Source organism: Zea mays, chromosome 1 (genome assembly GCF_902167145.1).
Source record: "Zea mays cultivar B73 chromosome 1, Zm-B73-REFERENCE-NAM-5.0, whole genome shotgun sequence".
Classification (NCBI taxonomy): Eukaryota; Viridiplantae; Streptophyta; class Magnoliopsida; order Poales; family Poaceae; genus Zea; species Zea mays.
Window position 1 is genome coordinate 266,055,413 of NC_050096.1, and position 71,505 is coordinate 266,126,917.

Genomic DNA, 71,505 nt, shown 5'->3' on the forward strand with positions numbered 1-71,505 from the left:
CTCTCCGGCCCGGGACGGTGCTTCGTTTCGGGACTCTTGAATTCATGTCCTTCGACGGCAGCTACGACATGATACTTCTTCCACCGCCGCGCGACAACGACAATGGCGGCCGACAACCCGCCCGCCGGCGGCGGAATCGACGACATCTTCCCCGCGTGGTGGAAGAGCAACATTCGGGCTCGCTCCGTTCTCTCCCCCGCCAACGGAGGAGGAGGCGGGGCCATCAAGGCCAGGCGGGAGGCCGCGCTTCGTTGGCCGTCGAGCGAATCGACGCCCCCGACGCCCCGACGGAAGGCACGCCGGACGTCGACCTCGCGTTCAAGACGGAGGCAAGCGCCGTCCCCCCGCGACACGCTGACCCCGAACAAGAAGACGACGCCAGCGCGCTCGCGGAAAGCCTGCAGGACGTCGCCCTCGTACCTGAGGTGACGGTGCAACCAGTCCCCGATGTGACTACGTCGCTCCTCGTCGACCAAAAGGTACCGACTAACTCCCATCTTGCGTCATTTCGACTCGGCCTCTACCCGCCAAACGACCTCGTTTTGGCGGGCGCTCTCATTGAGGCGAGTGCAACCCCACTGGGGTTTCGTATGCGGTCGCCTTGGGACCGACTGACGGACGTCTCGACCTACGGGCCCTCTGGGTCCGAGGAAGATGACGATCCCAGCATCTGTTGGGATTTCTCCGGACTTGGCAACCCCAGTGCCATGCGGGACTTCATGACCGCATGTGACTACTGCCTATCCGACTGTTCCGACGGAAGCCGCAGCCTTGGCGACGAGAGCTGCGGCCCAAGCCGCGAATGTTTCCACATCGAGCTAGGGGATCCCTCCGAAGGCAACCATCTCGGCATGCCGGAGGACGGTGATCTTCCTAGGCCGGTGCCTCGCGCCGACATCCCACGGGAGCTAGCTATGGTCCCCGCTCCGGCGGGGGGTTACGACCCACAACTCGAGCAAGTCCGCGAGGCGCAGGCCAGGCTCAACGAGGGAACAGGAGCGCTTGAGCCGATCCTTCGGGACGTCGGACAGGCATGGGCGGGCCAACCCCTGGCCGGAGAAATACGTCACCTACCCCAAGGTCTCCAGCACCGCGTCGCCAACGATGTCAGGGTCAGGCCGCCGCCCGCATCCAGCGGGGTTGGTCAGAACCTGGCAGCCGCAGCGATGCTCCTCCGCGCGATGCCGGAGCCATCAACCACCGAGGGTCGGCGAATCCAGGGAGAGCTCAAGAATCTCCTGGAAGGCGCTGCGGCCCGACGGGCCGAGAGCACTGCCTCCAGAAGGCAAGGATATCCCTCGGAACCTCATGCCGCGACTTCCCGATTCATGCGGGAAGCCTCGGTCTACACCGGGCGCACGCGCAACACCGCGCCTGCGGCCCCGGGCCACCTCGGCAACGAGCACCATCGACGCGACCGTCGGGCTCACCTCGACGAAAGGGTGCGCCGAGGCTACCACCCCAGGCGTGGGGGGCGCTACGACAGCGGGGAGGATCGGAGTCCCTCGCCCGAACCACCCGGTCCGCAGGCCTTCAGTCGGGCCATCCGACGGGCGCCATTCCCGACCCGGTTCCGACCCCCGACTACTATCACAAAGTACTCGGGGGAAACGAGACCGGAACTGTGGCTCGCGGACTACCGCCTTGCCTGCCAACTGGGTGGGACGGACGACGACAACCTCATCATCTGTAACCTCCCCCTGTTCCTCTCCGACACTGCTCGCGCCTGGTTGGAGCACCTGCCTCCGGGGCAGATCTCCAACTGGGACGACTTGGTCCAAGCCTTCGCTGGCAATTTCCAGGGCACATACGTGCGCCCCGGGAATTCCTGGGACCTTCGAAGCTGCCGGCAACAGCCGGGAGAGTCGCTCCGGGACTACATCCGGCGATTCTCGAAGCAGCGCACCGAGCTGCCCAACATCACCGACTCGGATGTCATCGGCGCATTCCTCGCCGGCACCACTTGCCGCGACCTGGTGAGCAAGCTGGGTCGCAAGACCCCCACCAGGGCGAGCGAGCTGATGTACATCGCCACCAAGTTCGCCTCTGGCCAGGAGGCGGTTGAGGCTATCTTCCGAAAGGACAAGCAGCCCCAGGGCCGCCCATCGGAAGAGGCTCCCGAGGCGTCTGCTCCGCGCAGCGCCAAGAAGAAAGGCAAGAAGAAGTCGCAATCGAAACGCGACGCCGCTGACGCGGACCTTGTCGCCGCCGCCGAGTACAAGAACCCTCGGAAGCCCCCCGGAGGTGCAAACCTCTTCGACAAGATGCTCAAGGAGCCGTGCCCCTACCATCAGGGGCCCGTCAAGCACACCCTCGAGGAGTGCGTTATGCTTCGGCGTCACTTCCACAGGGCCGGGCCACCCGCTGAGGGTGGCAGGGCCCGCGACGACGACAAGAACGAAGATCACCAAGCAGGAGAGTTCCCCGAGGTCCGCGACTGCTTCATGATCTATGGAGGGCATGCGGCGAATGCCTCGGCTCGGCACCGCAAGCAAGAGCGCCGGGAGGTCTGCTCGGTGAAGGTGGCGGCGCCAGTCTACCTAGACTGGTCCGACAAGCCCATCACCTTCGACCAGGCCGACCACCCCGACCATGTGCCGAGCCCGGGGAAATACCCGCTCGTCGTCGACCCCGTTGTCGGCAATGTCAGGCTCACCAAGGTCCTGATGGATGGGGGCAGCTGCCTCAACATCATCTACGCCGAGACCCTCAAGCTCCTGCGCGTCGATCTGTCCTCCGTCCGAGCAGGCGCTGCGCCCTTCCACGGGATCATCCCTGGGAAGCGCGTCCAGCCCCTCGGGCGACTCGACCTCCCCGTCTGCTTTGGGACGCCCTCCAACTTCCGAAGGGAGACCCTGACGTTCGAGGTGGTCGGGTTCCGAGGAACCTATCACGCCGTACTAGGGAGGCCATGCTACGCGAAGTTCATGGCCGTCCCCAACTACACCTACCTGAAGCTCAAGATGCCGGGCCCCAACGGGGTCATCACCGTCGGCCCCACGTACAAACACGCGTTCGAATGCGACGTGGAGTGCGTGGAGTACGCCGAGTCCGAGGCCCTCATCGCCGACTTGGAGAACCTCTCCAAGGAGGTGCCAGACGTGAAGCGACATGCCGGCAACTTCGAGCCAGCGGAGACGGTTAAGGCCGTCCCTCTCGACCCCAGTGGCGACACCACCAAGCAGGTCCGGATCGGTTCCGGGCTCGACCCCAAATAGGAAGCAGTGCTCATCGACTTTCTCCGCGCAAACGCCGACGTCTTTGCGTGGAGTCCCTCGGACATGCCCGGCATACCGAGGGATGTCGCCGAGCACTCGCTGGATATTCGGGCCGGAGCCCGACCCGTCAGGCAGCCTCTGCGCCGATTCGACGAGGAGAAGCGCAGAGTGATTGGCGAAGAGATCCACAAGCTAATGGCAGCAGGGTTCATCAAAGAGGTATTCCATCCCGAATGGCTTGCCAACCCTGTGCTTGTGAGGAAGAAAGGGGGGAAATGGCGGATGTGTGTAGACTACACTGGTCTCAACAAAGCATGTCCGAAGGTTCCCTACCCTCTGCCTCGCATCGACCAAATCGTGGATTCCACCGCTGGGTGCGAAACCATGTCCTTCCTCGATGCCTACTCAGGGTATCACCAGATCCGGATGAAAGAGTCTGACCAGCTCGCGACTTCTTTCATCACGCCGTTCGGCATGTACTGCTATGTCACCATGCCGTTCGGTTTGAGGAATGCGGGCGCGACGTACCAGCGGTGCATGAACCATGTGTTCGGCGAACACATCGGTCGCACAGTCGAGGCCTACGTCGATGACATCGTAGTCAAGACAAGGAAGGCTTCTGACCTCCTCTCCGACCTTGAAGTGACATTCCGATGTCTCAAGGCGAAAGGAGTCAAGCTCAATCCTGAGAAGTGTGTCTTCGGGGTGCCCCGAGGCATGCTCCTAGGGTTCATCGTCTCCGAGCGAGGCATTGAAGCCAACCCGGAGAAGATCGCGGCCATCACCAGCATGGGACCCATCAAGGACTTAAAAGGTGTACAGAGGGTCATGGGATGCCTCGCGGCCCTGAGCCGCTTCATCTCACGCCTCGGCGAAAGAGGTCTGCCTCTGTACCGCCTCTTAAGGAAGGCCGAGTGTTTCGCTTGGACCCCTGAGGCCGAGGAAGCCCTCGGCAACCTGAAGGCGCTCCTTACAAAGGCGCCTGTCTTGGTGCCCCCGGCGGATGGAGAAGCCCTCTTGGTCTACGTCGCCGCGACCACTCAGGTGGTTAGCGTCGCGATTGTGGTCGAGAGGCAAGAGGAAGGGCATGCATTGCCCGTTCAGAGGCCGGTCTACTTCGTCAGCGAAGTACTGTCCGAGACCAAGATCCGCTACCCACAAGTTCAAAAGTTGTTGTATGCTGTGATCCTGACAAGGCAGAAGCTGCGACACTACTTCGAGTCTCATCCGGTAACTGTGGTGTCATCCTTCCCCCTGGGGGAGATCATCCAGTGCCGAGAGGCCTCGGGCAGGATCGCAAAGTGGGCGGTGGAAATCATGGGCGAAACGATCTCGTTCGCCCCTCGGAAGGCCATCAAGTCCCAGGTGTTGGCGGACTTCGCGGCCGAATGGGTCGACACCCAGTTGCCGACGGCTCCGATCCAACCGGAGCTTTGGACCATGTTTTTCGACGGGTCGCTGATGAAGACAGGAGCCGGCGCGGGCCTGCTCTTCATCTCGCCCCTCGGAAAGCACTTGCGCTACGTGTTGCGCCTCCATTTCCCGGCGTCCAACAATGTGGCCGAGTACGAAGCTCTGGTCAACGGGTTGCGGATCGCCATCGAGCTAGGGGTCAGACGCCTCGACGCCCGCGGTGATTCGCAGCTCGTCATCGACCAAGTCATGAAGAACTCCCACTGCCGCGACCCGAAGATGGAGGCCTACTGCGACGAGGTTCGGCGCCTGGAAGACAAGTTCTTCGGGCTCGAGCTCAACCACATCGCTCGGCGCTACAACGAAACCGCAGACGAGCTGGCTAAAATAGCCTCGGGGCGAACGACGGTCCCCCCGGACGTCTTCTCCCGGGATCTGCATCAACCCTCTGTCAAGCTCGACGACGCGCCCGAGCCCGAGGTACCCTCGGCTCAGCCCGAGGCACCCTCGGCACAACCCGAGGTACCCTCGGCCCCCGAGGGCGAGGCACTGGACGTCGAGGAAGAGCAGAGCGGGGCCACGCCAGATCGAGATTGGCAGGCCCCGTACCTGCAATATCTCCGTCGAGGAGAGCTACCCCCCGACCAAGTCGAGGCTCGGCGGGTAGCGCGACGCGCCAAGTCGTTCGTCTTGCTGGGCGATGAAGAGGAGCTCTACCATCGCAGCCCCTCGGGCATCCTCCAGCGATGCATCTCCATCGCCGAAGGTCGGGAACTGCTGCAAGAAATACACTCGGGGGCTTGCGGCCATCACGCAGCGCCCCGAGCCCTTGTCGGGAATGCTTTCCGACAAGGCTTCTACTGGCCAACGGCGGTGGCTGACGCCACTAGGATTGTCCGCACCTGCGAAGGGTGCCAATTCTATGCGAAGCAGACTCACCTGCCCGCTCAGGCTCTGCAGACGATACCCATCACCTGGCCCTTCGCTGTATGGGGTCTGGACCTCGTCGGTCCCTTGCAGAAAGCGCCCGGGGGCTACACGCACCTGCTGGTCGCCATCGACAAATTCTCCAAGTGGATCGAGGTCCGACCTCTGAACAACATCAGGTCCGAGCAGGCGGTGGCGTTCTTCACCAACATCATCCATCGCTTCGGGGTCCCGAACTCCATCATCACCGACAACGGCACCCAGTTCACCGGCAAAAAATTCTTGGATTTTTGCGAGGATCACCATATCCGGGTGGACTGGGCCGCCGTGGCTCATCCCATGTCGAATGGGCAAGTAGAGCGTGCCAACGGCATGATTCTACAAGGGCTCAAGCCTCGGATCTACAACGACCTCAACAAGTTCGGCAAGCGATGGATGAAGGAACTCCCCTCGGTGGTCTGGAGCCTAAGGACGACGCCGAGTCGTGCCACGGGTTTCACGCCGTTTTTCCTGGTCTACGGGGCTGAAGCTATCTTGCCCACTGACCTGGAATACGGCTCCCCGAGGACGAGGGCCTACACCGATCAAAGCAACCAAGCTAGCCGAGAGGAATCGCTAGACCAGCTGGAGGAGGCTCGGGACAGGGCCTTACTACACTCGGCGCGGTACCAGCAGTCCCTGCGACGCTACCACGCCCGAGGGGTCCGGTCCCGAGACCTCCAGGTGGGCGATCTGGTGCTTCGGCTGCGGCAAGACGCCCGAGGGAGGCACAAGCTCACGCCCCCCTGGGAAGGGCCATTCGTCATCGCCAAAGTTCTGAAGCCCGGAACATACAAGCTGGCCAACAATCAAGGCGAGATCTACGGCAACGCTTGGAACATCAAACAGCTACGTCGCTTCTACCCTTAAGATGTTTTCAAGTTGTTCATATACCTCGCACCTACGCAAAGTTTAGTCGTCAAGGAAGGGTCGGCCTAGCCTCGGCAAAGCCCGACCCTCCCTCGGGGGCTAAAAGGGGGGAGACCCCCTCTGCGTCGAATTTTTCCTCGAAAAAGGATCTCTTTTTAGCAGGATTTCTTTCGTGCTTCTTGACTACTTCGGAAAGCGGATCCTGGAAACGACGGAGTACACGTAAGCAGCCAAGGCTGACCGAGCCGAGGGACTCCTACTCCTCCGGGATACGGATACCTCACTCATCACCTTCTGCGATAAGTAACTCGCGCTCGGATAAAGTGACTCCGTGGACCGAACAAGTCTTCACGTTCGGAAGCTCTCCTGCCGAAGCAGTTCTTCAAGCTTTCTCGACTAAGTCGGGGACAGGGCCTCATGAACGGGTGAAAGTACGCGTAAACGGCAAGGCCGACCGAGCCGAGGGATTCCCACGCCTCTGGGATACGGATACCTCACTCGTCCCTTCCGCGAGAAGCAACTCTCGCTCACACAAACATCCCTGTTACCGACAGAGTCCAGATGCTCGAAACATGAGGAAAAAAGACGCAGCTTCGCAAGCGCGGCGAGGGTGTGTTTTTTCCGGCCTCGGCGGCCACAGAAGGCACACGCTACAAGACGATCTGATCCTGCAGGCTCGGGTCTTCACGCCGAAGGGAGCCATAGCACCCTCGGCATCGACGACGTCTTCAGCAAAGTCCGACCCAGCCTCGGACGGCGACGCGGTCCAGGGACTCCTCCAGGAATCCGGCTCGAGCAGGCGGCTCGGCCGGTTACCTCTGGGGCCTCGGCCAACCGGCTTCCAAGGGCGCCAGCCCGACCCGAGGCCTCGGCTGATCGACTTTGGCGTCGGCTCCACTGACAGACAACACGACTAGGCTCCGGCCAACCAGGTTCCCATTCTCGAGCCAACTCCGCCTCTGTTCATACTGATATCGCTACCCCTGGCCTCGGCCCATCGAAGGGCGGCCGAGGGGTCTCTTTAACTAAGCTAGAGGAGCCCCAGACAACAAGGCCGAACGGGCCGAGGGATTCCTACGCCTCCGGGATACGGATACCTCACCCGTCACCTTGACACGGGGCGACTCATGCTTGGTAAAGCGGTTCAGATAATCAACAGGCGAGACTTAGTGCTCGAAAATGAGGAAAAAACACGGCTCCGTGCCGAAATTACATACATGTTCAGGCCTCGACAGCCACAATGAACAAAGAACACCGGCATTCGAGATGCCATTACAAACAGAACTCCGGTTCCCCCTCTGCAGGTACGAACAACCCCACTCCGAGGGGGAAGGCCTGCGGAGCAACGGAAGGCCGACGAACGGCGCGCCGTCACCTGCTCCAGCAGCGGCGACGACGACGACTTCTGCTCCGGGGGGCCGAACAGCGGCAACGCTGACCTCAGGGTGGATGCCGCTGCCAGGAGGCCCCCGCCCATGCCAAAACTCGTAAGGCAAGGACGGGCAGAAGGCCGTAGAGTTGAAGGTCAATCCGTGGCCGGCCCCGGCTATGTCGCCGGCAGCAGAACCTCTTCAAGCTGCCGTGGCGGATGCCGGCACCGCGAGCGGCCCCGAAGCCACTCGCGCCCGAAAGCCAGGCACGCTGCAGCTGCCAGCGCCACGGACGACGGCCGCCCTTCCCTCCGATCACTGAGTGAAGGAGCGGGCCGCCGCCCACGCGGGGGCCGACCTCAACTCGGCGCTCTCCCCTCCCCAGCCTTGGTGATGAAAATCCTTGAGGCTGAGGGAGGGGCAGAGGCCGCAGCCCGGCTCGCTTTCCCCCACCATCAAGCCGGAGGTCGCCATCTCAGGTGACCGCCGGTGGAGAGGTGCGGCCGGGCTGCGTGATGAAAATCCTTGAAGCCGAACGATGGCTGAGAGGTACCAACTCCCATGGGGTTGCGTTCCTCCAACGAGGAGGCGGAAAGGCGGCGGATACCCCCCATCCGGGGGCTTGGAAGATGGAAAGACACGACGCATAAGGGAGGAAGAAGACATGGTTGCCTTCTGAAAGGAGTCTCCCTCCTTTTAAAGGCAACTCTCCCTACGTGCGCCCCCAGACGCCGTGGGCTGAGTCTTCTCCAACACGCTCCAAGGCCCTCCCCTGCGACTTGGGGGCTGGGTCCCGCATGTCATGCAAACCGGCTCAGGGCAGAAGAAGCCAAACCGCCGCGCGTGGTACGCACGACCGTCCAGCGGTTACAAGCGACCCCCCACTTTTGCCCAGACCAACGGGCGGAAGGGGCGGGCAGCCATGCAGGCAGCATGCAACCGCACCAGGTGGACGCGCTTCTCCGATTTCTGACACGCCGGCTTGGAAGCCCAGGCCCATGCGTCAAGCAACCGGCGCGCCAGTTGCTGCATGCAAGCAACCGCACCGCCACTTGTGCCACCGTCGCGCCTCTTCGGTTGTGGAGCCTATGCCGCGACTTGAGGCGACCCAGCGCACGACCCAACAGCGCCAGCCTGGCGCGTCGGTCAAAGCGACCGAAAGTGGGCCGGCAGTAATGGCGGTGGCAGGCGGGCGGGCGCAGCAGTCACGTCGTCAGCCAGGCTCACGTCTCATCCTGGGACAGCAAGAGAGCCTCCTCTCACGGCGTGAAGACGGTGCACCCGTGACCCGTTCCTCGAACGGATCGCGCACGCGCAACGGCCGCCCCGCCAACCACTCGCCCCGTCGCATTAACTCCGCGGCGGGACAGGCGGCGCCTCTGACGGGAGGAGCGCGCGACGCTTCACCTTCGCCGTAATAACCGCGTCAGAAAAAGGTACGCCACGTCGTTCGATTTCGTATCCTTTTCCTTTTTCCTCTTTCTCTATCTCTTGCAACAGGGACCGGGAAAGGGGGATACCCCGAAAAGGATCCTTCTCCGCGAAGGAACCGGGCTCCGAGCCCCCCCTACTGATCAGGGGTTCGAAGGCTGGCCCTCCGAAGGGTTCAACAGTCGCCTCAGATCGCGTGGGTCCGACACCCACTACTGGTCAGGGGTTCGAAGGCCAGCCCCCCGAAGGGTTCCATGGCCGCCTCAGGCTACTCGGGCTCCGCGCCCATTACTGATCAGGGGTTCGAAGGCTGGCCCCCGAAGGGTTCACAGTCGCCTCAGACACCGAGCGAGGGATGGCCAGGGGTACGTTCGATACATAACCGAGGCTCGGGCTGCGCTCCCGAGGTACCCTAGGACATTTCCGAGACCAGCGGGAACGATCTTGTAACGGAATCCCATCGGAGGGAGGCATCGAGCCCTCGGACCCCGTCGCCAGGGGACCGGGTCCGGCAAATCACCCGCAGGTACTTTTGGGCGTGCCTCTGGGCCCCTAGCCGACCCCCAACGAACGGGGCACGGACGTCCACTCGGATTACCCGCTTGCAGCTCACCGGAGACACCATGTTCGGTGCCCATCGAGGGTAACATGGCGCACTCCCCCCCTCCTCCTTGCGGAAAGGCGACGTAGGGGCGTATGTAAAAAGTCGAGTCTGTCCCTGATCGTCCTCTCGCCCTGTGCAGAGGCTCGGGGGCTGCTCTCGCAAAAACCGGCTCCGGCCAAACCGTTGACAGCGTCAACATACCAGCCCGAGAGCTTGGGCCCCGACTGTGCACCCGGGCTACGGCCAGTTCGCATGAGGGAACGACCAGACCAGCCGAAGCATTACGCAAGGTATTAAGACCTCGAAGGAGTGTAACCACTCCTCCGAGGCCTCGGGGGCTACACCCGGCGGGTGCGCTCGCGCGCACCCACCGGAACAAAATGCAACCGAGAAAGGCTGGTCCCCTTGCAAAAAAGTGCGACGAAAGCCTCCAAGCGAGTGCTAACACTCCCTTCGAGGCTCGGGGGCTACTGTCGGGGACCATAATTAGGGGTACCCTCAAGACGCCTAATTCTCAGCTGGTAACCCCCATCAGCATAAAGCTGCAAAGGCCTGATGGGTACGATTAAGTCAGGGATCAGTCCACACGAGTGACTCGATCACGCTTCACCCGAGCCTAGCCTCGGCCAAGGGCGACCGACCTCGAGAGACTTCCGTCTCGCCCGAGGCCCCCCTTTTACGGCGGACACATCACCAGCTCGCCCGAGGCCTTGGCTTCGCTCAGAAGCAACCTTGACTAAATCGCCACACCGACTGACCAAGTTGCAGGAGCATTTAACGCAAAGGTGGCCTGATGACTTTATCCTGACACGCGCCCCCCCGGCAGAGCTGAAGTGACCGCCGTCACTCCACCGCTCCTCTGACCAATCTGACGGGACAGCGCCGCCTGCGCCACTCCGACTGCGGTGCCACTCGACAGAGTGAGTCTGACAGGCAGTCAGGCCTTGCCAAAGGCGCCACGGCGAACTCCGCTCCGCCCGACCCCAGGGCTCGGACTCGGGCTAAGACCCGGAAGACGGCGAACTCCGCTCCGCCCGACCCCAGGGCTCGGACTCGGGCTAAGACCCGGAAGACGGCGAACTCCGCTCCGCCCGACCCCAGGGCTCGGACTCGGGCTAAGACCCGGAAGACGGCGAACTCCGCTCCGCCCGACCCCAGGGCTCGGACTCGGGCTAAGACCCGGAAGACGGCGAACTCCGCTCCGCCCGACCCCAGGGCTCGGACTCGGGCTAAGACCCGGAAGACGGCGAACTCCGCTCCGCCCGACCCCAGGGCTCGGACTCGGGCTAAGACCCGGAAGACGGCGAACTCCGCTCCGCCCGACCCCAGGGCTCGGACTCGGGCTAAGACCCGGAAGACGGCGAACTCCGCTCCGCCCGACCCCAGGGCTCGGACTCGGGCTAAGACCCGGAAGACGACGAAACTCCGCCTCGCCCGACCCCAGGGCTCGGACTCCGCCCTAGCCTCGGCCGAACGACTTCCGCCTCGCCCGACCCCATGGCTCGGGCTCGGCCTCGGCGACAGAAGACAGACTCAACCTCGGCTTCGGAGGAGCCCCCACGTCACCCTGCCTAGGGCACAGACCCGCCACGTCAACAGGAAGCGCCATCATCATCCTACCCCGAATCGACTCGGGTCACGGAGAACAAGACCGGCATCCCATCCGGCCAGCTCCGCCGGATGGGCAATGATGGCGCTCCACAAGCTCTGTGACGACGGCGGCCCCCAGCTCTCTTACGGAAGCAGGACGACGTCAGCAGGGACTCGACCGCTCCAACAGCTGTCCCTCCGCCAGGCTCCGTCGCACCTCCGACAGCCACGACATCACGCCAGCAAGGTGCCAAGATCTCTCCGGCTGCCACATTGGCATGTACTTAGGGCGCTAGCTCTCTCTCCGCTAGACACGTAGCACTCTGCTACACCCCCCATTGTACACCTGGATCCTCTCCTTACGACTATAAAAGGGAGGACCAGGGCCTTCTTAGAGAAGGTTGGCCGCGCGGGACCGAGGACGGGACAGGCGCTCTCTTGGGGCCGCTCGCTTCCCTCACCCGCGTGGACGCTTGTAACCCCCCTACTGCAAGCGCACCTGACCTGGGCGCGGGACGAACACGAAGGTCGCGGGACTTCCACCTCTCTCACGCTCGACTCCGGCCACCTCGCCTCTCCCCCCTTCGCGCTCGCCCACACGCTCGACCCATCTGGGTTGGGGCACGCAGCACACTCACTCGTCGGCTTAGGGACCCCCCTGTCTCGAAACGCCGACAGTGGAGTTGTGGATTCTGGATTGTAATAAACTAATGAACTTAGGAGCTGGGCTGCACTCTTTTTTCCTTCTTAGGGTTGATTTGGTGACAAGGGGATCCCGGGAGGATCGGAGGGGATTGAGGGGGAAATGAACTAATTTCTCCCTCAATCCCTTCCGATCCTCCCGGGATCCCGGATCACCAAATCAGCTCTTAGGGTTTTCTCACGAGGTGTGAGTTTTTACTTAAGAAGGTTTTTAATGAGGTGGCCATTGCACTAACAGCTCCATATAATTTTTATTTGCATATTTGTGTCTGTGAGTGATCTGTTCTAACTTGTGTTATCTATTTTCTATGTGTGTAATATGTTTTGTATGTAATCTGTGGAATCCTATGATCTGTGTGTAACCTATGCAATATTATATATTTTGTGTAATCTGTGGCAGCATGTTGTAACTTGTAATCTATGCAATATTATATATTTTGTGTAATATGTGGCAGCATGTGATTTATATATTTTTAATCTGTGTAATTTATATAATTTATAACTGGTCTGTTATGCATTGAGTTTTTTTGGGCGGGCCAGTGTGTGGCACAGCCCATTTGGCACGGTGGGCTTTCGGGCCGGCCCGATACAATCTTAACATGGACGTGTCGTGCGTGGGCATACGGCTAAGCACGTGGACCAGCACGGCCCGACCCGATCCATTAACGGGTCATATCTGGCCCGACACTATTTGGACCGGGCCGAATCGGATTCAGGTCGTGCCCGTACCGGGTGGCCCGTTTGGACATCTATACCCGCCCCTTGTCGTATGCCCCGTGGTCGTAATTTCCTAGCAAAAGCCCCACGTCTTCCGCGACGCTGGCCCCTCTCGTCAGCCACAATAGTAATGCTTAGTACCCGCTAGAACTTCCTCGTTAAGCTGCTTCCTCCTATTAAACACGTCTTCCACAAACCACCAAAGAGTTGAGCTGCTTGCTTGAATTCCCGGGGTTATCAAAAGGGGGGCTTGCTTGAATTTAAAGCCCTGCCATCTGCCCCGGAGCGCCGCCGCGCGAGATGCCCCCCACCGCCACCGAAGCCACCTCGTCGTCGGCGACCAGTGCCACCTCGTCCACGGATGCCGACGCCCCGGGCCCCACCTCGCCATCGCCGTCCCGGCGCGCGGCGCCCACTCTGCTCCTCGTCGCCTTCCTCGCCGCACTCCTCATCTTCTCCACCGGCGACGATGCCACGGCGCAGCCGCTCAACGGTATCGTAAGCCTTCGTCTTGTTCTGGGACTGCGTTCGTATGCGCTGGCGCGCGGCGGTTGTGTCGTCTAGCGGTCTAGGGTTTAGGATTTTGCGTTGGCTCAGGATTTAGGTTGTGGGATGCTGCGACTGTATGCCCGATTTTAAATAATGCGAGCGGCTTAGTTTCCAAAGACTGGAAGTTGCATCTTACTTCATGAATAAATATTCAATCATACGCTGCATTGCTGGGAATCGAGAATGGGTTCGTTCTGTTGGTAACTGTTGCTGTAGTTTAATAGCCTGCCTTTGGGAATCAAGCTCGGATATTGTTGGGATTGTGTTCTATCACATATTAACATGTCCGAGCAGGCCCAAAGCTAGACACAGTAGCCCTTTTTATTTTGTTTCTTCTGAGATTTTCTACCTGTAGTCCTTTTATGTTCTTGTTGTAGCTTGGCGATTGTCTATGCCTGGTAAGTGATGATTTGACGAAATTCCTGTTGATAACTTAACATTAGTGTGTATATTTATTCTTGGAATCTGTTTGATAGTCGTCGGTATGATGCTCTTTATTAAATTGGTTACTACTACAGGTGTAAGCTTGCAAAACCCAGAGGTTTCATTTGTTCCCTCCCCCTTGGCTGGACAATTTTGTGAGCGAGTCCTACTATCTGGAGTGCCAAGGTTACATCTTGATAGTTATGCAAGCCAAATTCGTGTCAAAATGAATGTGTCTCAATCTATTCCTGAGAAGTTCCATTGGAAAATAGAGGTTTGCTTTCATAGGTAAGTCATGCTTTGACTCCACACTGTAAATGTAGGCATTCTCCGTCTTCGAAAAATTGAAGCTGTTTATCTTTGCAGGAATGCCTCTATGGGTTTATGCCAGTGTGAGGCGGGTGAGTGGCAAGGTTTTCAAGGTGGGATGTGGACTGCTGTAAGTTCTCCATATGGAAACAAATATGTTGATCTGAAATTGGCTGATAAGAAACCTGCTAGGTTCACTCTTTCCATTCAGGAAGGTAAGGAACTAAGGATTGTCCACGAAAACAATTCCTTTTTTTTCTTTTCAGTGATAAACTAAGTGCATTGAGTACTATTCTCTCTAAATCATTAGTTGTTGTTTCATATACCTATGCAGAGTTTCAGAAATGGCGTCTGGCTTGCCTTGGTATTGGATTTGTATTGCTATTCCTGTCACCAATTATTAGCAAATGGGTTCCCTTTTACTATAGCAGCTCTATGGCTCTTGGAATCCTGGCTGTTGTTCTTATTGTTATTTTCCAGGTATATTTTCTCAAAAATATTTATATCTTTCAGTAATAAATATTTGTTTCCATTGATACTACCAACTATAACCATTTCATTCTTCATTACTAAATAATGGAATGTAATACTTTATTGCCAGAGAGATATTGTCATAACAGTGTGTTAGACTGTTAGCCTCTTGATGTACCTTATTCAAGAAGCATTTTAAGTTTTCAATTAAGTTTTTGTAACTTGAGATCTTGGAGAGAACATGGCTTGTTGTGTTAATAGACTTAGTACCTGCTTGCCGTGATCAGAGGGAAAGATAAAATAAACATGTTATGTGTTATTGTTTCTCTCCTTTGAAAGAATATTATTTCTTTTATGATCCTGATATTGCATTGAGCTCTTTGATGCTGTCTAGTTTTTTATTCCTCGAACAAATACTGTCCAGTTTATTTAGAGGTCCACCGTGTACCATTGCCCATGATCACCTGAATACTTGTGAATCGGCTTCATGCTTTCGAATATTATCATTTTGAATATCAACAGTGACCAGACAATTTCCCTGGTACTGAACTTGGTATCACCTATATATCTAGTCTTTTTTCTCAAGAAATTTGCTGACTGCTAGTTTATATTGATCGTATAATGTTAAAATTTTGATTCATTTATAACTTTCCCATTAGATTTTGGAACATGTACATGTTCTGGTTGGTTAAGCCAATAGTGCTGTTATTTTCCAAAATGCTGAAAAAAACTGCAAATTTTGGTGTACTTTTTTTATGATAACAATATTGATGTCTGACCCTGCCTTCACTTTAGGGGATGAAACTGCTACCAATGGGCAGGAAGAGTTTATTTTACCTTGCAATTTATGGATCTGTGGTAATTACCTTGTACCTACACCATTTTGCAGCTATTTGAATAGACACATCTCACTAGTTATTTGTACTCATTCATTTTCTTTTTCTTTTTACTGACTTATAGTTAGGTGTTGGTTCCTATGCTGTACACTACTTCTCAACATTGGTCTCTTCTATTCTTGAAAACTTCGGCTTGAGTGAAGAGTTATACAACCCTGTAAGTAAATTCTTCTTGCATGTTTTCTAATAATAAATCAACTGACTAAAAAAAGACGGACCTAGTGTTAGCGGTTCCCACATTTTGCTGAGAGGCTGCGTCGAACCTAGGGGCTTCTCACCTGCACTAGGCCTGTATTTCTAATAAATCAACTAAAATAAAAAGGGGCGGACCCAGTGTTGGAGGCTCTCACATGAGTGGGGTCTGGGGAAGGGATAAATTGAGGCATCGAACCTGAGACCCGGTGACTTAGTGAGACAGTTCTCACCACTATGCCAGACCTGTCCTTCTAATAAATCAACTAACATTTTTATTAATTCCCCTTTTTTGCTTGCATAGTATTATTTACTGTTTTTTTTGTCTTCTGGATATTGGTTTTTCTAATGTTTGTTCCATCAGAAATGAAGCACACCAGTTTATTTAGTAGTCCTAGTATCTTTATCATTAAGTGACTTTGCAAACTTGAAATAATCATGGAAAGTAGAGCATGTGTATCAAGTTGCAAGGAAGTTTTTGTTTGTTCTGATTTTTTTGGACCTGATCATAGTAACTGATAGCCTGAACCCTGAGTTTATTACTTATAGATAGATTCATTGATTCAATATGCCCAATTGTCGATTATAACTACAGCCTTTGTAAGCTAAATTGGTCTATATCCTGCTAATGCTTTACATTTACCAAGGTGCACATTAGACCTACCTCAATATTTATTGTTATGATTGGAACGCAGTCTGCAAAGATAAAATGGGCAGACCTTGCGAAAGGGCCTCTAGCTGAGTTGGTTAGGTGGTTTGAGTAACATTCCTTAGGTCCCGAGTTTGACTCTTGAGTTCGACTCCCCGTGGGAGCGAATTTTAGGTTGTGGTTAAAAAAATCCCCTCGTCTGTCCCACGTCAAAGCCCATGTCTAAGGTCCGGCTCTGGTTGCGGTCGTTCTCACATGGGCTACGGTGCCGCTGTGTATGGGTGGGGCAGGGGTTCGAGGGTTTTCTCAACCTGCATAAGAAGGTCTTCTTAATATAATGCCGTGAGAGCGGTCTTACCCCTGCAGGTCGAGTTTTTTTAAAAAAGGGCAGACCTAGTGTCAGAGGCCCCCACATGAGTGGGATTTGGTAAAGGGATAAACCAAGGTAAGTATTTCTCCCACAAATGTGAAGAGTCTGTTTCGAACTTGTGACTTGGTGACTCAGACAGATAGCGGTCTCACGGCTGTACTAGGCCTGCCCTTCTTAACAATTCTGCAAAGATGACTTGTGTATTTCTGACTCCTGACGTTAGCCAGTCATTATCTAGATACTTTGATGGTGTATCAGATAAGTGTAAACAATATGGAAGTTAATAGTGTATTACATGCATTTGCATTACTATATGGCAGTGCGGTTACTTCTAACATCAGAAGCTTGTTTTCTTTTAATGAAGTTTGAAACTTTGACCTACAAAGCCTACAAGTTACAAGAGCATAATTTCAGATCTACTGCCCCATTTATCTGTTCGGTGCACTGTGGAAAAATGATGGTTTGAGTTTTTATTTTTATTTGTTGTTTACCTTCCATATAAAACCTAATTTGTGTGCAAAAACATAGCGCACTGCATATAGAGTTTCATGACTTTATTCGAGACCATGCCAGTTGGGTCATAACTCATAATTGACACGTATTTATGGGACACTGTTATTCATAAAGATGAGGTATCTGCAAATAGTTACATCACCTCAAATACTGTACATTTGCGGTTCACCATGCATTTTTTTGGTTATGCTTGTTGACCTGTATGGTACAGTGGACTATTCATTGCTCGTTTAAGTACATCATCAGTCTGTTACATAGTTTTGCCTAGTTAGCTTTACCTGTTATAGAAGTCTGTAAGTAACGTAAGTTAATGATGAATTACAGGTTTCTATCTTCCTGCTGGTAGCAATTGTCTTGACTGGAGCTGGTTTTGGCTATTGGATGGTCAGGAGATTTATCCTTTCCAAAGATGGAAGTGTAGATGCTGGGATAGCGCAGTTTGTGAAGTGGGCTATGCGTGTTGTTGCTACATTTTTCATTATGCAGGTGTGGTTCTATCTTGTTTTTCTTTACTACGCTAAGTATTCGTCTCAAGGACATGTCTGATTTGTATCTTGTCCACTGCTTAGGATAAGGTTGCAGTTAACTGCTTTGAATTTCGTATCTGACGTGCTGTTTATCTTTCCAGAGCACACTTGATCCTCTTCTAGCACTGGTTGCTCTTGCTTTTAGCTGGTGGTTATGCTCTCTGTTGACTACAAAGAAAGTTCAGAAGACCATGACCCAGTGAGTTCCTCAAGTTAATTGTCGTTGATGTTGTATATGTACCTGTTGAAAGTACTGAGTACGATGATTGTTCTGCAGGAAACAAAAGCAATCAAAGGTTCTTTCTCAGCAAATGCTTACTCAAGGATTGCCCACGGGTCCTAAAATCCAGTTTTTAAGTCCATCTAAGACAGGCTTTGGAGGAACCACATCTAGAACTTCCGCCACACAGTATGGTCGGAGCAATTTGGCCAATCGAGGTAACATAACAAGTTTGCAACTTGAAAGTTTTTTGTGCTGGTCTGTAGTCACAGACTCACAGCATTCTTTTTATGATGCTGTTGCCATATCGTTCACATGTTAGAAGTTGTGTTTCATTTGTTTGAGCTAACTGACAGGACCTTTCCACCGATCGAAACTGTTTTATTTCAACGCATTGTAGTGTTTGACTTGGCTAGACACTGGGTTGTGCAGGTATGGTCTGCTCAGCACTTGCAAAGCGCGCAGTGCCCAACGAAGACGAAGACCACTACTCCACCTTCCACAACATCCAGCCACGGAAATATACGAAGCAGGAATGGGAGGACTTCACCCAGGAATCGACTAGGAAGGCGCTTGCGGAGTGCACAGCTACCCCAGAGTTTGCCCAGTGGGTCGGTGACAACGCTCGTCGTCTGCAAGTAGAGAAAGAGGAGGACAACTTGTCAGAGGAAGAGATCATGGAGAGCTCCAGCTCGTCGGAAGAAACTGGGGATGAAGCTGATGGAGCTCCTGGCCTGATCAGACTGTGGGGCTAGCATGCCGGTTGAACTTGTAAGAGCCCCAAGCATATATGCTCCTGCCATTTCACGTGTAAAGAGTAGCAACCGGTCATTTTAACTAGTGTAGCAGCAGGGTAGGGTGGTAGCAGCTGATTGCTTTCGCAGTTGTTGCCACGGTGGCAGTAGTTGGCTAGCCATCTCAGGTCAATTGATGCTAGGTTTAGCTAACTGTCTGTTATCAGCGGATTCTTAGTTCTCTAGAGCTGATATATGTGTAATGGTTTAAACAATCTAATCTGTGACTGGATCCAGCATTTTGTTGATCTGGTTGGAAGTTGGGTCGTTAGCATTTCTTGGCGCTCCATTTCGACGGATGGACTCGTGGACAGCATGTGTGTAGACGGTAGAGTGGATCCCTCACTGTGCAGATGAGATAAGGTCGGCGAGATGCCATGCAGATCGAACGCGCGATGTGGTGCGAAAGCCAAATGCGGATGAGATGAGATAGGATTGTCGTTGCTTGAAGGAACTTGGTAGTTCTCGGCAGATCGAAAGTGTGCCGTGCTGCGAAAACCAAGTCCAGATTGGATGAGATACGACTGTTACCTCTCTTTCGGTTGGATGGGAGGATTTTGACGAAAGGGTAGTAGCCATATTCTTTGCGTCTGCACACACTCATCTGTTCTATCTAGGTACCTGTCATGTTTAAACATCATAAAGCTCATTATAGTTTATATTATTAAACTTAGAAAGCTCCTGAGCAATGATAGAGGTAGCGATGGTCCCCTAAACTTTAAAGAATTATACCATTCTTTCATCTTACGATTGTGATTTTACCCCTTGTCTTTTATTGTTTTAATCACTAATTTTGATTTTCACTAATGGTGTTAAGGAGAGGGGTAAACAGTGAAGCCTTTAAAACAAACAGCAAGTATGACACATTGGTGAAGAATCAAACCACAGTTGGAGACGCAAAGCATCTCCGTTTCACACGCACACATGGGCATGGAATGGAAGGCACGCGCGCGCACACACATGTACCATTTTACTCGTTTGCTTCTCTCCGCTACTGAAAAAACAGTTTGACATGTTATTCAACTTAATCAGTTGTGTATTCATTCTCTTCTTCCAATTTGTAGGAATATATATATAGCAATAATTATAGATTAAAAATTACCAAGATGCCGACAGGGCAGCAGGTGAAATAGAGTTCGCAATCTGCAACGTGATAGGTTTAAACCATTTTTTCGAACAGATATCATTTTTTTTTTCAATCTGCTAAACAAGGTGCTCCCTGAATATGGCCATAACACTAACATTTGCAATAGTAAGATAGTTATGTGAATACTCCCTCCTCGGTTTCAATTTATAATTCGTTTGAATTTTTACCTTGTGTTTGACCGACTCGTCTTATTAAAAAATTCATAATTATTATAAATTTTTAGTGTAGTATTGTTTAGCATATAATATACTTTATTTTTGGCTTTGCATTTTCAGTTTTTCGCGAAAAAATTGAATAAGGTGAGCCGGTCAAACTTGGTCTAAAAATGTCAAACTAATTATAAATTCGGTTGGAGGGAGTAGAAAATATTTAATGTTACTATTAGTAGATGATAAATATTACTGCGAGATGTGGCGGGTGCTGCAAAATAGATGTGGTGTAAAATGGTTACAACGAGAAGTAGTGTTGCTCCCTTAAGATACTAAGCTATCAACACTAACAAATATTTCAAAGTGTATTGGTTTATCTGCCGAATTTTTTGTATTTTAGCCCTTAAACAGAAGTAAATTTACGTTTAGACTAAAAAAATTTTAAATGCAGTTTTGGACCCTTAGCTCGGCGCCATAGGCTGTGGCGCCGAGCTAACACAGCTCGGCGCCACAGCCTATGGTGCCGAGCTGTGTGACATGGCAGCCTGCGTGGCACCTAGCTCGGCGCCACAGATCTTGGCGCCGAGCTAGGAAATAACCGCAAGCCACCTTTCTCCTTTTCCTCTCTGTTACTTTTCACTTCTACCGCGCGCCGCCGTTCCCACGCTCCGGAAATCGCCGCCGCCGCCCGCCCGCCGCCCAGCTCCGGCCTGCCGCCCTGCTCCGAGCTCCTGCTCGACACCGCCGGCCGCCGCGCCCCTGGTCGACACGCTCCGGAATCCCCGCCCGCCCGCCCGGAATCGCCGCGCTCCGGAATCGCCGCCCGGCCGCCCTGCTCGACACCGGCGGCCGTCGCGCCCCTGCTCGCCGCCCGCCCTGCTCGCCGCCCGCCCTGCTCGCCGCCGGTAATTTTTTTTAAATTTCTTATTTAGTAAACTGTTTATTGTTTAGTAAATAGTTAGTAATTTTGTTGTTAGTGTTTATTGTTAGTAAATAGTTAGTAATTTTGTTGTTAGTGTTTATTGTTAGTAAATAGTTAGTAAATAGTTAGTAAGTAGTTAGTAAATAGTTAGTAAACTGTTTATTGTTTAGTAAATAGTTAGTAATTTTGTTGTTAGTGTTTATTGTTAGTAAATAGTTAGTAAATAGTTAGTAATTTTGTTGTTAGTGTTTATTGTTAGTAAATAGTTAGTAAATAGTTAGTAAATAGTTAGTAAACTGTTTATTGTTTAGTAAATAGTTAGTAATTTTGTTGTTAGTGTTTATTAAAATAGTTAGCTAGTTTCTTGTTAGTGCTTAGCATATTGTTAGTGTTTAGTAAATTCTTAGTGTTTAGAAAATATTACATGTTTTCTGTGTTGGCAACCATCGTGTTGTCGTTTATTCGCAGGTTCTATAAACATCACTTTACAGGGGAGGTGCTGCCAAATTTTTTACTGACAATTTTTTTGTACGTAGGTGTTCGTCCGACTTAACCTTCTCCACCGTTAGCTGGAGTCGTATGCGTTCTCAGGTATACATAGTTTTCGTACATTATTTATAGATTATGTAATTTCGTTTGATGTGTTAATTTAATATTTACTATATGGTTATTAGTTAATATATATTTATTACTTAGTAAGTAAGTAGGCTTAAGTATGTAGCCATTATTGAGTTAGTAATCCATTTTTGCAATAGATGGACAGCCTAGTAACACTATACCATGGAGGAAGGGTGGAGATAGATGCTTATGGGAGTGTTACTTTTGATGGTATGAAGATCGTGACCATGTTGTTCGTTGAAAGACCAACTTTTGACCAGCTTTTGGCTCGAGCTCGTGAGGAGATTAGTTGCGACATAAACGACCCTAGAATATCAATTCAGGGTTTGTTGTCCCATATTACATATGGAACAGTTGTCCGACGGTTGATCTCCATTACCTCAGAAGATGATTGGGTGATATATTTAAGAATTGTGAAGACGATGGTTCCACCATGTTTGGATGTGGTTGTTCAAAAGTTACCTGTTAGTCATTGCGGAGGTCCAGTCGGGTTGTCTCCACAAATGCCAAATGCATCTCGTATTGAAGCTCCTTTGGTAGAGCTTCATGAAGAAGTCGTTGTTGTGCCCGATGCTCAATCGGGTCCGCACGAGTATGGGATTTCTCGTTCTATTCCCGGCGTTTGTGGGGCTTCTAATGCGGTGGTACCCCCCCAAGAGATCCCATTGACCCAGGATCCAGTTCACGATCATCCTAGTAAGTGTCTTCGACACATTGTTCGTATCCATCATTATTTCGTTTGATTAGACTTTTTAATGTGGTTTTTCTTGCTCCGACCCGATGCAGGATCTCCACATATCGATAATGCTGATGTTCAGATTGATGTGCCTGTGTCATATAATATGGACAACATATGCAGGGCATCCAATAGTGTTGATGTTCAGATTGAGGATGAGGATGAGCCATATGAGGCTGCACGGGCCGTAGATTCTGATGATGACCGTCCGGTTCAAGAAATGACCGAGCAAGAAATTGAACTCATAAGACGTTTGTGTCCGGAGCGAGACCCTGCAGTACATGAATTTAGCAGTTTAAGTCATTCGACCCGTGCGTATGCTGAAGGACGTGACGATGAACTGCTAGAGGCTCCGGATAACGCCGACAGCATTGAGATTAAGGTTGGCTTACTTTTCAAGGATCTGCCTACACTGAGACGATGGCTACAGGAATATTCTGTGAACCGGAAGAGGCCGTTCAAGGTGAGACATTCGTATGCACAGCGTCGTTACACTGTTGTGTGCGAGGTGCCAGAATGTAATTGGAGGGTATGTGCCCGAGACTCACACTTTCCACCTTCCCTGCGGTGAGATGACCGTGACGCTTGAAGATTGCCAGAAGATTCTTGGTCTCAGCATTATGGGTCGTCCAGTGACAGGTCAGGCATCACCAGGCGGTTGGAGGCAGAGGGTGGAGGCCTTTCTTGGGAGACTGCTTCCGGATGAGCTACGAGGTAGCCACAACACCGGAGTCCCACTGACCTGGCTTAGGCAGAGCTTTGGGCAGTGTCCACCTGGTGCAGATGAGCAGACGGTTGGATACCATTGTCGAGCTTGGATTCTCCATCTCTTTGGGTCAGTTCTTTTTCCAGACGCGACAGGCGACAGCGCGTCATGGATGTTTCTGCCCTGCCTGACTGACTGGGATACGACCGGAGGTTACAGCTGGGCTTCAGCAGTGTTGGCCTTCCTGTACAGGCAACTTTGCGAGGCTTGTCGTCGTTCGTCGAGGACCGCCAGCTTAGGTGGATGTGTCTACCTACTACAGCTGTGGATGTGGGCACACATACCCGTCGGGCGACCCAGAGAGTTTCCTCCTCGTGAGTGGTTCGTGGTAGCCGGACATCGGCTTAAGCCCACGGCTGCTTACCGCTGGGACCAGGTCGAGGAGCCATTCACACGACACCAGCGTGCTTACGTGGAGTACTCAAACGAGCTCGACGCACTTACTCCTTCGATGGTGAGTTATCTCCTTTTTCTTTTTACATGTCCTTTCTACTTTTATCACACGACATCAGCGTGCTTACATGGGCTTTCTAAAACTTTTGCAGGTGACTTGGCAACCGTATCTTGATCCATATTTCGCCAGCATACAGTTGAGCAGCATGTGCTCAATAGACGAGGACATCTACCTCATGAGGTGTCCCCTCATCTGTTTTTATGCTGTTGAGTACCACTTGCCCCACAGAGTTGCTCGACAGTTCGGATTGCGCCAGGAGTTTCCGGTGGAGCCATTCTCGACTTCAATAGAACTTCATAAGTGAGTTACTACATGCACTTGTTATTCTAACTAATAATTGAAATATCAGTTAGTCGCTAATATATGGTTCTAACTTTTGCAGGTTCGACAGACAGAGACAGAAGAAGGTCACGGACTTCGAGACGCACCATCGTGATTACATTGATGAATGGAACCAGCAGGGGGATCTGAACTATGAGAATGACCAGGCGCACACAAACTACAACTTCCGGAGGTATTTGATTTGGTATTCTGGTGTGACTAGGTGCAAACTGAAGGGACAGTGGACAGCAGCAGACTACGCCGAGCAAGAATCGTCAGACGACGAAGACACAGCTTTCGACATAGCTGCTCGGCACGGATCCCAAATTGAGGCTGCTCCAATCCTTGATAGAGTGGTAACTATTTCTTTACTAAAATTAGAGATTTCAATTCAATGTTTTATGTCTACTTTTGAGCATCCTAATGTCTTAACTTGTGATAGGGAAACTCTATGCTCGTATCTGTTGTTGAACTCGAGCGTATCTCACAGAGAACTTCATATACTACTACGCTATCGTTACTATCAGTGAGTATCAATGTCTAACAGAAAACTTGTTTATTTGTATGTTGTAACATATGTCTTTAACTAACATTTCGATTACAGAGGGTATCACGTCGTCTTCGTCGAGCAGCGGCTCGGTGTGGATGCCGGTCTCTAGCGGGCGTTGACGTGCAGCTGCCTGTGCCTCGTATGCAGCAGGACGTTCAGCCTCCCATTTGTGCAGTTGGACCATCTACAGCAGGACTCAGCTCGTCGCGATCGACGCGGGACACGTTTGAGAACGTGGGCCAGGACGACGACGACGACGACGACGACGATGACGACGACGACGACGCTGGCGCTGGCGCTGGCGCCGCAGGACAGGTGGAGATTGGACCGTCTCAGTTGCAGGATGCTCCTACAACTCAGCCATCACAGCTGACACCACGTAGAAGGCGTCCACGAGACCCTTACACTCCAGGCACCGACGCTCTTGGGGCCAAGGGCAAGGGTAAGACTAGGAGGAAATGAATACTTTTGTGATATGGACTGTGTGATTTGGACTCATGCTGGAGACGTTGTAATATGAACTATGTTATGTGTTTTGGACTATGTGTTGGGGAACTTGTATTTTGGACTTTGTTTGTGGACATTATATGAAGAACTATGTTCTGTGGATGTTTTTATATTCGATGTTATTTTGTGATGTATTATATGTTGAAATGCTTATATGTCTTATAATATGTGATTATTTGAACTGTGGTTGTTAATAAAACAAGGGGAACTCTTGCAAAATTTTTTTGTGAACTGTAAAAAACATAATAAGCAATAAGTAACGCATCTTTAGAGTTCTAAATTATTTTTGATACGTAAATACTACATAATAGGCTACAATTCTTCAGTCTGAATCACAATCTATGAGTAACTCATCTTCGGAGTCATCCGTCGCGCAATCCTCAACAACAACTTCATTCCACTTGCTGCATTGTCCTGCATCACACTTGTCACCAGTTCTTTTGTAATAATTGGCTTCTGCTTCATCTGCAGCTTGGGAGAATAAATTGTACTAACATAATTATAATATCATTTATCTCACTTACTTCCCTTGAGGCGATCAGCAAGATTATCCAACATCTGTTTCTCGGCTTGAGCCGCTTCCCATTCCCTTGCATCCTGTGCTCTCTTCTCATCTGCCGCCTTCAACCTCCTATACTCTGCACGCTTCGGGCTATCATAAAAGGCAGATTTTGCTTCCCTACGCATGTCGCGTATGCGATCGTTAATGTACGAATCAACGAGTCGAGATCCACAACGCATCTTCTGTCCCATTATTCTCTTGGACTCTATTGTGCGCATCACCTCTCCTTTGTCGTCGTAACTCTCCCAACTGCATTTCCTCGTCTCCTACAAAAAAATAGTAAGTACCGCTATAACATTACATCTGGTGCAAAAGAAATACCAACCTCATCGTAATCGACCATATGTCCACAAAAATATCCAACGCCAAGCTCCGAAGGAACTAATCCATACTTAGCTTCAATACCACATTTGCAGAGTACTGGATCAAATTTGACCTCTTCTGCCGCCCACCCCATGTATCTCTTTTCCTTTACCTCTGGCTCTGGCTCTGGCCAATGGGACAAAGGACCATACAACCACTCTCTGAAACGACACTTACGCCACCCGTATGGCTGCAAGAGAAAAAATTAGTAATTTATTGTAAATAAAAACTAGTTTATACATTTAGCGTATCAATGGGCTCACATAATCAATGTTCGGACAACAGAACTGCTTGTCATAGTCTTCGTCGATGACAGCACGGTCTCCACAATCGCATCGAGGCGGTGAGTCCATCCGTCTTTCTGTTGCTACCTCCTTCTCCTCATCCGTCATTGGTGGAGGATTCGGGGGAGGAGGTACCCAACACTTAAAACGCTCATGACTGGTCTTTCCACTCAACCAATTAACGAAAAGAAGATATCGAGGGTCAAATTTATCAGGACCATCGATCCACTGGAAAAAGAAACACTTCTGATGTCCCTAAAATAATGGAAAGATGCACTATTACATATCTACAAAAAAATGAATGCGAACAAAATTAAGTGATAAGTCATAAGCTACGTACGTCCAAAGTGCCACAAAGGTAGTAGCAGCGAGCAGCCGTGTCTGGATGTTGTGATTGATGTACCCAAGCCAGTCTGCCACAGTCACAGTTAGGCACGGGGAGTTCAGGAGGAACAGGAGCATCCTTACTAGATACGTCCGGATATAACTCCCGAGGACGACCTCTCTTCTGCCACAACGCCTCTCGGTACATGTCTTTCATCTAATAAACGATTATAATTATCACTTGTACCTATTATGCTTTATAATAAGTTTACACAAACTAATAATCGAAATGATAATATAATAGGTGTATACAAATTATTAAACTAAAAAACTAATATACAAAACGAATCAGTTCGAAATCATACCTTGGTCTACGAAGTGAACCAACTCAAATCTTTGAATCCAGGAAATTTTTACGAAGTTTGGAAATGGGATGAAATGAGCTGCTCTCGGCCAGCCGCGCGGGCGTTTTTATAGGAATTCGTAGCTCGGCGCCAAGATCTGTGGCGCCGAGCTACGAGGCCGCGCCGCCACCACGTCAGCGCCAGGTCAGCCCTGGACGCAGCTAGCCGTTGCGGCCACGTCACAGCTCGGCGCCATAGGCTGTGGCGCCGAGCTGTGTTAGCTCGGCGCCACAAGCTATGGCGCCGAGCTAAGGGTCCAAAACTGCATTTAAATTTTTTTTAGGTCTAAACGTAAATTTACTTCTGTTTAAGGGCTAAAATACAAAAAATTCGGGTTTATCTGCAGGATATAAAAGACTACCGGTCAAACTATTTGAAGGTTACAATATTTTTCAGATCAGATGGAGACGTCTGTGTAGGTGACGCCTCTTAATAGGGCGTACGGGGAGGGTCCCTGTGCTACCTACTCGCCGTCAACGACTTCCTCTTCGTCTTCAACTGCGGATGGACCGATCTCTGTGATACCTATCTCGCAAGAAAAAAAAGATAAGGAGAAAGAAAGAAATAAACAGCGCTTGAAGCGCGTCTTGGGGGCGTCGCCGCAGCAGCTAGGGCGAATGGAGTAGACGGTGTCTGGATCAATCCACATATCTAGATCATTGCAACAGCAGGCTAGGAGCCTCAGCCTCATCTTGACTTTCCCTCCAAATGCAATCAACGCAAACCAGCGGAATAGAAGAAGACGCCAGGATCAGGTGAAGCCCCTCGCGCTCGCCGTAGGATCGATTCTTAAGCCTAGAATACTAGTCCGTAACTAAAATCATCGATGACGAGTAGATCTGTTCTACTGAAAGGATTAGTGAAATATACTTCGTTGTTATTGTGTTGACGCGTCCTGGCGAGGTGATGGTGGAGAGTTGTCACTGTCGTCGGCGTCACCTCTATTGCCCTACAAAGGAGCAATAGGCATCGAAATCCGAGCCATCATTGGTTCTCGTTCATCGGTCACTCTAACACTTAGGCAACGGGGCCTCTATGTGGATTAGGGTTTAGGGCAAGATACTAGGTTTGGCTTTCCTGCGACCCCTTAATCCTTTATATAGCGTCGTGTGACCGGGGGCTCCAACCGAGATTAGCGTGGATCCTTCCAATCAAGGGTCTAGTTTAAGCATATAGATAATTAGGTTAAGCCCAATCCGATCTCTGATGACCGGCTGTAGAGGACACATCCAACAGGAAGATCACCTTGCATGCAAGCACTGGGCGAGGCAAATTCAAGAAAGGTTAGCTGTCACCTACTCCTCCTTTACAGTGACGCGACCAATGATGAGCACGCCCATTCATCGTCGGTACGTTGCTGCACCTATATCTTCCTGGCCCACACCCTGCATCAGATCCCATCCCCTCGCCGCAGGAATGCGGCAACGTATACACCCACATACCGACACGTCCGTCGACAGCCACAGAAACGCACGAACATCGTACTATTTTATATATTATTTGTTTGGTTTTAAGTCACCGCAACTTATCTAACTTTTTTAAACTAAGATAAGTTTTTTCAATTCGAGTGGCTAAATTTAATTGTGGCACCTAGCCATGCTCTACACGCTCCACTGGAAATTATATATTTACATATTATCGCCCCGCTCTATTTTTCTGCATAAAAATTGTAGAAATGTAAACAAGATTCTCGGTGAACAGTTGAACGCATCTGAATCTTGGCGAAAACATTCTATTTACATCCACAGTGTGCGCTCGATAGAGGTAAAAACAACATACACGTGTACCACTATAAAGAATTCTCCCAGTGTGCGCTGTTCTCAGAGCGAGCAATTTTCCAACAGATACGACACCAGACGAGAGGGAACCTCGAGCCAAGAAAGCGAGAGGGGGAAGCTGCGGCCGCCGGCCGAGCGAGCTCGCCGTCCCCATCCACCCCTCTCACTCTCCTCTTCCTCCTCTCTGTCTTTCGCTCCGTCCAGCCGCCGCGTAATCCGCGGAACCAGATGCCCTCATCCGCCCTCTGATCGAATCCCGCGAGAAAGGCCGGTTCTCTGTCCTGCCGTGCCGGCGATCTTGATGGCATTGGAGGCGGGGAGCAGCGGCTGCGGCGGGAGGGGATGGGGCGGCGGGTTCCGGAGCCTGATGCGGCGGAAGCAGGTGGACTCCGACCGGATCCGCGCCGAGGGCCAGCCGCAGCTCGCCAAGGAGCTCAACGTGCCGGAGCTGGTCGCCATCGGTGCGGTTTTTTCTTCGGTGTGATTCTGTGCTGTGCCAACTCGTTGTGTTTCGTGTTCTTGTACTGTATGGGCTTTCGTGGTTTTCAGATGCTGGTTGTTTTTGCGGGGTTTTAGCGAATTCTGGTCAGCACGCTGGCTTTGCCGTGGAATTTGCCAGGTGCAATTCACGTGCCATAATTTTCTTCACTATCGATATCGTAACTGGACGTATTTTTTTTGCCCTTTATGATATCTCCAGTGAGTAAATTGTACGGAGTATGTTCGTATCCTTTCCACACAACTGACAGTAAGAAATTATATCGGGGTGACATAAAAAGATTTTTATAACGCTTGTTATGACAGAATAAGTTACTAGATAGTAGAAGAGAATTTGCACAGTTTGTTAGTCTCTGTAATTCTGCTGAATTTCTGGACCAACGGAGCTGCTAAAATTATATGCATTGATTCATAGTACTCCTCTCACTTTCTTGGTTTTTATGTCTATATTTAAACGAATGATAATAAATTTAGACACATATACAAAATATATGCATCAAGAATTGTATAAACATACTAAATTTTTAAAACTACTACGCCATCTGTTCTTTTTTATTTACCACGTTTTAGTTTAAAAATAAACCGACGAACGATAAATATAAATATTTGAGAATGGAAGTAGTACTATTTAAGTCATGAATTGTCTCTGCAAGTTTTCATTGATTCTTTCTTTCAAAATTTGCGTACTGTGACCTGCGCTCTCTCTATTCAAGTAAAAATTTTTGATTTGTTATTCTCCTGTAATTTGGATGGCTGCATTGGTAGCGACTTGCTCTGTTTCTGTATTGTATAGTATAACTGCTTTTATTGGTCTTGGTTTCCTTGAACTTGTCCAGTTTTTTATTGGTGTTGATCTGACAAATTATTATTTGTATTTATTTTTTCGGAGATGTAACATCATAATTGGTACTTTATCATCTAGTTTCGGACGTAGCAGCCTAGTAAAGATAAACCCTGAACTGTCTCGAGCAACTTATCATCTCTTATTTCATTTTCTATTTTAAAATTCACTATACGACTACAGTCAGAGTGCAAAACCATATGCATAGAGACAGCCTACAGTCCACTGTATTTTCGTATTACTTAAAATACCCTTCGAATTCTCTCCCTGTCAATGACGTGTGGTCCCATAGGTCATGTTCTTCCTCCTTTTCCATCTTCTATGCCGAGCAGCCGTCGACGCTGCCACCACCCACCATGCAGTGCAGCCACGCAGGCGAGCTGGAGAGCTGCCACCGGCCACGTGGGCACATGTTCGAGCAGACTCCATCCTTCGCCTGCTTGCCTCGGTCACGCTCACGCGCCACCGCCCCGTGCAGGCCGTGCTCGTCGACTCGCAGCCCGTCGCTCTCGCTATTGCGGCAGCGCACCGCGCGCTCGCTACTGCCGCAGCTCGCGAGAGCCGGCGGCCTCACGCTCGGTCGTGCCGCAACCCGCCGTGTGCTTGCCACTGCCCTAGCTCACGAGCGTCGCCGGCCACGCTGCTTGCCGCGTCCCTGCAGGAGTCGCCGGCTGCGGTTGCTTCAAGACGGGGAAGAACAAGAAGGGAGAAGATGACTTGTGCCCTGTGGGGCCCATGCGTCAGTGACAGAAAGAGAGTGGTGGACGTAGGGGCATTCTGGGCAATACGAAAATACAACAGTTGGTCCAACTGCATCTGAAGGCATTTTTCAGAAGAACTATAAGGCTATCTCCAGCCGTTTTACCAATCTCACCTCTTATTTCAAACTCCACTTTTGACAGTGCAAAACAATGATTTGTATAGCCATATGCACAGTCTGCTGGTCACAGCCTAATGATTTAACTTTGAATAGGTGATTAATAATAGTATCTTTTAGATCCTTGAGAACTGTAATGGGCAATGGCACCAATCAACAAAACCTTTTTTCATAGGTTAGTCAATGTTGGCTTAAGCTGTGGATTGTGGATCTCTTGATCCTTCACTCCAACTGTTGCTTTTTTTTTTCCTTCGACTTGTTCTCTTTACACAGATAAATTACTCTAGTAAGTTTGTATAGTGATATAGGTTACTTCAATGCTTCTTGTTCTTAAAAATCAAAACATTGATGGGCTGAATCAGATTCTATAGTAATAGAGTTCTTCAACCATTCCACTTCATGATGAACCTATATTTTCTATCAGGAGTTGGTTCCACAGTTGGAGCAGGAGTATATGTTCTTGTGGGAATAATTGCTAGGGAGCACGCTGGTCCAGCATTGACAATTTCATTTCTGATAGCTGGAATAGCAGCCACACTTTCAGCTTTCTGTTATGCTGAGCTTGCTAGTCGTTGCCCCTCTGCTGGAAGTGCCTACCATTATTCATACATCTGTGTTGGAGAAGGGTAAGTTACTGACGCATGAGTAAACATACATTCTTTGATGATATGAAATACTAGCTCTTTCAGATAAGTATGATGAACTGTATTATTTTGTCAATATGCAAATGAATAAACTTACAACTCAAATTTTCTATCTATAAACAAATGCCTAGAATGAACTCACAGGGTCATTTTATTTACCTAGTGTTGCCTGGTTGATTGGCTGGGCTCTAGTGCTGGAATATACTATTGGTGGATCTGCTGTTGCCCGTGGTATATCTCCAAACTTAGTAAGTAACTAAGTATGATTTGTTTAGCATCTAGCTCAGTTCAACTGTATTCAGTCAATGCTTTGGATGATAAGCCTGGTTTGATGAACTTTCTTTATTTTTTCCAGGCCTTGTTTTTTGGAGGACAGGATAGTCTGCCATGGATTTTAGCACGCCATCAGCTTCCATGGTTTGGTATCATTATTGATCCCTGTGCAGCTGCTCTTGTTTGTGTTGTGACTGTTTTACTCTGCATGGGAATTAAAGAGGTCACTACTTTGATCGATTCATAAGTTCTTATTCCTTCTCTCCACAATTACAGAACCACTTATGGTCATTCTATTTGAATTGTTGCAGAGTTCATTTGCACAAGGAGTTGTAACAGTTCTGAATGCTTTTGTAATGATATTTGTTATTGTAGCTGGTAGTTATATTGGCTTCCAAATAGGATGGGTCGGCTACAAGGATTCTGATGGGTAATGCATAAAGGCTTAGTGCTTCTTTTCTTTTGTAGGATTTCATAGTGGTGTGCTCATAGGTATATGAACTTTCCAGGTATTTCCCATATGGAGTAAATGGAATGCTTGCTGGATCAGCAACTGTTTTCTTTGCATACATAGGCTTTGATACAGTTGCTAGTACAGCTGAAGAGGTTAGGAAGACCCCATCTGCCAAAGATGTGCACTTCTTTTGGAAGAGTTTATGTTTACCCCCTTTTGATTCCTTCAGGTTAGGAATCCACAGAGAGATCTTCCATTGGGAATCGGAGTAGCGTTGGCTATTTGTTGTGCATTGTATATGGCTGTTTCTGTTGTTATTGTTGGGCTGGTACCATATTTTGCCATGGACCCAGATACTCCTATTTCATCTGCCTTTGCAAAACATGGAATGCAATGGGCCATGTAAGTCCTGTCTTTTTGTTTGCCCTCTTGTGTATACCAGTCATCGACTTACATACTTTACCATCTAATTTTAGGTATGTTGTGACAACTGGTGCTGTTCTTGCACTCTGCTCGAACTTGATGGGCTCACTTCTTCCACAGGTATACAGTGATAAAACATAAAAGTATATTATGACTTACTCCTGATGACACCCAGTGGATGAAATTGAATGGAATTTGAGTTGATTCTACTATTCTAGTACATGTGAACTTTTCATTCCACTGTCAGTTACTCTGCAATAAGTTGTGAACCTAGCCTTGTAAGTGGCCAAAACTCAATGACTCCTGACCCTTATTGTATAATTTATCTGTTCTTCGGTTTGCACTTTGGATTCCTCATTTAACTCAACATTATCCATCAATTACATTGCCCCCCATTCATTCATTTTGAATTTAAATCCCATTGAACTAATGCTGCAATGAACTTTGATTCCCATGCCACATCTATGAGCGAAGATGTAGGCATGTAGTACTATGGTGAACCACATCAGCACTATGCAGATGATATTTTAATACTTGGTGTCATTATGATTTGAATTGTTATTCTCGCAGCCTAGAATACTTATGGCCATGGCACGAGATGGCCTGTTGCCATCCTTCTTCTCTGATGTTAACAAGCAAACTCAAGTACCTGTTAAGAGCACAATTGTGACAGGCATCTGTGCAGCTGCTCTGGCTTTTACAATGGATGTCTCACAGTTAGCAGGAATGGTAAGGAACCAGCTATCTGTGATTGTTTGTGTTGGTGGAGAAGACACAGGTTTGGGAGATTTTCTCTATTACTTAGGCCACACTAACCATGTCTGGTTATAGTTACATATATAGGACCAAGTGGTCTGTTGCAACTGAAAGTAGAGATAAGATTACAACTACTAAAGTAGAGATAAGGTAGAAGATAAGATGCTATATCTAGATGCCATAACATAGGCACTAACTACTGCTACTACTACTACTTATCCTAGAGATGGAGCTCCAAAGTACCAAGAACACAAGGGTTATTCTTATGGTTTGTCTAGTCATAGCCATTTTCACAACAATGGACTATGGAAGAGAGAGTTCCTTCAGGACTGTACATACACACAAGCAATACAAATCATAAGGTGGAGTGAAATAAAAAATATGTTCTTTTGGTTGCAGGTCAGTGTAGGCACACTCCTTGCATTCACCGTAGTTGCTGTTTCGATCTTGATACTCAGATATGTCCCTCCAGATGAGGTCCCTTTGCCACCCTCTCTGCAAGAATCATTCCGTTTGAACCAGGAATGCGATGAGGAAAGGGACAGGGCTCTTCTTGGAGTTGGGAACTGTACCTTGTCTCAGACAAAGGATGTGATTGTGGTAGTAGAATCAGTTAAGGACCCTCTCATTGATATACCGCTGCATAAAGGTAATACAAATTTGCTTTCGGGTTTTTTCTTCAATTTTGTTGTTCCAACAACAGATACATTTTACTTCATCTAGCTACTAAAAAGAATTTCCATGTTAATTCTTTAGGCAAGATGGATGAGACAAAGCGCCGAAAGATAGCCTCTTTAAGCATAGGATCTGTGTGTATAGGGGTTCTGATCCTCACATCTTCAGCCTCTGCCACATGGTTGCCTTTGTAAGTACCATATGACCAATTGTCTGAAATGATAGTAGGCCGGCCCCTTGAATTGATCACTTTATGATTCATCACATTAATAACAAACATAGAAAAACTCTTGTCCTAACAAAAGTATATTGCTCTATATCAGTCTCCCGATATGTATTGGCTGCATCATTGGAGTTGTGCTCCTTCTGGCTGGCCTCAGTTTGCTCTCCTGGATCGACCAAGATGCTGGCAGGCACTCTTTTGGTCATTCTGGAGGTACTGCTAATAAATTCACATAACACTCCTTACCAGTATATTTGAACTAAACAGTACGTATCTGTGATTTGTTTTCTGTAGGATTCACATGCCCTTTTGTTCCAGTGCTGCCAGTTTTGTGCATCCTGATAAATACGTATCTGTTGATAAACCTGGGGTTAGTGTTGAATCTATGATTCTGTTTCTAAGGAACATAGGTTGGAAATGACCGAGTCGTTTTCTCTCTTTGTGATTAATCTGAATTGCTCATTTGCAATGTGTTCTTCAGTGGTGACACATGGATGAGAGTTGGCATATGGCTGCTGATGGGTGTTCTCCTGTACATTTTCTACGGACGAACCCACAGCTCCCTAACAGATGTCGTCTACGTTCCAGTAGCGCAGGCTGATGAGATGTACAGGAGTTCATCAGGATATGTATCATAGAAAAGAACAGCCGCAGTTACTTCAAGGTGGTTGGTCATTCAGTTGTAGATAATTGGTTATCAACCAGGAAAGAGGGGAATTGGCTGTTATTTCTTTCATGCTTGGCCAACAAGATCTCGTGGATGCAACTTTGCAAGATATATATGATGTTCACGAGCCTGGTCAATTTACACATTGTTTGTTGGAGTGTGCGTAGATGTGGTGTATATAAACCCAGCTGGGTGGAATGATGTGGTACATAATTTATGCAATTCATGTAAAAGCCCTTTCTACCTTTCTACTGAAATGGGAGAGCATTTAAAGGGCATATTGAAACAGTACATGAATGGCAAGAGAAGCTACCTTTTTTTATATCTTTTTACCTCGAACAAGTCATAATTGTGGCCTTCTTCACCTTATTCAGCAGATGCTGTTTTATACATTCCAAATAAATTACTCGTATATTAAGAAATATCTAATAAATTACTCTTATATTAAGAAATGTCTAAGGAGTAAGTGTAAAAAAATACAAAAGATGTATCTTGCTGAAGTAACATCTCTAACATGGTTCTCTAAGTCTAGTTACGGTTAAACTCATACATGCCATATAAATAAGTCGCATCTTGAGAGGTTCCAGTCAAGGGCAAAGTCATGATCTGAGATTAGGAGAGTGTTAGAAGCATTTTTTTGCATCATTTACATGAGAATTAGCTAAAAAACTATCAGCTCATATAAAATTAGGGGAGCATTAGTGGGACATTGCCCTCCCTGTGCCCCCTTGTCGTCGTCCCTAGTACCGGTGAATAAGATACAAGACTTAGATATATTGGATTATATGAATGAGTTTTTATATATATTTAGTGCTTAAAGAATCACAACATAGTATTTAGGTTGTACATATACCCTTATCGGTATAGGTGTACATTCGGGCCGTCCGGCCCAAGCCCGAAAAGGCCTGTATTATTTGAATTTCGGGCCGTGCTGGGCCGGCCCACGGGCCTAACCCTCGGCCCATGGCCCGACCCATAGTTTCTTAAATGTGTCGGGCTCATTTTGGGCGGCCCGAAATTATAAAAGCCCGAAATTCACATTAGGGCCCGAAATTCAATTTTTGGCCCGAAATTCAATTTTGGCCCGGAATTCACATTAGGGCCCGAAATTCAAAACAAATTTAATAAAACAAATAAAAGATAAGACAAATTAATTTGACCAAAAGCAAACTTAATATTTGTATTAAGTTACTAGAGCTATGCAATGACTACCTCGTTTACAAATCATTTTGTTAGAAAGAAAAAGAGTATAATCAGCTCTATATAAAGTTCGTAAGTTCAGTTCATTATCTAATGTTCATAACAAAAATAAAATTACATCACATACTCTAATTCAAAGCTATAAAAAACATCTAACTAACATTATCTCTAGCTTTGTGTTCTTTATCAAGTACATGAAAGTGTGGAATGAAGTGTGATTTTAATAAATATATGGGCCTTTTCGTGCCTCTGTATGGGTCATTTCGTGCCTGCCTTAAACGGGCTGTGCTCGTGCCCGCCCATGGGCCGCGACCTCGGCCCAAACCCGGTCCGATATATCGGGCTGTGCTGGCCCGGCACTAAAATATTTCGTGCCATGCCGTGCCTGGGCCGTGCTCTTTTTTCCGTGCTTCGGGCCGGCCCATCAGGCCCGACCCAAATATACACCTATACTTATCGGCTACTATGTCTTGTACACTTATACTTGTGTGCTTGTGATTAACGGATAATACTATTAACGCAAAATAGTGGTGGTTTGGGAATTTCTATGAATACATTCTTCTACTTTTGTAGCATTAAAATTCTCATCATCACTATCTGGTATTTGCATTTCATTTTCTACAAAATCCCAAATGCTATAATGGAGAGAGAAAGATGACTACACATTTTGTGACTCCACCAACAATAGTCCTTGTCGGTGTTTGGGACCCGACCGCGCACTCGGGGTTATCCCTCGAGGTGCTTTTGGGTAGGACGGTGTTGCTGACTGTAGCTTGATGGTTCGTGCTAGGCGCACAAGAGACGATGGATAATTTTCTACAGGTTCGGGCCGCTTAGAGAGGCGTAATACCCTACTTTCTGGTGTGGATCTTTATATGGTGGGTTACAGGGAGATTCTCTAGTATGAAGGATGCTAGAGAATAGAGTAGATGACTGATGAATGACCTGCCTTTTGACGGGGTGCCCCCTAGGCCTTATATACTCGACCGTGGGGCGTTACACGCGTGTATGATAACAACGTGCACCTAAGTAATAGTGAACCGACTGAACTTATCTTCCTATAATCCTGCCGACTTATCCTCATTTAGTTCCGACGTCTGAGGGTGCTGCGCGAGAGAATCAGATCAATGCTGCGGATAATGCTTAAATCCAATGAGCCGTCTGGGCCTGAGTCTATCCAATCCTGCGTCAATCCATTTTGCCAGCAGTTCCTCCCCTGGCCCACGAAGGGATGGCCTTGCGAGATAGTGGACCCAAAGCCTTTCGCGAGGCCTTCTTGAGAGCACCTAGAGAGGGGGAGGGGTGAATAGGTGATCCTGTAAAAATCAAACACGAATAGCCACAAAACTTAGTTATAAGTGTTAGTGTAGTCAAGTGGCTAAGAAACGTTCTCGTGCGAACAAAGCAATCACAATAAGCAGCACACGAGACGCATGATTTTTATCCTGTGGTTCAGCCAAGTAACACTTGCGTACTTCCACGTTGTGGCGTCCCAATGGACGAGGGTTGCACTCAACCCCTTTCAAGCGATCAAATGATCAACTTGAATATCACGGCTTTCTTCCTTAGTCTTTCTCCCGTTTGCGAGGAATCTCCACAACTTAGAGCCTCTCGCCCTTACAATGATGATCACAAAAGAAGCACAAAAGTAAGGGAGGGGAGAGCAACACACACAAGACTCAAATCCACAGCACAACCACGCACACAAGTCACAACTTGAGCTCAAAGTACAACACACGGAGTTCACAACTCAAATGGAGCTCAAATCGCTAACACAGAGAATCAAATGCGTGGGAGCGGAGTCTGGATGCTTTAGAATACTCAGAGAATGCTTGGGTAGCTCCTCCATGCGCCTAGGGGTCCCTTTTATAGCCCTAAGGCAGCTAGGAGCCGTTGGAGGCCAACTTGGAAGGCCAAACTTGCCTTCTGTCGGGTGGTGCACCGGACAGTCCGGTGCACCACCGGACAGTCACTGTAGCTGTCCGGTGCGCGATCTCCTTCCTTTTCTGGCGCATCCGACCGTTGGTCCTCAGAGCTGATTGGCGCACCGGACATTGTACGGTGCCCATCGGACAGTCCGGTGCACCAGCTGACCGTTGGAGCAATCCACGTGTCGCGCGAAGATTGCACGGCCGACCGTTGACGCAGGCGACCGTTGGCTCACCGGACAGTCCGATGAATTATAGCCACGTCACCCCTTTGCTTTTCCCGAGGGCGACGAGTTCATCGCGGATGACTCACCGAACAGTCCGGTGCACCACCGAACGGTCCGGTGAATTATAGCCGTACGCCGCCGTCGAGTCCCGAGAGCGGCCTTTTCACGCGGACCAGCCTGCACCACCGGACACTGTCCGGTGCACCACCGGACAGTCCGGTGTGCCAAGCCGAGCTAGAGTTGGCTGCACAGAGCCAAGTCTTTTTCCAATTCTTTTCTCCCTGTTTCTAGCACTTAGACAAAATATGTTAGTACTCAAAACAATGTACTAAGTCTAGAAACGTACCTTTTGCCTTGATTTGCACTTCTCACTTTATTTGGTACATAGGAACTTCAATTAAACGTGTTAGGCACTTAATCACCAAAACATTATAGAAATTGCCCAAAGGCACATTTCCCTTTCAATCTCCCCCTTTTTGGTGATTTATGCCAACACAACCAAAAGCAACCAAAAGAAGTGCAACATCAATGCAATTGAAGACCAAATTGTTTTTGACTCTAATTTGGCATATTTGGATCACTCTTTGCCACCACTTGGTTTGTTTTTGCAAATCAAATTCATTTTCCTATATTTAAGTCAAACACACTTGTTTGGGCACATAGAGAGTTATTCCAAGAGTAAAATTGATCAAGTGCCAAAAACTCTCCCTTTTTCCCATAATCAAAATTCTCCCCCACAAGAGACCAAATTTTGCAATAAGAGTATTTTGGACAAATCAAAAGTTCTAACTCTATTGTTTTCAAAATTCACAAGTGGTAGCTGATCCATTTGCTTTGGCCTTAATTTCTCCCCCTTTGGCATTAAGCACCAAAACGGGATCATTCTTGGCCTTTTAACCCCATTGCCTCACCAAAAATGTCAATTACGAGAAAAAAGGCAATAAGAGCATAAGTGTGAACTTGGAATTAAATACACCAATACCGGAGTGCAGTGGAAGTCTTTGCAACGTCCAAGTCCATTTTCCCTTTCAATGCACCTTTGAGTCTACACCAAGAGTACTTAAACACATAGGTTAGTCTCAAAGGGTCAAGTTGTAGTACATCTCCCCCTTAATATGTGCATCACTTGCAAATGTACTTGTGAGGTCCGGGGATCATGTGTACAACTTGAGCACCACAAATAAACAATAATGGATTTAAATGCATAAAGTAACATGATCAAAGGCATAGAACACATGTATGCTATAGATCAATCCAAGTTACACGAATCTAAGACATTTAGCTCACTACGCAACCTGCAAAAGGTTTTCTCATCTAACGGCTTGGTAAAGATATCAGCTAGCTGGTTCTTGGTGCTAATGTGATACACCTCGATATCTCCCTTTTGCTGGTGGTCTCTCAAAAAGTGATGCCGGATGTCTATGTGCTTAGTGCGGCTGTGTTCAACAGGATTGTCCGCCATGCGGATTGCACTCTCATTGTCACATAGGAGTGGGACTTTGCTCAGATTGTAGCCAAAGTCCCAGAGGGTTTGCCTCATCCAAAGTAGTTGCGCGCAACAGTGTCCTGCAACAATATACTCGGCCTCAATGGTGGATAGGGCAATGGATGTTTGTTTCTTGGAACTCCAGGACACCAGGGACCTTCCTAGAAATTGGCACGTCCCCGATGTGCTCTTCCTATCAACCTTGCACCCGACATAATCGAAGTCTGAGTATCCAATCAATTCAAAGGTAGACCCCTTTGGATACCAGATCCCAAAGCAAGGTGTAGAAACTAAATATCTAAGAATTCGCTTAACAGCCACAAGGTGACATTCCCTAGGGTCGAATTGATATCTAGCACACATGCATACACTTAGCATAATGTCTGATCTACTAGCACATAAATAAAGCAATGAACCTATCATAGACCGGTATGCCTTTTGATCAACAGACATACCTCCTTTGTTGAGGTCGACATGCCCGTCGGTTCCCATCGGTGTCTTCGCGGGCTTGGCGTCCTTCATCCCAAACCTCTTGAGAAGATCTTGAGTGTACTTTGTTTGGGAGAGGAAGGTGCCGTCCTTGAGTTGCTTCACTTGGAACCCAAGGAAGTAGGTCAACTCGCCCATCATTGACATCTCGAACTTTTGTGTCATCACCCTGCTAAACTCCTCACAAGACTTTTGATTAGTAGAACCAAATATTATGTCATCGACATAAATTTGGCACACAAAAAGATCACCATCACAAGTCTTAATGAAAAGAGTGGGATCAACTTTCCCAACCTTGAAAGCATTAGCAATTAAGAAATCTCTAAGGCATTCATACCATGCTCTTGGGGCTTACTTAAGTCCATAGAGCGCCTTAGAGAGCTTGAACACGTGGTCGGGGTACCTATCATCCTCAAAGTCAGGGGGTTGTTCCACGTATACCTCCTCCTTGATTGCCCATTGAGGAAAGCGCTCTTCACATCCATTTGAAACAACCTGAAAGAATGGTGAGCGGCATAGGCTAATAGTATTCGAATAGACTCTAGCCTAGCCACAAGAGCAAAAGTCTCCTCAAAATCCAAACCTGCGACTTGGACATAACCTTTTGCCACAAGTCGAGCCTTGTTTCTTGTCACCACCCTGTGCTCGTCTTGCTTGTTGCGGAACACCCACTTGGTTCCCACAACATTTTGCTTTGGATGTGGCACCAGGCTCCAAACTTCATTCCTCTTGAAGTTGTTGAGCTCTTCCTGAAAGTCGCCTAGAGGGGGGGGGTGAATAGGCAAATCTGAAATTTATAGAGTTAAAGCACAACTACAAGCCGGGGTTAGCGTTAGAAATATAATCGAGTACAAAAGAGAGGGCGAAAACATATCACAAGCAAATAAGGAGGATGACACGGTGATTTGTTTTACCGAGGTTCGGTTCTTGCAAACCTATTCCCCGTTGAGGTGGTCACAAAGATCGGGTCTCTTTCAACCCTTTCCCTCTCTCAAATGGTCACCTAGACCGAGTGAGCTTCTCTTCTCAATCAACCGGGACACTAAGTCCCCACAAGGACCACCACACAATTGGTGTCTCTTGCCTTGATTACATTTGAGTTGGGAACAAGAAAGAATGAAGAAGAAAAGCAATCCAAGCACAAGAGCTCAAAAGAACACAAATGTCTCTCTCTCTCTCTCTAGTCACTAATTTGTTTGGAGTGATTACGGACTTGGGAGAGGATTTGATCTCTTTGATTGTGTCTTGGAATGAAGTCTATAGCTCTTGTATGAGGTTTGATGGCTGAAAACTTGGATCATTGAAGTGTGGTGGTTGGGGGTATTTATAGCCCCAACCACCAAGTTGATCGTTGGTGAAGGCTTCTGTCGTATGGCGCACCGGACAGTCCGGTGCGCCACCGGACACTGTCCAGTGTGCCAGCCACGTCACCAGGCCGTTGGGTTCCAACCGTTGGAGCTCTGACAAGTGGGGCCACCAGACAGTCCGGTGGTGCACCGGACAGTAACTGTTCACTGTCCGGTGCGCCTTCTGACGCCTGCTCTGACTTCTGCGCGCGTAGTGAACACTGTTCACTGTTCCGGTACCATTGCAGATGACCGTTGGCGCTTGAAGCCGTTGCTCTGCTTGGTGCACCGGACAGTCCGGTGCTACACCGGACAGTCCGGTGAATTATAGCGGAGCGGCCTCCCAAATTCCTGGAGGTGGCAAGTTCAGACTGGAACTCCCTGGTGCACCGGACACTGTCCGGTGGCACACCGGACAGTCCGGTGCGCCAGGCCAGGGCTGCCTTTGGGTTGTCTTTTGCTCTCTTTGTTTGAACCCTTTCTTGGTCTTTTTATTGATTTGTTGTGAACCTTTGGCACCTGTAAAACTTATAATCTAGAGCAAACTAGTTAGTCCAATTATTTGTGTTGGGCACTTCAACCACCAAAATCAATTAGGAAAAGGTGTAAGCCTATTTCCCTTTCAATCTCTCCCTTTTTGGTGATTGATGCCAACACAAACCAAAGCAAATATAATGTAAGTGCAAAGGTTGCTTGGAATGAAACCAATAATTATTTCTACTAGATATGCATGGATGGCTTTCTTCTTATTTAAAATTTTGGACCACGCTTGCACCACTTGTAAAGTTTTGGAAATCCCTTTTCAAAGTCTTTTGCAAATAGTCAAAGGTATATGAATAAGATTTTGATAAGCATTTTTAAGATTTGAAATTTTCTCCCCCTATTTCAAATGCTTTTCCTTTGACTACTCAAAACTCCCCCTCAAAGAAATCCTCCTCTTAGTGTTCAAGAGGGTTTTAGATATTAATTTTGAAGAGGGTATACCAATTTGAAATTATATCAAAAATAAGATACCAATTGAAAAATCTTTTCTTAACCCAAATTTGAAAGACTATATTTTGAAAGACTATATTTTTGAAATTGGTGGTGGTGCGTATATTTTTGAAATTGGTGGTGGTGTGGTCCTTTTGCTTTGGGCTAATACTTTCTCCCCCTTTGACATGAATCACCAAAAACGAATACTTGTGAGTGAAATATAAGCCCTTTGACTTTCTCTCCCTTTGGCAAATAATATATGAGTGAAGATGATACCAAATCGGAGAGCATTGTGAAGTGACGGCGAAGGATGAATAATTCGATGGAGTGGAGTGGAAGCCTTTTGTCTTCGCCGAGGACTCCATTTCCCTTTCAATCTATGACTTAGCATAATATTCACTTGAAAACATATTAGTCATAGCACATGAAAGAGATAATCAAAGGTATATAGATGAGCTATGTGTGCAAAATATCAATCAAAATTCCTAGAATCAAGAATATTTAGCTCATGCCTAAGTTTGGCAGAAGTTTTCTCATCTAGTGGCTTGGTAAAGATATCGGCTAATTGGTCTTTGGTGTTAATATAAGCAATCTCGATATCCCCCCGTTGTTGGTGATCTCTTAAAAAGTGATACCAAATGGCTATGTGTTTAGTGCGGCTGTGTTCAACGGGATTATCCGCCATGTGGATTGCACTCTCATTATCACATAGGAGAGGAACTTTGGTTAATTTGTAACCATTGTCCCTAAGGGTTTGCCTCATCCAAAGCAATTGCACACAACAATGGCCTACGGCAATATACTCGGCTTCGGCGGTAGAAAGAGCTACAGAATTTTGCTTCTTTGAAGCCCAAGACACCAGAGATCTTCCCAAGAACTGGCAAGTCCGTGATGTGCTCTTTCTATGAATCTTACACCCTGCCCTATCAACATCTGAATATCCAATTAAATCAAAAGTGGATCCCCTTGGGTACCAAAGGCCAAATTTAGGAGTATAAACTAAATATCTCAAGATTCGTTTTACGACACTGAGGTGAACCTCCTTAGGATCGGATTGGAATCTTGCACACATGCATACATAAAGCATAATATCCGGTCGTGAAGCACATAAATAAAGTAAAGAACCTATCATCGACCGGTATACCTTTTGATCTATGGATTTACCTCCCGTGTCGAGGTCGAGATGCTCATTGGTTCCCATGGGTGTCTTGATGGGCTTGGCATCCTTCATCCCAAACTTGGTGAGTATGTCTTGAATGTACTTCGTTTGGCTAATGAAGGTGCCCTCTTGGAGTTGCTTCACTTGAAATCCTAGGAAATACTTCAACTCCCCCATCATAGACATCTCGAATTTTTGAATCATTATCCTACTAAACTCTTCACATGTAGATTTGTTAGTAGAACCAAATATGATATCATCAACGTAAATTTGGCATACAAACAAATCATTAGCAATTGTTTTAGTAAAGAGAGTAGGATCGGCTTTGCCGACTTTGAAGTCATTAGAAATAAGAAAATCTCTTTGGCATTCATACCATGCTCTTGGGGCTTGCTTGATCCCATAAAGCGCCTTAGAGAGTTTATAGACATGGTTAGGGTACTCACTATCTTCAAAGCCGGGAGGTTGCTCAACATAGACCTCCTCCTTGATTGGTCCATTGAGGAAGGCACTCTTCACGTCCATTTGATAAAGCTTGAAGCCATGGTAAGTAGCATAGGCAAGTAATATACGAATTGACTCAAGCCTAGCTATGGGTGCATAGGTTTCACCGAAATCGAAACCTTCGACTTGTGAATAACCCTTGGCCATAAGTCGGGCTTTGTTCCTTGTCACCACACCATGCTCATCTTGTTTGTTGCGGAAGACCCACTTGGTTCCTACAACATTTTGGTTAGGACATGGAACTAAATGCCATACCTCATTCCTCGTGAAGTTGTTGAGCTCCTCTTGCATTGCCAGCACCCAATCCGAATCTTGAAGTGCTTCCTCTACCCTGTGTGGCTCAATAGAGGAAACAAAAGAGTAATGTTCACAAAAATGAGCAACACAAGATCGAGTGGTTACCCCCTTATGAATATCGCCAAGGATGGTGTTCACGGGATGATCTCGTTGGATTGCTTGGTGGACTCTTGGGTGTGGCGGTCTTGGATCCTCACCATCTTCCTTGTCTTCATTAGCATCTCCCCCTTGATTATTGTCCTCCTCTTGAGGTGGCTCCTCTTGATCTTCATCTTCATCATCTTGAGCTTGATCCTAATCTTGAGTTGGTGGAGATGCTTGCATGGAGGAAGATGGTTGATCTTGTGCTTGTGGAGGTTCTTCAGATTCCTTAGGACACACATCCCCAATGGACATGTTCCTTAGCGTAACGCACGGAACCTCTTCATCATCTAGCTCATCAAGATCAACTTGCTCTACTTGAGAGCCGTTAGTCTCATCAAACACAATGTCACAAGAAACTTCAACTAGTCCAGTGGACTTGTTAAAGACTCTATATGCCCTTGTGTTTGAATCATAACCAAGTAAAAAGCCTTCTATAACCTTAGGAGCAAATTTAGATTTTCTACCTCTTTTAACAATAATAAAGCATTTGCTACCAAAGACTCTAAAATATGAAACATTGGGCTTTTTATCGGTGAGGAGTTCATAAGATGTCTTCTTGAGGATTCGGTGAAGATATAACCGGTTGATGGCGTAGCAAGCGGTGTTGACCGCCTCGGCCCAAAACCGATCCGAAGTCTTGTATTCATCAAGCATGGTCCTTGCCATGTCCAATAGAGTTCTATTCTTTCTCTCCACTACACCATTTTGTTGTGGCGTGTAGGGAGAATAGAACTCATGCTTGATGCCCTCCTCCTCAAGAAAGCCTTCGATTTGTGAGTTCTTGAACTCCGTCCCATTGTCGCTTCTAATCCTTTTGATCCTTAAGCCAAACTCATTTTGAGCCCGTCTCAAGAATCCCTTCAATTTCTCTTGGGTTTGTGATTTTTCCTGCAAAAAGAACACCCAAGTGAAGCGAGAATAATCATCCACAATTACAAGACAATACTTACTCCCGCCGATGCTTATGTAAGCGATCGGGCCGAATAGATCCATGTGGAGTAACTCAAGAGGCCTGTCGGTCATCATGATGTTCTTGTGTGGATGATGAACACCAACTTGCTTCCCTGCTTGACATGCGCTACAAACCCTGTCTTTCTCAAAATGAACATTGGTTCCCAAAATGTGCTCTCCCTTTAGAAGCTTATGAAGATTGTTCATCCCAACATGGGCTAGTCGGCGATGCCAGAGCCAACCCATGTTAGTCTTAGCAATTAAGCAAGTGTCGAGTTCAACTCTATTAAAATCAACTAAGTATACCTGACCCTCTAACACTCCCTTAAATGCTACTGAATCATCACTTCTTCTAAAGACAGTAACACCTACATCCGTAAAAAGACAGTTGTAACCCATTTTACATAATTGAGAAACAGAAAGCAAGTTGTAATCTAAAGAACCTACAAGAAAAACATTGGAGATAGAATGGTCAGGTGATATTGCAATTTTACCAAGTCCTTTGACCAAACCTTGATTTCCATCCCCGAATGTGATAGCTCTTTGGGGATCTTGGTTTTTCTCGTAGGAGGAGAACATTCTTTTCTCCCCAGTCATGTGGTTTGTGCACCCGCTATCAATGATCCAACTTGAGCCTCCGGATGCATAAACCTACAAAACAATTTTAGGCCTTGTTCTTAGGTACCCAAACGGTCTTGGGTCCTTTCACATTAGAAACAAGCACCTTGGGTACCCAAACACATGCCTTTGACCCCTTGAGTTTGCCCCCAACATATTTGGCAACTACTTTGCCTAATTTGTTAGTTAAAACATAAGATGCATCAAAAGTATTAAATGAAATATTAGGTTCATTTGATGCAATAGAAGTTTTCTTCTTAGGCAATTTAGCATGAGTGGATTGCCTAGAACTAGATGCCTCACTCTTATACATAAAAGCATGATGAGAGCCAGAGTGAGACTTCCAAGAGTGAATTCTCCTAATTTTGTCCTCGGGATAACCAGCAGGGTAGAAAATGTAACCCTCGTTATCCTGAGGCATGGGAGCTTTGTCCTTAACAAAGTTAGACAATCTTTTAGGAGGAGCATTAAGCTTGACATTGTTTCCCTGTTGGAAGCCAATGCCATCCTTAATGCCAGGGCGTCTCCCACTATAAAGCATGCTTCTAGCAAATTTAAAATTTTCATTTTCTAAGTCATGCTCATTAATTTTAGCACAAAGTTGAGCTATGTGATCATTTTGTTGTTTAATTAAAGCTAGGTGACCATGAATAGCATCAACATTAATGTCTCTACATCTAGTGCAAATAGTAACATGTTCAACGGTAGATGTAGAGGATTTGCAAGTATTTAATTCAACAATCTTAGCATGTAAAATAGCATTCTCATCTCTAAGATTGGAAATATAAGCATTGCAAACATTTAAATTTTTAGCCATAGCAATTAATTTTTCATTCTCAATTTTAAGGCTAGAGAGGGATGTATTCAATTTGTCAATCTTAGCAATCAAATTAGCATTATCATTTCTAAGATTAACAATTGAATCATCACAAACATTTGATTTCTCAACCTTAGCAATTAATTTGGCATTTTCATTTATAAGGCTAGAAATAGTGTCATGGCAAGTGCTTAGCTCACTAGTTAATTTTTCACATTTTTCTATCTCTAGAGCATAAGCATTTTTAACCTTAACATGCCTTTTGTTTTCCTTAATAAGGAAGTCCTCTTGGCTATCCAAGAGTTCATCCTTCTCATGAATAGCACTAATCAATTCATTTAATTTTTCTTTTTGTTGCATGTTAAGATTGGCAAAGAGAGTAAGCAAGTTATCCTCATCATCTCTAGAATTATCCTCATCACTAGAAGTTGCATACTTAGTGGAGGATCTTGATTTTACCTTCTTCTTCTTGCCATCCTTTGCCATGAGGCACTTGTGGCCGATGTTGGGGAAGAGAAGGCCTTTGGTGACGGCGATGTTTGCGGCGTCCTCGTCGGAGGAGGAGTCGATGGAGCTCTCGTCGGAGTCCCACTCCCAGCAAACATGGGCATCGCCGCCCTTCTTCTTGTAGTACCTCTTCTTTTCTCTTCTCTTTCCCTTCTTATCGTCACCCCCGTCACTATCACTAGACAAAGGACATTTAGCGATAAAATGACCGGGCTTACCACATTTGTAGCAAACCTTCTTGGAGCGGGGTTTGTAATCCTTCCCCCTCCTTTGCTTGAGGATTTGGCGGAAGCTCTTGATGATGAGCGCCATTTCCTCGTTGTCGAGCTTGGAGGCATCAATGGGAATCCTACTTGGTGTAGAATCCTTCTTTTCTTCTTCCGTCGCCTTGAATGCGACGGGTTGCACCTCGGGTGTTGAGGTGGCGCCTTGCTCGATGATTTTCTTGGAGCCTTTGATCATCAATTCAAAGCTCACAAATTTTCCCATCACTTACTCAGGAGACATTAGTTTATACCTGAAAGTAGCCTAGAGGGGGGGGGGGGTGAATAGGCTACACCTGAAAATTTTCACTAAAACTTCGAGATCGGTTAAATTAAAGTTGCACTGGTGCAAACCGGTTCAGTCGATTTTAATTACAACTGAACAAGTTTGAACCTGCTCAACTTAAATTAGATAATCTGTTGAACAAATACGAAGTAGTGAAGAATATAGCTAAAGACTTGCCCTACACAAAATCTACTCGAATGAATAATATGAACCAACCACCGAATATAAAGCGCTTGACAAGAACACACAAGAACACGCGATATAACCCGAGGTTCGGCAACCACCACAAAGGTGTCCTACTCCTCGTTGAGGAACCCACAAAGGGCCGGGTCTTTTCCAACCCTAATCCTCCACAAGCCGACCACAAAGATCAAGGCAATCACTTCTCAAATCAGCTCAAAGAGCGGGTGATACAAACTTCTTGGGGTCGTCCACAAATTTGGAGACTCCCAAGCAACCTCTAACCGTCAAGGAACACGAGGTTCCAAGAGTAACAAATCCGCACACGGTTAAGTTTGCAACGAGCTCAAGAACAAAGAGAATGGGAGAATCGAGATGAAATTGATAGCGAGTTCGATCGAGTTCACCTCACACCAAGGGTCCTTCAAATGATTGAAGGAGATGCGATTGCGGGTGTGAAAGGTGAAATGAATGCGCTTGTTTGAAGGTTGGTCAACCAAGAATTCGTGGGAGAGGCAGAAGTAAATGAGAGAGAGAGTGTGAGGGGGTATATAAAGGATCCCCCAAAAGCTGGCAGCCGTTGGGAGAAAAGGAGCAAAAATCGGTTGAACTGGTTTTCAGACCGGTTGAACCGGTTTCTACCAGGGGGATCCCGGTCCACTGAGCTACTCAGCCGGAGACTCGACCTGTTTCAAAACCGGCTGAGTAGGAAAAAAATTCGGCTCAACCGGTTTCTGAAAAATATCTGCTGCGACTTTTCTGACAGCTCTGACTGTCAGACAGGTCAGAGCAGAGGTGGCAGGTGAACAGTACCGAAACCGGTTTCAGGACCGGTTGAATCGGTTTTGGGGGCTGAAACCAAATTTTGAGTATTTTGAAGAGAACAAAAAGGGGAGTCTTTGTGGGAAGTAAAATTTGTTTTTCTCAAGGGCATTCATGATCTGGGAAAATGATCTCCAAGATGTTTTCAAAAGATTTTGAACTTGGCTCATTGCACAACTTACTTAACGGTCACGGATCCCTCTTAATTGCACGGTGATTCCTATGACTCAAGAATTATAAATTTAGCACCGTCGTTGTTTCTTAGCACTTGGAGCACGCCATTTGATGTGGAATTTTAAATCCGCTGTGCTTTATACTTTTATGCTCGTAAGATCTGTGCTTCTCCTGTCTGTAGAATTTCTGTGTACATGCTAGGAGCAAACTTGTTAGAATCTCAGTTTGTTTTGTCATTAATCACCAAAACCTTCAATTAGGGTTGATTGCATTTACAATCTCCCCCTTTTTGGTGATTGATGCCAAAACAAACTGTAATAGAAATAAGAATTAAAAGTTACAAGTACTTGCGAGATAAAATCTTTTGTGTATGTGTAGCTCCCCCTAAAAATGTGCATGAGTTTTGCGATATTAACATTGACTTGATATGTCAATTTGCAACATATTTAGAGAGAGAGAGAGAACCATCAACGCCATACACAAAACAATAAGGTATGAAACATAATTGGATAGAAAGAGTAAAAATTACACACACTCAAGCTCATTATTGCATAGCATATGATATGAAAAATTCTACTGCTATTACAATAATGAGAACTTATCTCATCACATCATAAAAGTGTTTATGGCATTCGAGCCATGCATGCATCAAATTGGCATTCGAGCCATGCATGCATCAAATAGTTATTACAGACCGATTGTTCATTACAAAAATAAAGGGGTACTGCATAAAGGGTACTGCATAATAAACCTTCTCCCCCTTTTTGGCAACAAGAACCAAAAGGAGAGAGAGAAGCGCCAATCCAATGATCACCAGTGGGGAGGAGGATGATGAAGAGCGAAGAGGTGGTGCGCCAGGTCAGAGGCAAAGTGTTCCTCCCCAGATTGGGCCAGGGGAGGAGCACTGCCAGAGGGATCCTAGGGCAGAGGGTAAGAGGACGATTGGCCCGGATCCCCGTGATACGGAGGCGGGACAAACTGCTCCCGATCATCAAAATAAGTTTCTTCTTCTTCTTCGACGTCATCAGCTGTCGTAAAAGGCACCCCATATGCCTGCTGGTACCACTCGTTGACCTCTGGAGGAGGAGGATGGAGAGGTACATCAGGAGAGCGGGGGGCGAAGGGAGTACCCAAAGCGGAAGCTTGACGACGTAGGTTGTCGTCAGTCTCCCGCTGACGTCGAGCCACCTCATGGACATCCGCAGCAATGTTTCAGCACATGGAGAAGAAAGCCGCAAACCCGTGGGCCAAGCAGGCACCCATCCCTCGGCCACGACCTCGACCACGACCACGACCACGTGGTGTGGGAGATCCGCGGCCAGGGGAAGGGCGCGAGGCACCACCAGCAGCACCAGCACCAGCAGATGGACCTGCAGATGTATGAGCACGAGAACTGGAGGGGGCTTTCCTGAGGCGCCCTGCTGGATTGTTGGGATCAATCCAGAAAGGGGTATATGACTGATGTCTGGTACCTTTGTCAAATCTGAACTGAGTCACAACCTCAATCATCTTCATGATAAACGGAGCATGAAGACACCCCTTCAAAGGAAAGCAAGCGACATGAATGATTTCCTGCCAAATCATATCAAAGACATTTATACTTTCCGAGCTGTCGGGTTTCATGAAAGAGAGCAAGACTTTGCTCTCCCCAAGAATGTTCATCTGATTACCCCCTTTTGGAATGAGGGTCATCCTGCAGAGGGAGTTGATGTAACGATAATACTTATGAATGTTTGTCGACTCCCAATACTTCCCAGACTCAGAAAGATGAAGATCTTTGGCTTCATCTCTAGTAGGCTGCCGGAAATCATGTATCTTGATCTTGTCGCCAGAGATATCATTGTCAGAAAAGCCAAGAATGTGAGCAAATCGACGATAGCTCACCTTATACCAACTACCTGCAATGTAGAAGTTCAAATAAGGGTAGTTGTAATGACTCTCCTCGTCAGCTAGCTTTATCCACAAAGTTGAGTAGAATTGAGCAATAACTTCATCATTCCAATCATATTGGAATGTCATGATACTCTTCATCTTTTTCCTTTCACAGGCCCTCAATGCCTGTGTCATCTCTGGGTCCCCAATGGCTTCACAACCTTCCTAGTTGATATAGCGTTGATGCAGGATAGGTTGATGCTTCTTGGGGAGAATGACGGAATTATAAAAATCCACGTGATGAAGTGTCCAAAAGCGGTTTCCATCAATCCTGGCATCGCGAATGCGCAATGCAGGATTTTGGAAACGAAGATCCTGGAGGAGAGCAGAGCCTCCACTGGCAGTGAAATCAGTGACTGGCTCATTGCCAGCACGCCGAGCCTCTGCCCGGTGGAGGACCAAGCCACGAATCACAGGAGCGTGGGCCGGGGGAAGATCAACTTCATCATCCTTCCTGCCTTCATCATCACTGGTAGCCTCCCACGCCTGCGGATTCGTCGCAGGTCGGGACCGACCGGAAGGATTCCGGGATGTCTGACCGCGAGCACTTTGAGACCCGGAGGCCTCAGCACCTTGCATAACATTACCGCTTCCTCTCCCACGCTTGGATCGAGAGCGCGGGGGAGTATCTCCATGGATTTCCTGGTCATCCGAGGAGTCGGATTCAACCACAGACGGGTTCCTTCGACGCACCATTCTAAGAAACAAAAATAGAACCTATGATGAGCAAGGATCAAACACGTTTGAGTAGAAACGTATAAGATATTGAGCATGCACTTCAACCGTTCATATGAGCGGTTCAACTACAACGAACAATATCAAATCGCTAATCTCTAACAATGTTTGTGACAAAGGAAGATAATCTAAGTGTTGCAATCACTTAAACTAAAATGTACCCAACGAATGATACATTAGATAATCAAGAACGCGTAGGATCGAGTACAAGGAAATGAAATAGGGCAATACCTCGATCCGGAGATTGGGTCAAGAAATCCAACGAGATGGAGGAAGATGATGGAGAACGCCGGGAGGAACGGATCTCCAACAACTCTTCCAAAAGTGAGAGGGCACAAGTGAGTTTTTTTTGGAGTGGAGTGTGAAGGAGAGAGAGAGAGGAGGAAGAGTGGGCGGCGACGACTGGAAAATGAAACAGAGAAGAAGGGAAGAGGAGAGAGGGAGAAATAAAAGGGGGTGAGTCGGCCGCCAGAATACAGAAAACCGGTTCAAAAACCGGTTCAACCGGTTTCTGGTCAAACTGCGCAGTAAAAGCGCGCAGAAAACGATGTTGACTGCGCGAAAATTCTGGCAGTCTGACAGCACAGACTGCAAAAACTGACAGCGCAGACTGCGCAGCTGTCAGCGCAGACTGCGCGCAGACTGACGACGCGAGGGCCAAAACCGGTTCAACCGGTTTTTAAACCGGTTCAACCGGTTTCCACCAGGGGGAAACCGGTTGAGTGGCCTACTCAGCCGGTTTACTCAACCAGTTTCCAGATATTGCCCGGAAGGGCTATAATAGCACTTAGCAAATATGACATGAGGTATTTTAAAGATAAAAATGTTATTTCTCATTTCATATTGCTCAAACAATCAATTTTCATCCATCAAATTTGATCAAAATTTTAGTTATTAAGTCACGTTTCGAGAATCCAAGATATTTAGCTCACTCCTAAGAAAACAAAACCTAGTCTCATCAAGGGATTTAGTGAAGATATCGGCTAGTTGGTTTTCTGTGCTCACATGAAACAGTTCGATATCTCCTTTGGCTTCGTGGTCTCTCAAGAAATGGTGTCTGATGTCAATATGACAATATGTTTAGTTCTAGAATGTTGCACTGGATTGTTTGCAAGTTTTATGGCACTCTCATTGTCACACAAAAGTGGAATTTTGTTAAACTCACAACCAAAATCTCTAAGGGTTTGCTTCATCCATAACAACTGTGCACAACATGCCCCAGCTGCTATGTACTCAGCTTCTGCAGTGGAAAGTGCAACACAATTTTGTTTCTTGGAACTCCATGACACTAAGGACCGCCCAAGGAATTGGCAAGTCCCAGTAGTGCTTTTTCGATCTACTTTGCAACCGGCATAATCTGAGTCAGAGTAGCCAAGCAAATCGAAAAGGGAGCCTTTGGGATACCATAATCCTAGGTTTTGGGTGTGGGCTAAGTATCTTAGAATTCTCTTAACGGCTACAAGATGGCAATCTTTAGGATTTGCTTGAAAACGTGCACACATGCAAACACTTAACATTATATCAGGTCTAGATGCACATAAGTAAAGTGGATGGCGGCGGCGGAGGCGATTGCTACACGCTACGAGGTGGTCTGGGCGTGGAGCGGTTTTGGCAATGAAGCGAGGGTGGTTCCTGCGTGCTTGAAGAAGGGGAGAGCAGGGCCAAGTGTTTTGAACGAGCGACAGTTGCCGAGGCTCCCTGATCGTGGCCGGCTCAGCAGATGCACTCTATGCCTGGGTGGTTTTGGGAAGATGAACAGAGGGCTGTTGGGAGCGGTTCGTGAGGGAGATCGTGGGCGCGGTTCCCGGTAGCATGCAGATTATGCGCAGGAGAGAAAATAGGAAGTGGGACCCATATGGTAGTTCTTTCCTCTATTTTCTCAACCGCACAAGATGCACCACCACATGGAAAATTTGCATGTGGCCATGCGCGGGGTTGGCGAGCTAGGCTGCGCTTGCGCAGGCCCAGGAGAGGGAGGGGAAGTAGGCTGGGCCGCCGAGCAGGCCAGCTAGGGGAAGGAGCTAGGGTGGGCTTTTCCTTTTTCTCTTTCTATTTTCTTCTTTCTATTTGAATATAGCTCTAGCTTTTAAATTCAAAATCAAACATGCTTCATGAGTTCAAATGGAGGCACGACAACACAAAACGTCATACAAAATTAGATGCTCCAGCATGTGATGCAACAACAATAACTCCCTAGGGTTTTAACTTACTACGACAAATTTTTATATAATACAAAATAACTCCTCAATATTTATGAAAAAGAGAAGTAAAGAAAAGAAAAGAAAGGGTAACACCTGAATTTTGTGAATATTAGAAAGAAATTTTATACCCCCAAATTCAGGGTGTTACAAACTATGACAACGCACACTCATGGACAACGGCTACTGTTCCCTCACGTTGTCTGCCAACTCTGGATGGGACACGCGTAGTACAAAAGCATGGGCTGGTGATAGTCGCCTAGAGGGGGGATGAATAGGCGAAACCTAAAATTTATAACTTTAAACACACACTAGAAGCCGGAGGTTAGCGTTAGAATTAAACTCAAGTCAAAAGAATGTTTCTCTTGCTAAGAGTTGCTCAATCAATGCGGATAACGTTTGGTAGCAAACTCAAATCAATACTTGCAAGAGAACTATTAGAGAGGGAAAACAAATCAAGTGAAGATCAAGCTAGTAGACACGGTGATTTGTTTTACCGAGGTTCGGTTCCAAAGAACCTAGTCCACGTTGAGGAGGTCACAAAGACCGGGTTTATTTCAACCCTTTCCCTCTCTCAAATGGTCACTTAGACCGAGTGAGCCTTTCCCTTAATCACACGGGTCACTAAGACCCCGTAAGGACCACCACACTCTTAGGTGTCTCTTGCTTTGCTTACAAGCACTTAGAAAAGAAGTAAGGAAGGAAGAAAGGCAATCCAAGCAACAAGACGCAAATGAACACGAACACACTCTCTCTCAAGTCACTAAGTGGGTGAGATGAATTTGGCACTTGGAGAGGGTTTGATCTTTGGAAATGTGTCTTGTAGTGAATGCACTAGCTCTTGTATTGAATGTGATCTTCAGAAAACTTGGATACTTGGATGCCAAAGGATGTGGTGGTTGTGGGGTATTTATAGCCCCCAACCACTTTGTAGTCGTTGGCTAAGGCTGCTGGCGATGGGCGCACCGGACAGGCACTGTGCACTGTCTGGTGCACGCCACGTCAGCGCAACCGTTAGGGTTCTGAGCAATTGACCATTGGGGCGCCTTGTCCTCTAGCTGCATCGGATAGTCCGGTGGCACACCGGACAGTCCAGTGCTCTCTGACTTCTACGCTTATGACTCTGTCGTGGCACTATTGCTCACTGTAGCACTTTGTAGAGTCGACCGTTGAGCCGTTGCTCCGCTGCCTCACCGGACAGTCCGGTGGCACACCGGACAGTCCGGTGAATTATAGCGGAGCGCGCCTCCATTTTCCCGAGAGTGGCTGGTTTACATTTGTATGGCCCTGGTGCACTGGACACTGTCCGATGCGCCATTTTCCAGCACACTCAAATCCTTTTGCTCCAATAAAATTGTGTCCCTAACTTGATTCTTTTCTTGGTTTGTGTTGAACCTTATGCACCTGTAATACATGAGTTCTAGACAAACTAGTTAGTCCATGTGTTTGTGTTGGTTGTCAATCACCAAAATTAATTATAGGAAATGGTTAACCCGATTTCCCTTTCGATCTCCCCCTTTTTGGTGATTGATGCCAACACAAACCAAAGCAAATATAAGTGCAGAAATGTAACTAGTTTGCATTTACGATGAATGTGCATAGGTTACTTGGAGTTAAACCAATTGAAAGATTTTAAACATATGAATAAGAGTGAATGGATTGCTTTTCTTTTATTTAACATTTTGGACCACATTTGCACCACTTGTTTGGTTTTGCAAATCTTTTGGAAAATCTTTTCAAAGTCTTTTTGCAAATAGTCAAAGGTATAGGAATATGATTGCAAGAAGCATTTTAGGATTTGAAATTCCTCCCCCTGTTTCAAATGCTTTGCCTTTGACTACATGAGTGCTCCCCCTGAAGAAATTCTCCCCTTAGCTTTCAAGAGGGTTTTTGAAATAGATACCAAGTGAAATTTATATCAATCGAATTTTTGCATACTAATGTGAAGTTTTACTTTCACAAATCAATTGAAAATTAGATACCAATTGAAAAAATTTATTTCAAAATTTTTTGAAATGGTGGTGCGGTCCTTTTGCTTTGGGCTTAATGTTTTCTCCCCCTTTGGCATTAATTGCCAAAAACGAAGAACTTGTGAGCCCTTTTGCAACTTTCTCCCCCTTTGGGGCCTAAAACTTTCTCCCAAATGGTGAAATAAATATGAGTGAAGGTCATACCATTGAGAGTTTGCGGAGTAACAACAAGAGTAAATGATATCGTCAGAGTTTGGAGTGGAAGCCTTGTCTTTTGCCGTATCCTCCATTTCCCTTTCAATCTAAGACTAAGTATAGAATTACACTTGATAACACATTAGTCTTAGCCTTGGCACAAGAAAAATAAGAAATACGCAATTGTACCAGATGAAAGAGATATGATCAAAGGTATAAATAGCAATGTGTGCAATGTTTCAATCAAAGTTCTGAGAATCAAGTATATTTAGCTCATTCCTAAGTTTGCTAAAGGTTTTTTCATCTAGTGGCTTGGTAAAGATATCGACTAATTGGTTGTGGGTATTAACATAAGCAATCTCGATATCTCCTTTTTGTTGGTGATCTCTCAAAAAGTGATACCGGATGTCTATGTGCTTAGTGCAGCTGTGTTCAACGGGATTATCCGCCATGCAGATTGCACTCTCATTGTCACATACGAGAGGGACTTTGCTCAATTTGTAGTCATAGTCCCCAAGTGTTTGCCTCATATAAAGTAATTGAGCACAACAATGGCCTACGGCAATGTACTTGGCTTCGGCGGTGGAAAGAGCTACGAAGTTTTGTTTCTTAGAAGCCCAAGACACCAGGGAGCTCCCTAGAAACTGACAAGTCCCTGATGTGCTCTTTCTATCAATCTTACACCCTGCATAGTTGGCATCGGAATATCCAATTAAATCAAATGTGGATCCCCTGGGGTACCAAAGCCCAAACTTAGGAGTGTAAACTAAATATCTCATGATTCTCTTTACGGCTCTAAGGTGAACTTCCTTAGGATTTGCCTAAAATCTTGCACACATGCAAACTGAAAGCATAATATCCAGTCAAGATGCACATAAGTAGAGTAAAGATCCTACCATCGACCGGTATACCTTTTGATCTACGGATTTACCTCCCGTGTCGAGGTCGAGATGCCCATTAGTTCCTGTTGGGGGCCTTCGGCTTCCGAAGGTCCTCAAAAACATGATTTAACAATGTTTCTGGAGTATGATACATGAACAGGTACCTTCGGACTTAGGTCAAAACCACAGTGTGAAGAAGCATAAAGAATACGAAGGATGGTGCATAGCCGAAGCTATGCGCAGGGGAGCTTCGGCATGATAGCAGAAAAGGAAACTGACTTAAAGAGGAAAAGGCTGTTTAGACCCCGATGGATTACTATAGAGTTATTAACAAATGTAAAGGGCATGAGTGTAAATTTACATGAGCTGCGTCCCATGCCTATAAATAGATGAACAGTGCTCCCGTACTGGACAGGCTGACTTGGCATTTGCTTTTGCGTCACGCTTGTACTTTTGCCTTCTTTCAAGCCGAAGGTATATTTGTAATTTGTGATCATTTCTATTTTCAATAATAATAAGATAGAAATGAGGTAATAATAATATTCAAGTGTTTATGTTATTTCCCATACTTTATATAAATCCTTCTTCATTGTTTGTTGTACTTATGAAGGTATGTCCTTCATAACCTTCATCCGAAACTCATTATATCCCAAGGGAAATAATGCTTCGAAGGACGAAGGACTTTAACGTTTAACAATTTCTGTGTTGCCTTGTTCTTAATTCATAGCATTTAAGGACAAGTCCCCAACATTGGCGCCCACCTCCGGTGAACTCTTATCGACCACCTTCGGAAAGCATCGACCTTCATCATGCCACCGAAGAAAGCTTCGGCGACAGGGGCTGCCGCTCTGCAGCCGATGGATCTGAACTAGGAGACTCTTTCTCTTCGAGAGGCCCGGAGCCAGAAGAGGAACGCCACCAGTCCAACGCCCCAGGAGGATGAGTTGGACCAAGAGATCAGGAATATGGAGATGCTTCATCAGCAAGTGCAAAAGAAGAAGGAAAAAATGGCTCGGCTAGCTGACCTGCAAAGGTAGATTGACGAAGCCACTGAAGAAGTACGCCATCTTGCTCAAGATGAGCAAGAACGAAGGCCCTAGCACAGGGAGCTTCATCAAGAAGGATTGTTTGATGATGGATGGATGGTATGATGATTCCCATCATGGAAATTTTGCTTTTGATGATGCTTCTCCTCTGTTAACAGAACTGTAGGCTACACCTTGGCCTCCATCTTACAAACCACCTCAGCTTCCCATGTACGACGGGCACTCAGATCCGAAGCAGTTTCTGATGAGCTATGAAGCTACCATATCTTCATATTGAGGCAATACTACAGTCATGGCAAAATCTTTTGTCATGGCAGTCAAGAATGTTGCACAAACCTGGTACTCCTCTCTTCGGCCAGGAACAATCACATCATGGCAGAAGCTGAAGGACATGCTGATCACCAGTTTCCAAGGGTTTCAGACGAAGCCGGTTACTGCTCAAGCTTTGTTCCAGTACACGCAGGATCACGAGGAATACCTTCAGGCGTATGTCCGAAGGTTCTTGCGTCTGAGGGCACAAGCGCCAACAGTGCCCAATGAAATTGTCATTGAGGCCATGATCAAGGGGCTTCGACCAGGACCTTTGGCCCAATACTTCACCAGGAAACCCCCTCAGATCTTGGAGAAATTGCTTCAGAAGATGGATGAATACATCCTCGCTGATAATGACTTTCGTCAAAGAAGGGAGGAAGCCTACAGATTCTCCGAGATGACCAGGGGCTTCGGAGGGAGGATTCACCCAAGGCACGTCAGATCAATCCACTCTACTCAGAATGACGACAGAAAATGTCAGCAGCAGAGGCCGCAATATTCCTCCCAGGCTTCGGGGCAGCAACAAAGCTATCCTCGGCCTCCAGCCCCAAGGGGCAGAGGCGCCAGGGGCTTCGGTGGAAGGTTTGGGGATCAGCCCAGGAAAATTTATTGCCTATTCTGCGGTGAGGACAAGGGTCATACTACAAGGATGTGCCATGTCACCATCCAGAAACAGAAGGAGATAGCAGAAGCTGCAGCCCAACAGAACCAGCCGAAGCAAGTTATGCATACTGCTTTGTATCATTCACCGTACATACCAGAATATGTGGGTAACCATCCTGCAGTTTCTGTTGCTTCGGCAAGCCAACCTCAGGCATCTTGGCAACAACCTCCACCTCCACCACCAATGCAACCCGCATATCCCCAAGGCCAGCAGCCAGAAGGGAGCCAACACACTCACCAGCAGTGAGACTTTAGGGAGCAGTCCGAAGCTTGCACAGTCAACAGTACTGTGCCAGAATCGAAGCACATCAACTAAGAGATATCCTACCTCTGAAACAGTTTTTACATTTGTCATCATTTTCCTTTTCAATAAAGAGCAATCATTGAAAGCCTAGTTCTTTTGCTGTTTTCAATTTCTTGTAATAGCTTCGTCATTGTCATGATATAATATACCTTCTTCACAGATTCACGAAGTTCCAAAAGTCAGTAAAACACGAAAGTTGTTCTCAAGAGAACGCGGGGTTCACAATTATATTACAATTTTTTGTCGAAGCAACAAAAATTCGTTCTAAGGAATGCAGTGTAAGTTTGCCGAAACAAACAAAAAGTCGTTCCTAAGGGAGCACAGCGTAAGTTTTCTGCTCAAAAGTCGTTCCAAAGGGAATGCAGAGCTTACAGCAAAAAATAAATGTTGATTCTGCCGAAGTATAAGGCGAAGCGCGAAAAGTCAACGCGAATACCGCCGAAATAGAAGGCGAAGAAGCTCCTAAGGGAGGCTTACAGCGAAAAGTCAGCGCTGATACACCAAAAAATAAGCGGTGAAGCCGAAAAATAAACGGCAAAGAGATTGTGTGTTCTAATGTGGGAATGTGTGTGTATCTTCGGCACAAACATCATTCGCATACCATAACATCATTACATCATTCGCATAACATGACATCAAACATCATATTGCATCAATGGCACAAGAAGGGGATACAATGTTGATCTTCGAAAATTATTTCGAAGAAGTTGTGCCAAGGCACAAAATAAGTTTTGAAGAAGTACAGCTTTATCAACTTTAAGATCAAGGGAGATCTATTGCTTATGAAGCATAATATTTTCACGGAATATGGATATTCTTCACGAAGCATGAAAAGAAGGGAAGGTGTTTTTTCGCCGAAGGCTCAAAAACGGTATGTACGTAAAGTTTCATGCATCGTAAAGAACTGAATTACAAACAGCTTATATATTACATTCAAAATTATAAAATATTACACACTTTGTTCAGCAAATATTACATCAATATTCCGAATGTTCTTATAATAATAGCTATTCTTCTTTTAAAACTGCTTCCGCAGCTTCGTTTAGTAGTTGATTCACAGCTTCGTCCATAATAGCTTCAGCCATCTTAGTAATTTCATCTTCCTTTTTTGCTTCGGGGTCGGCCAATGACTCGAAGGGCTCCGGGGGAGGAGATAGTTCAGCTGCGATACAAAACATAAATAAGTTCGAAGTCACAAAAATAAAACATAAAGTTAAAAACAATAAGACAATACCTATCCGTCTCTCGAGTTCCGTAGCTTTCTCAGCTGCTCTCGCTGCTTCTCTTGTATCATGGGTATCTTTTTCGCTTTTTTTATTATCTCATGGGCCATCCCTCGGCCGCCATTTTCCCAAACGTCAGTAAAGAATTTTCCGCCAACTAAGCTTGCCTCGGCCGAGAGATCCTTCGTGTCATCAATAGAGAAAGCAGCTTCGGCTTGGGCCAGAATCTTCACATGTTCGCATCCTGCTTTCTCCAAAATGGATGTGACTCCCCTTGCACCAGAAAAGGCGCAGACGTCCCCACGGCCACTCAAAACTTCCTCAAAAGCTTCGGCTTCGCCGCTGATCCATTCAATTGGACCTTCGGGATCGCCCAGTACGAAATTGTCTTCATTTGAATATGCGCCAATATTGGCGAAGCTAGTTTTTGTCTTTTGTACACATGCTACAGATTTTCCATAGAATCTTTCTTTTGAAGAGCGAAGCTCTACAACTGTTTTTCCTAGTAATTTTTCCAGTAGTTACTGGCGTCTCGGTCAGCCTTGGCAATAGCACTTTTTAATTTTTTCTCGGCCAGTTGTTTCCGAAGATCTTCAATTTCGCTTCTCTGGGTTTCAGCATGGGCTTTGGAAGTAGCTTCGTCTTCTTTTATTTTGTTCAACAATGAATTTAAAATCTTATCTTTTTCAAGACCTTCGTTCCTTAGTTCAATTACTTCGGAACGAAGGTTGTTCAAAGCTATAGTACATCCTTCATCTTCGGCACTTTTTTGCGCCGTGAGGGCGTTGCTAAGAATAAGGCCCTGCGAAAGAATTGTGGAATTAAGTATAAGCAAATAAAACAAATCTTGGTTTTTAATATAAAAAATTCATCCTCATACATTTAAGCTATTATATGCTAAGTTGTCCGCCAGTTCATCTTTCGATAACACCGAAAGCCCATCTTCTAGCGTCGGGAATCCGAAGCTTTTGCCCATCTCCCGACAGACAGAAATTTCCTTGCTGTCTGGGAGACAATACAAGAAATCTTCTTCTCCGCTGCCGTTGAATATTAGTGCCCCTTTGGATATTTCAATTTCTGAGCATAATATTGAGCTTCACGCTTTACCTCTTCAGATAATCTTTTTCTCGAAGCATGTCGTACAATATAGTCAGGTACTTCGGAAGGTGCTTCAGGAGTTGAAGAGACAGTTCTTTTAGGCAGAATTTGTTTCTCAGCTTCTTTTTCCACTTCTTCTCCTCTAGCTTCCAGGGATTTCTCTTTGACGGGCTCTGAAGGCCCAGCTTCGGTTTTGGCATGACTCTTTGCAGCTTTAGCTTCAGTTTGTTTTGTTTCAATTCGTGTTTTTGAAGCTTCGGCTGTTTTCCCTGGAGTAGAGCTTGAGGTCTTTATTTCCTCCAGTACATCTAGTACGTGGACCATCCTTTTCCTCTTGGGGGTAACTGTAAGATCTTTTTGTGCCTTCGACACTGTCACTTCTACCGAAGGACTTATAACTTCTAATATCTTTGTTCTCTCGACCTCTGTTTCTTTAACATTATCAACCTTCGGCTCGCCCAATTTGGCCAATGGTGTCTTTGGCGTTGCAGTCGGCTCTTCAGTCTTCTGCATAGGCGTAGTTTCTTTGACTTCAGCAGCCGAAGAGGTCTCACCGCCATATTCAGGCACTGTGGCCGGTTCAATGTAGCACGGTCGGTGAGTAAGGACCTTCACCTTTTTCCTCTTCGGCATGGGCTCAATTCGAGCAACTGAAGCATCATCCTTCTCGGAAGTTCTACCTTTTTTCTTTTGCCCCCATGACGGGTAACGGTAGTCAGGGTACATGAACCCAATAGCATCAAAAACTCTATTTAGTCTCTTCTTTTTCTGGTTCTCGAAGGCCGCAGATAATGCGTTATCTTCCGCTCTGGAGTACGGCCCAAGCAATTCATCACTTGTAGCTTCGATACATTTTAACCAGTCATCATCCGGCTCAACAAACTTACCTTCATATCTGAAGGTGTACTTTAATCGAACTAGTTCTCCTTCGCCAGTCTTAGTAACAGTCTCCTTCGACATTTCCCACTTTTCCACAAGTGGCCATACTCTAAAAGCTATATGCTCCTGGACTAGATCCCTTGTCCCGATGAAAGAACAAACTGTGCCGAAGGCTCTTTGGCATCCTTCGGCTGCCTCATCAATCTCTACCTTCGGCTTCCAAAGGCTGAAGCGTTGCTAGATAGGGCGCATTATTATCTCTTTAATGTCTTCTCATGTCTTTAAATCATTTTCACATAGAACCATTCTTTCATGCAGTCTCCAGGCCATCTCTTCCGAAAAGTCGGCACTGGAGAGCTTGAGCCAGAGCGGGCAACGAAGCTATAGCAGCCAAAATTGTTATGATACTGTTCTTTACCCCAGGGCTTCGTCTCATATAGCAGTTCGTGCATACTGCAGAAACTTTTTGCATTTGGCTCCAAGCCCTGGCTCCTCACAGCCCAGACGAAGATTCCCATTCTTATGATCGCTTCGGGAGTAATTTGATGAAGGTAGACCTGATAGATCTTTAAAACCTCAACCACAAATCTGTTTAAGGGGAACCGAAGCCTAGCTTTGAAAAAGCTTCGGAAGATCACGACTTCATTCTCTTCGGGAGTAGGCACAGTCTTCTCTCCGTCATCTGCCCTCACAGTAGACATATCTCGAAAATATCTTCCCCTCATATTGTCAAGGTGACTCTGCTTAATAGTTGATTTTCCGAAGACTGTATGACTTGGTCGCCACAGTCGATCTTCGGAGTCTTCGCCTCCACTTTCCACATCATAACTGTCACTTTCACCGGTGTCTTCAGATAAACCTTCTAAAATTTCCCTGGTGATCTTCTCTGTATTTGTCTTTGCTATTGATTCAAGAAACCCAAGATTCTTCTCCTCAGAAAGGCTCAGCCTCGTTTCGGCAACAACTTTTTTATCTTGAGTCATCTTCGGAAATGTTGAAAATGTGCTCTTAAGGCCGAAGCTAAAAAATCTAAAAAGCCAGGCAAGCGTTGGTATGTAAGAGCTAAAAATTGGGAAAGCAAGAGCAGGTGGCAAGAAAGCGTGCCAAATGTGTTCGCGGTGTGCTCTTATTTATACGCCTAGTGCGTTGCAAGTGGGAGGGCCCCGCTTGTCATTGTCTGTTACTATTCTAGCAAAGGGAAGGTGTTTCTTCGGACCTTCGGCTTAAGGCCTTCGTCCATATCGCAATCTGAATTTATCATTCTAACAAATTAATATTGCGAGGGGCTACTGTTGGGGGCCTTCGGCTTCCGAAGGTCCTCAAAAACATGATTAGTTTCTGGAGTATGATACATGAACAGGTACCTTCGGACTTAGGTCAAAACCACAGTGTGAAGAAGCATAAAGAATACGAAGGATGGTGCATAGCCGAAGCTATGCGCAGGGGAGCTTCGGCATGATAGCAGAAAAGGAAACCGACTTAAAGAGGAAAAGGCTGTTTAGACCCCGATGGATTACTATAGAGTTATTAACAAATGTAAAGGGCATGGGTGTAAATTTACATGAGTTGCGTCCCATGCCTATAAATAGATGAACAGTGCTCCCGTACTGGACAGGCTGACTTGGCATTTGCTTTTGCGTCACGCTTGTACTTTTGCCTTCTTTCAAGCCGAAGGTATATTTGTAATTTGTGATCATTTCTATTTTTCAATAATAATAAGATAGAAATGAGGTAATAATAATATTCAAGTGTTTATTTTATTTCCCATACTTTATATAAATCCTTCTTCATTGTTTGTTGTACTTATGAAGGTATGTCCTTCATAACCTTCGTCTGAAACTCATTATATCCCAAGGGAAATAATGCTTCGAAGGACGAAGGACTTTAACGTTTAACAATTTCTGTGTTGCCTTCTTCATGGGTTTGTCATTCTTCATCCCAAACTTCTTAAGTATGTCTTGAATGTATTTTGTTTGGCTGATGAAGGTGCCCTCTTGGAGTTGTTTGATTTGGAATCCAAGGAAATATTTCAACTCCCCTGTCATAGACATCTCGAATTTTTGTATCATGATCCTACTAAACTCTTCACAAGATGACTTGTTAGTGGACCCAAATATAATATCATCAACATAAATTTGGCATATAAACAAGTCTTTGGCAATAGTTTTAGTGAAGAGGGTAGGATCGGCTTTACCGACTTTGAAGCCATTAGTGATAAGAAAATCTCACAGACATTCATACCATGCTCTTGGGGCTTGCTTGAGCCCGTAAAGCGCCTTTGAGAGTTTATAAACATAGTTAGGGTACTCACTATCTTCAAAGCCGGAGGTTGCTCAACATAGACCTCTTCCTTGATAGGTCCATTGAGGAAGGCACTTTTCACGTCCATTTGATAAAGCACAAAGCCATGGTAAGTAGCATAGACAAGTAATGTACGAATTGACTCAAGCCTAGCTATGGGTGCATAAGTTTCATCAAAGTCCAAACCTTTGACTTGTGAATAACCTTTGGCCACAAGTCGGGCTTTGTTCCTTGTCACCACACCATGCTCATCTTGCTTGTTGCAAAATACCCATTTGGTACCTACAACATTTTGATTAGGACGTGGAATCAAATGCCATAGCTTATTTCTTGTGAAATTGTTGAGCTCCTCTTTGAAAGAGAAATGTGCCCTTGGGCCATTTCTATAAGATTTTGGTGATTAAGTGCCCAACACACATTAAGGGAATGAGTATATGCCAAAGGGTGGACAAAGTGCAAATCAATACAAAGGTATGATTCTAGACTTAGTACATTGGTTTTTGTGTACTAACATATTTGTCTAAGTGCTAGAATCAGAGAAAAGACAATTGGAAAAGACTTGGCTCGAGCAGCCAAGACTCTGCTCAGTCTGGGTGCACCGGACTGTCCGATGGTGCACCGGACAGTGTCCGGTGCGCCAGGCTGGCTCTGGTGAAAAGGCCGCTCTCGGGATTTCGTCGGCAGCGTACGGCTAAAATTCACCGGACTATCCGGTGTGCACCGGACTGTCCGGTGAGCCAACGGTCGACCGAGCCAACGGTCGGCCGCGCAATCCGCGCGTGACGCGTGGCCAGGCCAACGGTCTGAAAGGGGCACCGGACTGTCCGGTGTGCACCGGACAGTGTCCGGTGCGCCAACGGCTCCAAACCTTCAACGGTCGGCTGCGCCAGAACAGGAAAGAAATCCGCACCGGACAGTGTCCGGTGGTGCACCAGACTGTCCGATGCGCCAGTCGACAGAAGGCAAGAATTGCCTTCCTGGAATGCTCTCAGCGGCTCCTAGCTACCTTGGGGCTATAAAAGGGACCCCTAGGCGCATGGAGGAGGAAATCAAGCTTACTTTGAGCATTCTTGATCATTCACACTTCGTCTTTGCGCACTCGTTTGACATTCTTAGTAATTTGAGCTCCGTTCTAGTGAGAACTTTGTGATATTCATTTGAGCTCAAGTCTTGGCCGTGTGTGTGTATTGTTGTGGACTTGTGTGTGTTGCTTATCCCATCCTTACTTCCGTGTTCATTTGTGATCATCTTGTGTAAGGGCGAGAGACTCCAAGTTGTGGAGATTCCTCACAAACGGGATATAGTGAAAGGAAAAGAAATACCATGGTATTCATGTGGATCTTTGGATCACTTGAGAGGGGTTGATTGCAACCCTCGTCCGTTGGGACGCCACAACGTGGAGTAGGCAAGTGTTGAACTTGGCCGAACCATGGGATAAACCATTGTGCCTCTCTGTGTTGATATCTTTGTGGTTATTGTGTTTCGCAAGAACTCCTCTCTAGCCACTTGGCTTTATTGCTCTAACACTTAATCAAGTTTGTGGCTTTAAGTTTTAAGTTTTTACAGGATCACCTATTCACCCCCCTCTAGGTGCTCTCAATTGGTATCAGAGCCGTTCTCTTCAAGAAAGGGACTAATCGCCCAAAGAGATGGATCCTAAGGGAAAGGGGATGGTGGTCAACGACAATGAGAAGGAGTTCATCTTCAACAAGCCAAGAGACGACAAAGTCAATGACTCTGGCTCAAGTCAAAAGAAGAAAGACGGAAAGAAGAAGAGGCGCATCAGGAAGGTTGTCTACTACGACAGTGACGAATCTTCCTCTTCTCAAAAGGACGACGAATACGAAGAGAAAAAGAAAACGGATAACTCGAACTTTTCTTTTGATTACTCTCGTATTCTGCATAATTCCAATGCTCATTTGCTTTCTATTCCACTTGGTAAACCTCCTCACTTTGATGGAGAGGACTACGGATTTTGGAGTCACAAAATGCGTAGTCATTTGTTCTCTCTTCATCCAAGTATATGGGAGATAGTAGAAAATGGAATGCAATTTGATAGTTCGAATAATTCTTTGTTTATCAATTAACAAATCCATAAGAATGCACAAGCTACTACTGTTCTTTTAGCATCATTGTGCAGGGAAGAATACAATAAGGTGAGCGGCTTGGACAATGCCAAGCAGATCTGGGACACCCTCAAGATCTCACATGAGAGGAACGATGTCACCATGCTCACCAAGATGGAGTTGGTGGAAGGCGAACTAGGAAGGTTCGCGATGATCAGGGGGGAGGAGCCAACCCAAACGTACAACAGGCTCAAGACCCTCGTCAACAAAATAAGGAGCTATGGAAGCACGCGATGGACGGACCACGACGTCATCCGACTTATGCTAAGGTCCTTCACCGTCCTTGATCCTCATCTTGTTAACTCTATTCGTGAGAATCCTAGGTACATCAAGATGACGCCCGAGGAAATACTCGGAAAATTTGTAAGCGGGCGAATGATGATCAAGGAGGCGAGATATGTTGATGAGGCGTTGAATGGCCCAATTCACGAGCCTCAAACCGTTGCTCTCAAAGCAACAAGTAGCAGGGAGGCGCTACCTAGCAAGGTGGCGCAAGTTGAGGCGACCGGGCTGAATGAAGACGAAATGGCCCTCATTATCAAGCATTTCAAGACGGCGCTCAAAGGTCGCAAGGAGCATCCCAACAAGAGCAAGACGAAGGGAAAGCGCTCCTGCTTCAAATGTGGTAAGGTTGTTCACTTTATTGCTAATTGTCCTGATAATGATAGTGACCAGGATCAAGAAAAGAAGAGGGAAAAGAAGAAGACCTACAAGAAGGCTAAGGGCGAGGCACACCTTGGCAAGGAGTGGAACTCGGATTGTTCATCGTCCGACTCCGACGACGAAGGACTCGCCGCCTCGGCCTTTAACAAATCTTCCCTCTTCCCCAACGAGCATCACACATGCCTCATGGCAAAAGAGAAGAAGGTAAGTACTCGAAATAATACTACGTATGCTTCTTCAAGTGATGATGAATCGAGTGATGATGAAATAGACTATGCATGTTTATTCAAAGGATTAGATAGAACTAAAATTGATAAGATCAATGAATTGATTGATGCTTTGAATGAGAATAATAGACTTTTAGAAAAGCAAGAAGATCTTTTATATGAAGAGCATGATAAATTTGTAAGTACGCAAAATTCTCTTGCTTTAGAAGTTAAAAGAAATGAAATGCTTTCATGTGAACTGTCTACATGCCATGAATCCATTTCTAGCTTAAAGAGTATCAATGACGACTTGAATGCTAAGTTAGAAATAGCTAATAAATCAACCTCTTGTGTAGAACATGTTATGATTTGCAATAGGTGTAAAGATTTTAATATTGATGCTTGTAGTGAACACCTAGTTTCCATTACAAAATTAAATGGTGAAGTGGCTAGTCTTAATGCCCAACTTAAGACTAGCAAAAGTGAATTTGATAAACTAAAATTTGCAAAGGATGCCTACACTATTGGTAGACACCCCTCAATTAAGGATGGACTGGGCTTTAAGAGAGAAGCCAAGAACTTAACAAGTCATAAGGCTCCCATTCCCGCTAAGGAGAAAGGGAAGGCTCCTATGACAAATAGTGCTCAAAAGAATCATGCTTTCATGTACCATGATAGGAGATATTCTAGAAATGTTCATCATGATAGGAGTTACAATGCTTATGATTCTAATGCCATGTTTGCTTCAAGTTCTTCCTATGTGCATGGTAGAGATATGCATAAGAAAAATGTAATTCATCATATGCCTAGGAGAAATGTTGCTCATGTTCCTAGGAAAATAATTAATGAACCTTCTACAATTTATCATGCTTGCAATGCTTCCTTTGCTATTTGTAGAAAGGATAAGAAGGTGATTGCTAGGAAATTAGGGGCAAAATGTAAGGGAGATAAAACTTGCATTTGGGTCCCTAAGATCATTGTTACTAACCTTGTAGGACCCAACAAGAGTTGGGTACCTAAAACCCAAGCCTAAATTGCCTTGCAGGTTTATGCATCCGGGGGCTCAAGCTGGATTATCGACAGCGGATGCACAAACCACATGACGGGGGAGAAGAAGATGTTCACCTCCTATGTCAAGAACAAAGATTCCCAAGATTCAATCATATTCGGTGATGGGAACCAAGGTAAACAAGTGGGAAATGCTCATCACAGCAAGAACGTGATGACCACATCAAGACCCCTGGAGCTGCTACGTATGGACCTCTTCGGACCCATTGCCTACCTTAGCATCGGGGGAAGTAAGTATGGTTTAGTAATTGTTGATGATTTTTCCCGCTTCACTTGGGTATTCTTTTTGCAGGATAAATCTCAAACCCAAGGGACCCTCAAGCGCTTCCTAAGGAGAGCTCAAAATGAATTTGAGCTCAAGGTGAAGAAGATAAGGAGCGACAACGGGTCCGAGTTCAAGAACCTTCAAGTGGAGGAGTACCTTGAGGAGGAAGGAATCAAGCACGAGTTCTCCGCTCCCTACACACCACAGCAAAACAGTGTGGTAGAGAGGAAGAACAGGACGCTCATCGGCATGGCAAGGACAATGCTTGGAGAGTTCAAGACGCACGAGAGATTTTGGTCGGAAGCTGTGAACACGGCTTGCCACGCCATAAACCGGGTCTACCTTCATCGCCTCCTCAAGAAGACTTCGTATCAGCTTCTAACCGGTAACAAACCCAACGTTTCATACTTTCGTGTATTTGGGAGCAAATGTTATATTCTAGTGAAGAAAGGTAGAAATTCTAAGTTTGCTCCCAAAGCTGTAGAAGGGTTTTTGTTAGGTTATGACTCAAATACAAAGGCGTATAGGGTCTTCAACAAATCATCAGGTTTGGTTGAAGTCTCTAGTGACGTTGTATTTGATGAGACTAATGGCTCTCCAAGAGAGCAAGTTGTTGATCTTGATGATATAGATGAAGAAGATGTTCCAACGGCCGCCATACGCACCATGGCAATTGGAGATGTGCGACCACAGGAACAAACGGAGCAAGATCAACCTTCTTCCTCAACAATGGTGCAACCCCCAACTCAAGATGATGAACAGGTTCATCAAGAAGAGGCGTGTGATCAAGGGGGAGCACAAGATGATCACGTTATGGAGGAAGAAGCACCTCAAGCCCCTCCAACTCAAGTTCGAGCGACGATTCAAAGGAATCATCCCGTCGACCAGATATTGGGTGATATTAGCAAGGGAGTAACTACTCGCTCTAGATTAGTTAATTTTTGTGAGCATTACTCTTTTGTCTCTTCTATTGAGCCTTTCAGGGTAGAAGAAGCCTTGCTAGATCCGGACTGGGTGTTGGCCATGCAGGAGGAGCTCAACAATTTCAAGAGAAATGAAGTTTGGACACTGGTGCCACATCCCAAGCAAAATGTTGTGGGAACCAAGTGGGTGTTCCGCAACAAACAGGACGAGCACGGAGTGGTGACAAGGAACAAGGCACGACTTGTGGCAAAAGGTTATGCCCAAGTCGCAGGTTTGAGAGCACCTAGAGGGGGGTGAATAGGTGATCCTGTGAAACTTGAAACTTAATCCACAAACACTTGATTAGACGTTAGCACAATAATGCCAAGTGGCTAAAGAGGAGTCTCAACAAAACATAATAACCACAAGAGATCAATCACAGAGATGGCACAGTGGTTTATCCCGTGGTTCGGTCAAGACCAACGCTTGCCTACTCCATGTTGTGGCGTCCCAACGGACGAGGGTTGCAATCAACCCCTCTCAAGCGGTGCAAAGACCCACTTGAATACCACGGTGTTTTGCTTGCTTTACTATATCCCGTTTGCGAGGAATCTCTACACTTTGGAGCCTCTCGCCCTTACACTTGAAATTCACAAAGATTCACGGAGTAAGGGAGGGATTAGCAACTCACACAAGACACAAAGATCACAGCAAATACGCACACACAAGACCCAGACTTAAGCTCAAGAGACTAGCACACTAGAACGGAGCTCAAATCACTAGAATGTCGAACAAGTGCACAAGAATGGAGTGTGAGTGATCAAGAGTGCTCAAGGAATGCTTGGTGTACTCCTCCATGCGCCTAGGGGGTCCCTTTTATAGCCCCAAGGCAGCTAGGAGCCGTTGAGTGCATTCCAGGAAGGCATTTCTTGCCTTCTGTCGCCTGGCGCACCGGACAGTCCGGTGCACCACCGGACACTGTCCGGTGCGGATCTCTTTCCTTATTTGGCGAAGCCGACCGTTGGCGCCTTGGAGCCGTTGGCGCACCGGACATTGTCCGGTGCACACCGGACAGTCTGGTGCCCCCTTCTAGCCGTTGGCTCGGCCACGCGTCGCGCCCGGATTAAGCGGATGACCGTTGGCCCGGCGACCGT

The 71,505-nt window shown here is 46.9% G+C and overlaps 2 protein-coding genes across 4 annotated transcripts; both read left to right on the top strand.

Moving 5' to 3' along the window:
• The first annotated feature begins 13,129 nt into the window (after positions 1-13,129).
• Positions 13,130-19,067, top strand: LOC100277402 (uncharacterized). The gene is made up of 10 exons (NM_001373996.1): positions 13,130-13,374; positions 13,949-14,141; positions 14,220-14,377; positions 14,497-14,642; positions 15,429-15,491; positions 15,594-15,686; positions 17,578-17,739; positions 17,882-17,979; positions 18,058-18,218; positions 18,433-19,067. The coding sequence occupies exons 1-10, from the start codon at positions 13,182-13,184 to the stop codon at positions 18,753-18,755; spliced, it is 1,590 nt and encodes a 529-aa protein (NP_001360925.1). The 5' UTR covers positions 13,130-13,181; the 3' UTR covers positions 18,756-19,067.
• Positions 19,068-28,693: 9,626 nt separating this feature from the next.
• On the top strand, positions 28,694-35,336 carry LOC103643787 (cationic amino acid transporter 2, vacuolar). Of its 3 annotated transcripts, none has more exons than XM_008666951.3 (14): positions 28,694-29,140; positions 31,320-31,521; positions 31,703-31,787; positions 31,895-32,035; positions 32,124-32,242; positions 32,322-32,418; positions 32,496-32,668; positions 32,743-32,809; positions 33,260-33,418; positions 33,845-34,094; positions 34,202-34,310; positions 34,444-34,556; positions 34,638-34,713; positions 34,825-35,336. In XM_008666951.3, exons 1-14 carry the CDS (start codon positions 28,981-28,983, stop codon positions 34,979-34,981), a joined length of 1,908 nt encoding a protein of 635 aa, XP_008665173.1. In that variant the 5' UTR covers positions 28,694-28,980; the 3' UTR covers positions 34,982-35,336. The 3 variants fall into 3 exon arrangements, with proteins under 3 accessions (XP_008665173.1, XP_008665174.1, XP_008665175.1); XM_008666952.4 differs by having other exon boundaries at positions 28,724-29,157; positions 34,825-35,334; XM_008666953.4 differs by having other exon boundaries at positions 28,724-29,140; positions 31,684-31,787; positions 34,825-35,334.
• Positions 35,337-71,505: the final 36,169 nt, after the last annotated feature.

Coding starts and splice junctions, on each gene's coding strand:
- LOC103643787 (XM_008666951.3), top strand. CDS start 28,981: ATGGCATTGGAGGCGGGGAGCAGCGGCTGCGGCGGGAGGGGATGGGGC. Junction 29,141..31,319: donor GCCGGAGCTGGTCGCCATCG/GTGCGGTTTTTT, acceptor ATTTTCTATCAG/GAGTTGGTTCCACAGTTGGA. Junction 32,036..32,123: donor TCTGCATGGGAATTAAAGAG/GTCACTACTTTG, acceptor GAATTGTTGCAG/AGTTCATTTGCACAAGGAGT.
- LOC100277402 (NM_001373996.1), top strand. CDS start 13,182: ATGCCCCCCACCGCCACCGAAGCCACCTCGTCGTCGGCGACCAGTGCC. Junction 14,142..14,219: donor ATAGAGGTTTGCTTTCATAG/GTAAGTCATGCT, acceptor TTATCTTTGCAG/GAATGCCTCTATGGGTTTAT. Junction 14,378..14,496: donor CACTCTTTCCATTCAGGAAG/GTAAGGAACTAA, acceptor ATACCTATGCAG/AGTTTCAGAAATGGCGTCTG.